The sequence below is a fragment of the Salmo trutta genome, chromosome 22, assembly GCF_901001165.1.
Source record: "Salmo trutta chromosome 22, fSalTru1.1, whole genome shotgun sequence".
In the NCBI taxonomy this organism is placed as follows: Eukaryota; Metazoa; Chordata; class Actinopteri; order Salmoniformes; family Salmonidae; genus Salmo; species Salmo trutta.
In genome coordinates this window covers 12,275,829-12,347,369 of record NC_042978.1, presented here as the reverse complement: position 1 = coordinate 12,347,369, position 71,541 = coordinate 12,275,829, and the positions used below count along the sequence as shown (strand labels likewise).

Here is a 71,541-nt window from a genome sequence, read left to right as displayed (position 1 = left end):
AATTAAACACGTACACAAAACCAAGAAAATGCCTGATCATTAACTGCTCAAACAAAAGAGACAACAACCCACAAACATCGTGGGGGGAAAGGAACTTAAATGTGATTCCCAATCAGACATAACTAGCGACAGCTGTCTGATTGGAAATCACCCCGAGCCCAACATAGAAATAAACCACAAAGAAAGGCTATAACAAAACATAGAAAATAAACCATAGAAATACCACACCCTGACCAAAATAGCAGAATTCCCCTGGTCAGGGCGTGACACACGCTTCCGGCTGGTTTGCGCCGGGTTTGATTTGTACCCGTGATTTGTGGCAGCCGGTACTTTGTACTTGGTTGTTGTACTTTGTGCTGCCTCACTTGTTCTTTGGGCATTTGGTTTTGTGACGCGGTTGCGTTCTGTTCTTACAATTGCCTCAGTAAAGTGCTTCTTTGTTCACTCATCTCTGCTCTCCTGCGCCTGACTTCCATGCACCAGCTACACCCACCGTTTGACACATACAATTAGGTTGGAGTCATTAAAACTCGTTTTTCAACCACTCCACACATTTCTTGTTAACAAACTATAGTTTTGGCAAGTCAGTTAGGACATCTACATTGTGCATGACACAAGTCATTTTTCCAACAATTGTTTACAGACAGATTATTTCACTTATAATTCACTGTATCACAATTCCAGTGGGTCAGAAGTTTACATACACTAAGTTGACTGTCCCTTAAACAGCTTGGAAAATTCCATAAAATGATGTCATGGCTTTAGAAACTTCTGATAGGCTAATTGACATTATTTGAGTCAATTGGAGGTGTACCTGTGGATGTATTTCAAGGCTAACCTTCAAACTCAGTGCCTCTTTGCTTGACATCATGGGAAAATCAGCCAAGACCTCAGAAAATAAAATGGTAGACCTCCACAAGTCTGCTTCATCCTTGGGAGCAATTTCCAAATGCCTGAAGGTACCACATTCATCTGTACAAACAATAGTACGCAAGTATAAACACCATGGGACCACGCAGCCGTCATACCGCTCAGGAAGGAGATGCCTTCTGTCTCCTAGAGATGAACGTACTTTGGTGCGAAAAGTGCAAATCAATCCCAGAACAGCAGCAAAGGACCTTGTGAAGATGCTGGAGGAAACAGGTACAAAAGTATCTATATCTACAGTAAAAATGAGTCCTATATCGTCATAACTTGGAAAGGCCGCTCAGCAAGGAAGAAGCCACTGCTCCAAAACCGGCATAAAAAAGCCAGACTACGGTTTGCAACTGCACATGGGGACAAAGATCGTACTTTTGGAGAAATGTCCTCTGGTCTGATGAAAGAAAAATATAACTGTTTGGCCATAATCACCATTGTTATGTTTGGAGGAAAAAGGGGGAGGCTTGCAAGCCGAAGAACACCATCCCAACCGTGAAGCACAGGGGTGGCAGCATCATGTTGCTTTGCTGCAGGAGGGACTGGTGCCCTTCACAAAGTAGATGGCATCATGAGTGAGGAAGATTATGTGGATATATTGAAGCAACATCTCAAGACATCAGTCAGGAAGTTAAAGCTTGGATGCAAATGGCTCTTCCAAATGGACAATGACCCCAAGCATACTTCCAAAGTTGTGTCAAAATGGTTTAAGGACAACAAAGTCAAGGTATTGGAGTGGCCATCACAAAGCCCTGACCTCAATCCAGTAGAAAATATGTGGGCAGAACTGAAAAAGTGTGTGCGAGCAAGGAGGCCAACAAACCTGACTCAGTTACACCAGCTCTGTCAGGAGGAATGAGCCAAAATTCTCCCAATTTATTGTGGGGAGCTTGTGGAAGTTAAACAATTTAAAGGCAATGCTACCAAATACTAATGGAGTGTATGTAAACTTCTTACCCACTGGGAATGTGATGAAAGAAATAAAAGCTGAAATAAATAATTCTCTCTAGTATTATTCTGACATTTCACATTCTTAAAATAAAGTGGTGATCCTAACTGACCTAGACAGGGAATTTGTACTAGGATTAAATGTCAGGAATTGTGAAAAACTGAGTTTAAATGTAGTTGGCTAAGGTGTATGTAAACTTCCGACTTCAACTGTATAATACATTCTATATATATATATATATATATATATATATATATATTTGATTAGTTCAAAAATGGATGTAGCAACTACAGATTGCCCCTTTAAGTCTATCAAAAGTGTGCGAGATTGAGCACGTATCCATTAGACCTATGGGTATATTTTTTTATCCGCGTGAATTAGATTAAACAATAAAAGCCTCACTTTTATTCCATAGGTTGGGATCCGCACTATGCAACTGTTGCAAGAGCACATTTTTCACTGGCTGTCCAATGGTTTAAAAAAACAATGATTGATAGGCAGCTTAAACTTCTTGAATTCAACCATTATTGGATTCAAATACACATTTAGATTTGTGAACAGCCATCTACAACAACCACAATCCGTAAGGCGCAAATAGCTAAACTAAAGAGCAGCAGTGTGATTCCATCAATGCGCTATGTAGATATCAATAATAAGTGAAATCCATATCGCCGTAGACAACACCACTGCTGTCATTTTTACCTCCAAGCATTTATTCAAATTGGATAATCTTTGGATGCCGACAGCAGTCACATCATTGGAAGATATAGCTTGGACTGTAGCCTACAAAAGCCTATTCCTGATCTTTTCCCGCGATGCATCAAACACATTGGGTATGTCATCATAGTGGTCTCTGACTTATGGTCAGACTCGCTCACATTGAACAAATTTAAACGTGTGCCTTTTTTCAATGCTGATTTGAATGCATTGAAAAAACCGAAGTGTCAGATTTTTTTTCTCGCAAACATCCTTTCTGAAATTAAAAGTCATCCTCGAAGTAATCATCTATTTTCTTTTAAAGTATCTGTAATCTGACTACAATATTTTAGCTGGTAACAGATTACAGTTACAACTTTTTAATAATCCCTTACATGTAACGGATTATGTCATCCGTTACTCCACAACCCTGGTGACAAGGTAGGGCTGGTCAAGGTAGGGCAGTCAATCCGGAAAATTTCAAGACCATTGAAAGTTTCTTCAAGTGCAGTCGCAAAACCCATCAGGTGCTATGATGAAACTGGCTCTCATGAGGACTTCCACAGGAAACGAAGACCTAGAATGACCTCTGCTGCAGAGGATTAGTTCATTAGAGTTAACCACACCTCAGATTGCAGCCCAAATAAATGCTTCACAGAGTTCAAGTAACAGACACATCTCAACATCAACTGTTCAGAGGAGAATTCGTTAATCAGGCCTTTATGGTTGAATTGCTGCAAAGAAACCACTACTAAAGGACACCAATAAGAAAAGACTTGCTTGGGCCAAGAAACACGAGCAATGGACATTAGACCGGTGGAAATCAGTTCTTTGGTCTGATGAGTCCAAATTTGAGATTTTTGGTTCCAACCGCTGTGTCTTTGTGAGACGCAGAGTAGGTGAACGGATGTTCTCCGCATGTGTGGTTCCCACCGTGGAGCATGGAGGAAGTGTGATGGTGTGGGGGTGCTTTGCTGGTAACACTGTCGATTATTTATTTAGAATTCAAGGCACACTTAACCAGCATGGCTACCACAGCATTCTGCAATGATACTCCATCCCATCTGGTTTGTGCTTAGTGGGACTACCATTTGTTTTCAACAGGACAATGATCCCACACACCTCCAGACTGTGTAAGGGCTATTTGACCAAGAAGGAGAGTGATGGAGTGCTGCATCAGATCACCTGACCACAACCCAAGTGAGATGGTTTGGGATGAGTTGGACCACAGAGTGAAGGAAAAGCAGCCAACAAGTGCTAAGCATATGTGCAAACTCCTTCAAGACTGTTGAAAAAACAATCCAGGTGAAGCTGATTGAGAAAATGCCAAGAGTGTGCAAAGCTCCCATCAAGGCTACTTTGAAGAATCTAAAATCCAAAATATATATTTATTTAGAAAGAGGAGGAAGGGAAGCGCTACTAAGGTACACAATAGTAAATGTTGGTAGACAGAAGGTGCTCTTTGGTAAAAGGGTTGAGTTGGTCTTCAAAAAGAAAGGAGGACCAAGGCACTCTTCATATAATTGATTAAAATGCCTTTATTAGTATGGCATGTTCAATAGAAACAATGTTTTTTAAAAACCGACGCGTTTCGGCTGCATGGCCTTCATCAGGGTGTACAAAGAAATAATACAATGTTCTCTGTTTAACAGCTTTTCCAATTAACCCTAATTGGAAAAGCTGTTAAACAGAGAACATTGTATTATTTCTTTGTACACCCTGATGAAGGCCATGCAGCCGAAACGCGTCGGTTTTTTAAAAACATTGTTTCTATTGAACATGCCATACTAATAAAGGCATTTTAATCAAATATATATTTATTTGTTTAAAAATGTTTTGGTTACTACACGGTTCCATATGTGTTATTTCATAGTTTTGATGTCTTCACTATTATTCCACAATGTAGAAAATAGTAAAAAATTAATAAAAATCCTTGAATGAGTAGTTGTGTCTGTATACTTCTGGCCCTTCTTTGGACACAGTGTTAACTAACCTCCAGGCGAGCTTCAATGCCATACAACACTCCTTCTGTGGCCTCCAACTGCTCTTAAATGCAAGTAAAACTAAATGCATGCTCTTCAAATGATCGTTGCCTGCACCCGCCTGCCCGTCTAGTATCACTACTCTGGATGTTTCTGACTTAGAATATGTGGACAACTACAAATACCTAGGTGTCTGGTTAGACTGTAAACTCTCCTTCCAGACTCACATTAAGCATCTCCAATCTAAAATTAAATCTAGAATCGGCTTCCTATTTCGCAACAAAGCATCCTTCACTCATGCTGCCAAACATTCCCTCGTAAAACTGACTATCCTACCGATCCTTGACTTCGGCAATGTCATTTACAAAATAGCCTCCAACACTCGACTCAGCAAATTGGATGTAGTCTGTAACAGTGCCATCCGTTGTCACCAAAGCCCCATATACTATCAAATCAATCAATCAAATGTATTTATAAAGCCCTTCTTACATCAGCTGATGTCATAAAGTGCTGTACAGAAACCCAGCCTAAAACCCCAAATGGCAAGAAATGTAGGTGTAGAAGCACGGTGGCTTGGAAAAACTCCCTACCCACCACTGCGACCTGTATGCTCTCGTTGGCTGGCTCTCGTTGGCTGGCTCTCGCTTCATATTCATCACCAAACCCATTGGCTCCAGATCATCTATAAGTCTTGGCTAGGTAAAGCCCCGCCTTATCTCAGCTCACTGGTCACCATAGCAGCACCCACCCGTAGCACGCACTCCAACAGGTATACTTCACTGGTCACCTCCAATGCCAACTTCTCCTTTGTGCGCCTTTCCTTCCAGTTCTCTGCTGCCAATGACTGTAACGAATTGAAAAAATAAATAAAATAAAAATAAATCACTGAAGCTGGAGTCATGTCTCCCTCACTAACTTTCAGCATCAGCTGTCAGAGCAACTTACTGATCAGGGAGTTGTAGGGTCGCGGGCGGTGCAGTTGCCATACCAGACGTGATACAACCAGTCAGGATGCTCTCAATGGTGCCGCTGTCAACGTTCCTGAGGATCTGAGGGGCCATGCCAAATCGTTTCAACCTCCTGAGGGAGAAGAGGCGTTGCCGACCTTCACAACGGTTCTGGTTTGAGAGGACCATGTTAAGTCCTCAGTGATATGGACACAGGGGAATTTGAAACTTTTGGCCCTCTCAACTGCGACCCGTCGATTTGGATGGGGATGTGTACCCGTCCCTGTTACCTTTAGTCCACAATCAGCTCCTTGGTTTTGCTGACGTTGAGGGGCAGGTTGTTGTCCTAGAACCACACTGACAGTTCTCCAACCTCCTCCCTGTAGGCTCTCATTGCTGTTTCATCAGGCCTACCACCGTCATGTCATCAGCAAACTTGTGCGTGTCCACACAGTCGTGGGTAAACAGGGAGTACAGAAGGGGGCTAAGCACACACCCCCGGGGGTCCCCTATGTTGAGGGTCAGCATGGCAGAGGGGTTGTTGGCTACTCTCACGACCTGGGGTCAGCCCTTCAGGAAATCCAGGATCCAGTTGCAGAGGGAGGTGTTCAGTTCCAGGCTCCCGAGCTTGCAATTGAGATTGCATCGTCTATAGATCTGTTGGGGCAGTATGCAAATTGGTGTGGGTCTAGGGTGTCTAGGATAATGGAGGGGATATGTGCCATGACCAGTCTTTCAAAGCACTTTATGGATTACAGATGTTAGTGCTACAGGGCAGTAGTTATTGTGGCAGGTAGCCTTAGTTCTCAGGAACAGGAATGATGGAGTCAGCTTGAGACTTGGGGATTACAGACTGACAGGTTGAAAATTATCTGGACTGTAGCCCCTGCCAGATGCGTCGAATGTCGGAGACGGCATAATAACATTCCACCTTGTTCCTGTATTGTCCTCTTGCCTGTTTCATGGCTCTGCGGAGGTCATAGCAGGACTTCTTGTACACGTTTGTGTCCTCGGCTGTAGCTTTGGGGTTGGCTGCGATAGCACTGTGTGCGGTAGCTCTGTCCTTTAGTTTAGCGCATACCTCAGTGTTAATCCAGGGCTTTTGATTGGGGAAGCAGCAAACCTTCACTGTGGGGACAACGTTGGCAATGCATTTCCTGACGAAGCCCGAGGTGGTTAGCTTGTTGGTGCTATCGGCGGATTCCCGAATATTCCAGTTGGCACTAGCAAAGCAGTCCTGTAACATAGCCTCCGATTCGGAAGGGCAATTCTCTATGGAGCGCATCACAGGTACTTTCTAATTGAGCTTGTTTGTAAACAGGAAGCAGGAGTATAGAGACATGATCTGATTTGCCGAAAGGGGGACGCGGAAGGACTTTATCGCCCTAGCGGTGAAGGAGACGTGTTGATAGAAGTTGGGCATCACGTATCTCTGGCAACAAGTAAAGCAGCCTCCGGGTGCATGGTTTCCTGCTTGTTTATAGCCTCGTAGAGTTTGTTAAACCTGATATGGATAGGGGGCAGTATTTTCACGGCCGGATGAAAAAACGTACCCGATTTAAACTGGTTACTACTCTTGCCCAGAAACGAGAATATGCATATTATTAGTAGATTTGGAAAGAAAACACTCTGAAGTTTCTAAAACTGTTTGAATGGTGTCTGTGAGTATAACAGAACTCATATGGCAGGCAAAAACCTGAAAAAAAGTCAACCAGGAAGTGGAGGATCTGAGAATTGTAGTTCTTCTTTCTAGTCCCTTTCGAAACTACAGTATCTGTGGGGTTAAGTTGCACTTTCTAAGGCTTCCATTGGCTGTCTAAAGCCTTCAGAAAGTGGTTTGAGCCTTCTCCTGTCACTGGGCAGAGTATAGGAGCTCAGTTACTGAGTGGTCTGCCTGGCAACAAAGGGATTGGATATGCGCGGTCCCACGAACTCGCTGTTTTTTCTTTTTCTCCTTGAATGAATACGCTATTGTCCGGTTGGAATATTATCGCAATTTTACGTTAAAAATACCATAAAGATTGATTTTAAACAGCGTTTGACATGCTTCTAAGTACGGTAATGGAACATTTTTACTTTTTGTGTCTCGAATTGCGCTCGCGCGTTAGCCTTTGGATAGTGACCTGAACGCACGAACAAAACGGTGGTATTTGGACATAACTATGGATTATTTCGAACAAAAACAAAAATTTCTTGTGGAAATAGCAGTCCTGGGAGTGCATTCTGACGAAGATCAGCAAAGGTAAGAGCATATTTCTAATACTAATCCTGAGTTTAGGTTGCCCCGAACTTGGCGGGTGTCTGTATAGCTTTCTGTGATGGCGAGCTATGTACTCAGAATATTGAAAAATGTGCTTTCTCCGTAAAGCTATTTTAAAATCTGACACAGCGGTTGCATAAAGGAGTTCTGTATCTATAATTCTTAAAATAATTGTTATGTATTTTGTTTATGATGAGTATTTTATGATGAGTATTTTTATAAATTCACCGGTAGTTTTTGGTAGGAATACATTTTCTGAACATCACGCGCCAATGTAAAATGCTGTTTTTGGATATAAATATGAACTTGATCGAACAAAACATACATGTATTGTGTAACATAATGTCCTAGGAGTGTCATCTGATGAAGATCGTCAAAGGTTAGTGCTTCATTTAGCGTTTTGGGGTTTTATTGACACATGTCCTTGCTTGGAAAATGGCTGTGTGGTTATTTTGGTCTATGTACTCTCCTAACATAATCTAATGTTTTGCTTTCGCGGAAAAGCCTTTTTGAAATCGGACAATGTGGTTGGATTAAGGAGAAGTGTATCTTTAAAATGGTGTAAAATAGTCGTATGTTTGAGAAATTGAAATTCTTGGATTTTTGAGGTTTTGTATTTCGTGCCACGCTGTTCCATTGGATATTGGCTAGGCGTTACGCTAGCGGAACGTCTGTCCTCAACAGGTTTTAAGTGCCAGCTTGTTGTTGTCCTGAGGTGGAATATATACAGCAGTCACGATAACAGATGAAAACTCTCTCGGGAGGTAGAAGGGTCGGGTGAACAATAGGTCGAGACTTCCACTGTGCTAGAGTCTGCACACCATCTGTTATTGATGAAGAGACATACCCCTCTGGATTTCCCTGAATCCAAAGACCTGTTCGCTTGTAGAATGGAGAATCCATCAAGTTGGATAGACATAAGGGGGGGGGGGGTACCTTGAACATCCACCAGTATTGCTCTCTGTTACAAAGTGTCAATAATCCAGTTACTAATTAATGTAAAACTGCATTACACAATAGCAACAATGTAGCTATTATGTGACAGTGTAATAAGGAGATACAAGGAGGGGAGACATCTACCACTTATAGCCTGATATAGGGGTCCCCAGACACCACACACTCACATTTTAACCGCTCTCAGTATACTAAAATCCCATTACTACTAACAGAAACATTTGATATCCAATACCCCTCGACCAGCCTCACTTGTGTCATGTCTATGTGTTGTCGCCATTTCATGTTCCATGAGTATAAGGGAGGATACAGTTCCTGCTTGGATAAGGAAAGTCCACTACGATTCCCTGAGCCAAATATCCTGTGGGTATCCTGTGGGTACACCCATTTCACTGCTACTTCTACATTTATCCCCACTCAATTCAACCATAAGGCTGACCTGACTTTAATAGAAGAGCCTAGCTTGGTTGATTGAAGCACGGTGCCAAGGCTGCGTGTTCAGTTCCCATGCTGCCTATTCTTCACCATCTAATACGAACTATACTTCACATCTTGGATAAAACTGACCACGAACTAACTAGAAATGTATAAAAGGATGCAGGGAATATTTGCTGAAAGTCACCAGAGGAAGTCTTCCCTTAGTCTTCCTGCAAATTATTTCTTAACATTAAAGACCTGTCCCAAAGGCCATACTATATCAACATATTATTTCTACACACAGATGTCATAGAAGAGCCAATACAGCATTTCGGACATTTACTCTTTTGTTTTATTAGACATACGTCACACAACCCATTTCTTCCTGTGAATGGAGCTGCTCCACCTCTAAAACAAACCACTGCAGTGCACTTCTAATCTTATTTTTAAAGATGATCCCAATCCGGTTCTCCCTGTGTTCATACAAGCCTCTGGCATGGTAAGGGTTACACCGAGGAGGAGTGTGTGCGTCACAGGTAGGCCCATCTCTGCAAGGCAACGTGGGGGCGGACCACGCCTGCCTGTGATGTCAGAGAGAGCAGCGGCAGAGCTCTCTGTGGCGGAAGGGGTAAAAAAAAAAAAAAGGGAGGGAGGGAGGGAGGGAGGGAGGGAGGGAAGGAAGGGGTGAACGCTGTTCACTGAATAGGCAATATTTCTCTGTAAGAAAAGGCTGAATACAACAGTGCAAAGCGTGCGGGGGCGGTCCAGTGAAAAAACAGCCAGTAGAGGATAAAAAAAAGGCAGTAACATCTAGTATTTTTTCGTTGCAATGTGAACAGGGCTGCTGTAGCATGCTCATACTATAATATACATGCTGTTACTATAAATGTTTTTTGGGCAAGAAAAAGACCATGAAGAAAGAAGTATGTAATCACATCATTTACATCCATGTTATTACATTTGAAGGCTCAATGCTCTAATGATGATTTATTTTCAATTAATAACCCAAAAAGTAATAGATGAAATGAAAACGTCAAGGTGGGTATATCAGCTGCTGGGAAAGTATATTATAGGGCAAGACACTATATTTGATACTGTCAAGGAATGACAATGTACAGAAGAGTACAAAAGGAAGAATCTTATTATCTCTGCGATTGAGCTATTCACCAGCTATACATCAACTCCTATGGAAGAGCATTCCACCTGCAGATTAACCTGGTTCTTTAATGTATCTAACATTTGGAGGCAAAGTAATACATTGCTTAGGAGCAGATACACATATAGCAATGATCTTAACCTGAAAACATAATCAATTCATATTCATTGGAAGCAACCCTGTTGCTTTGGTCTCTATTCCTGGTCATAGTGGGCTGCAGTGTGCAAAGGCATTAGTTGAAACCCAGGACTAACACATTTGATTCAGCAAGTCATGGTCTTGTTGATTAGCTGAATCAGGTATTGTATTGCTAGGCTGGGACAAAAGCCTGCACGCACGGCAGCCCTCAGGGAATGAAGAACACTGCAATGGGGCCGCTTCCAATGAACTTGTTTCCACGATGAGTCTTGATTTCACAATTAGCTAAGGAAATCCCGAGCTATTGTCTAATGTCATCTGCTGACGCTATCCTGCTTCACTAACACCAGGAACCTGGGTCATGTTTAGTAAGCACGAAATCAGAAAAAAAACCTGCCCGAAATGGAGTGAAACAGGAACATATCTGATCTTGTGCAAAAAGAAATGTTCGTTTTCTGTTTCAAACTGTTTTGCTACAGTGTACCCCAATGAACACAAACCTATACTTTAACTGATACTGCAAAAACAGGTTAATTATACAAATAAATCAAGAGAAGAGAATCAAACCTGTATAGACAGACGGTGGATTTAGACTACACATCTTTCAGTGCTACAAGTCAAGGCACAGTGAGATAGCACATCAGGAATGTTTGGCATCACTAATGCACGCTGGGAATGGAACATCTTTAAGCCGTGGCCAGGCCCAGGTAATGAATAGATAGTGTGTGTTTATGTTGAGCAACATCTCATTTGCTGAGCTTTTGTATGCGAGGCATTGCCCAGGATTTATGTCCCTGATTGGAGTGGTTATGCGTTGTTAAAAGGTATTTGGCGAGAGCATCTGTCTTCATCAAATCAAATTATTTTTATTTACAGTACCAGTCAAAAGTTTGGACACAACTACTCATTCAAGGGTTTTTCAATATTTTTAACATTGTAGAATAATAGTGAAGACATCAAAACTATGAATTAACACATATGGAATCATGTAGTAACCAAAAAAGTGTTAAACAAATCAGAATCTATTTAATATTTGAGATTCTTCAAAGTAGCCAACCTTTGCCTTGATGACAGCTTTGCACACTCCTGGCATTCTCTCAACCAGCTTCATCTGGAATGCTTTTCCAACAGTCTTGAAGGAGTTCCCACATATGCTGAGCACTTGTTGGCTGCTTTTCCTTCACTCTGCGGTTCAACTCATCCCAAACCATCTCAATTGGGTTGAGGTCGGGTGATTGTGGAGGCCAGGTCATCTGATGCAGCACTCCATCATTCTCCTTCTTGGTCAAACAGCCCTTACACAGCCTGGAGGTGTGTTGGGTCATTGTCCTGTTGAAAAACAAATGATAGTCCCACTAAGCGCAAACCAGATGGGATGGTGTATCGCTGCAGAATGCTGTGGTAGCCATGCTGGTTAAGTGTGCCTTGAATTCTAAATAAATCACTGACAGTGTCACTAGCAAAGCACCATCACACCTCCTCCTCCATGCTTCACGGTGGGAACCACAAATAGGGATATCATCTGTTCACCTACTCTGCGTCTCACAAAGACATGGCGGTTTGAACTAAAAAATCTCCAATTTGGACTCATCAGACCAAAGGACAGATTTCCAACGGTCTAATGTCCATTGCTTGTGTTTCTTGGCCCAAGCCAGTCTCTTCTTCTTATTGGTGTCCTTTAGTAGTTGTTTCTTTGCAGCAATTCAACCATGAAGGCCTGATTCACTCAGTCTCCTCTGAACAGTTGATGTTGAGATGTGTCTGTTATTTGAACTCTGTGAAGCATTTATTTGGGCAGCAATCTGAGGTGCAGTTAATTGCCGATTTCTGAGGCTGGTAACTCTAATGAACTTATCCTCTGCAACAGAGATAACTCTGGGTCTTCCTTTCCTGTGGCGGTCCTCATGAGAGCCAGTTTCATCATAGCGCTTGATGGTTTTTGTGACTGCACTTGAAGAAACTTTCAAAGTTTTTGACATTTTATGGATTGACTGACCATGTCTTAAAGTAATGATGGACTGTCATTTCTCTTTGCTTATTTGAACAGTTATTGCCTTCATATGGACTTGGTCTTTTACCAAATAGGGCTATCTTCTGTATTCCCCCTACCTTGTCACAACACAACTGATTGGCTAAAAACGCATTGAGGAAAGAAATTCCACAAATTAACTTAAGGCACACTTGTTAATTGAAAATGCATTCCAGGTGACTACCTCAAGAAGCTGGTTGATAGAATGCTAAGAGTGTGCAAAGCTGTCATCAAGGCAAAGGGTGGCTACTTTGAAGAATCTCAAATATTTTGATTTATTAACACTTTTTTGGTTACTACATGATTCTGTGTGTTATTTCATAGTTTTGATGTCTTCACTATTATTCTACAATGTAGAAAATAGTAAAAATAAAGAAAAACCTTGGAATGAGTAGGTGTGTCCAAATGTTTTGACTGGTACTGTATATGCATGTGGTAGCCTGATACAGAACGTGTTACATCCCCTCCAATGGCAAGTCTGGGATGGCAGTAACAAGCACAAGGATGTTAATGATTGCATATCTCAGAAAATATAAATCACCTAATTAGTTTATACCTGATGCCATGTATCACATCATGACTGCTTTGATATGTGTTTTCTACCTTTGCAGAACCACATTTTGGTTCTGCAGTGTTTTTACCATTAGAATGAGCAAGGGCAGCAGTTTCACGGTACGTGGTCTGCCTTCACCTCTGTTCCCACAGATGTGCACTCTACTTGGCCATGACGCAGTTTCAACATGTAGGTGACGTTCCACACTCACGGCTATGGGGGAATCCCTGTGTGCGAGGGGGTAGAGTAGTTTCACATGCGAGGTTAGAGGGAGCCTACGGTGGCCTGTCACACACACCCACACACAGACATGCACTCAAAGCCACAAACCCACAGCCACGCATCACAGCAGTGGTTTTGTGTTATGGCTTTGATACTGATGTGTTGACTGTTATACAACATGCAATGGACAGGACAGGTGGACAATTAGCATTTAATCATCATTATGTCCTTCTGAACAAGAAAAAAACAAAACCTCAAAATACAATTACGAAATGTCAAGATTTTTTCCATTCATTCTCATCTCACTTTCTAAAAGGAAATAGAGGCATGCAAATTAGTGATGTTTGAGGGAAAGACTTGATGGAAAGTAATATGCGGCCAACAACACAGCAATAATTGAACAATATTTTTATGGAAACCATGTTACTAAGATTAATATTGATGTATGAGGGGAAAACGGTGAAACAATCCATAATTTGTTTAGTGGGATTAAATGTTCTGGGTGTGTTGACTCCTACAGAAAAGGAATGACATATTAAACAATATTTTCTCTGTAGATTTTTCCTGAAAGTCAAAGGAACCCTTCATCACTGAACTAAGCCTAGAAGGAATTCTGTGATTCAGACAAAAAGTTGACCTGCCCTCAGTGCCCAAAAATGTTTAACATGCCCCTCTGATATCCAGTCACAACGAACAAGTCATCACTTGACACCCTCTTGATAAGATCAAAGATATGGGGAATGAATATAAGTCATTTCACAATGGCAAGAAACAACAATAAATGCCACTTATAGCCACACAAATACACAAAGGTGTTTAGCACTAACAGTGAGCTCCAAAAGTATTGGGACAGTGACACATTTTTTGTTGTTTTGGCTCTGTATTCCAATACTTTTAGTCCCCTAAAATGGGGGGGGACAATGTACAAAAAGTGTTGTAATTTCTAAATGGTACCCTCAAATTAAAGCGGACAGTCTGCACTTTAACCTCGTAGTCATTGCAATTTCAAATCCAAAGTGCTGGAGCACAGACCCAAAATAACAACAAAATGTGTCACTGTCCCAATACTTTGGAGCTCACTGTATGTTTGGTTAAAAAAAGTCAGAGTGGTGCAATAAAGCAGAATAAAAATGGAATCAAAACAGAGTCTTTCTTGTGGGGCTTGAAATTTTGACAGATGTCCTTACAAGAGAACATTCTGTAGGCCTACGATGTCTCAGATCAGTCCATTCAGTTACTTAGTATAAGGAAAAGACCCTGTAACATCATGTCTCACAGTGAGTGTTAAATGCATTCACAGGATGCTAAACAAACTCAGACAACTGCTCAGGAGACATTATCCAAAGTAATAGAACACCTTTCAAAACAGCAGCACTGGAATAATCTTATTTCACCACTTACACTGAAATCAAATAGACCAAAATTACAGGAAAGGAAAAGCTTCTCTTTAATGTGATCGGTGAGAGAAACAAAAAATCTTTCCTGGCAGCCCGCATTAGATACAAGTTTCCATAAATACATGGGCAGGCTGGTATATCTGTGCCCTGCAGTAAAAATAGCCCCGATTCTGAAGGGAAGTGATGACGTCCACAGCCTGCCTGCATCAGCAGTCGTCATCATCATCCTCGGGTAGCAGGGGGGGGGCATTGTCGACCATCGCCATGGCAACACCTACATGCAGCATGACGCAGGAGAGCGTGGCAGAGGAGAGTGAGGCTGTGATTGGATGGGCTGGTGCAGTGTGTGGGCAAACAATGCGTGGGAGGATGGGAGCAAGGATGTGAGGAGAGGGAGAGGGAGAGGAAGAGGAGGATATAAAGACCATCTCTGAGATGACTTCCACCCTCCAGGTCAAAGCCAGTTATCACAGCTTAAATTTCAGCGAAGCAATTACCGCAGATCTGATTCGCACACCCCTTGAGCAATGTCTGAGAAGCAGAACAAATGTTTTTCCTCCCTTAGCAATTCTTTTCTTCTTTTTTTACATTGTTCTGCATTTGTGGTGAAAGTCTGTCTCTCAGAATGAAAAGGGAAACTGGACAGTGAATTAATTCCAATGCGGCAAGAAAAAAAACATTTGTCAACACACTTAACACTGGTGATTCAGAGATGCCGAATCCTTTCAGTTTTATGAGAGGTTTCCTTTGATTTAGTACACCCACAGATATGGTATTGTAGGGATAGTGGGAAACTGTATTCCAATGCACATGGCATGACACAGATTGATCCACCACATGAAAGCTGGTGGTAAAATTGATATCCTTCCAATCTTCAACTCCTTGGGCACCCTGTACTTCCCTTGTTCTAGCATGATTTGATTGATCCCTCCAGGGACAATTTATAAAGCATAATCCATCCACATACAGTTACGATACATCCTCCACATACAACGCATGATTCAGTGGCAGACAAATATATTGGCACCCTTGCACATTTCTTAAAAGGTCCAATGCAGCCGTTTGTATCTCAATAGCAAATCATTTCTGGGTAACAATGAAGTACCTTACTGTTATTTTAAATTAAAACTGTAAAAAATAAAAACAAATTGCTTCTTAGTAAAGAGCAATTTCTCAAGCAAGAATTTTGCTTAGACTGTCTGGGAGTGGAAGGGGAAAACTGAAAACTAGCTGTTATTGGCAAAGGTTTGGAACTCTTTCTTATTGGTCAATTAACTAATTTACCACCTGGTGATGTCAGCAGGCAGGTCAAAACTCCTTCCCACCAAAACAGGCTGATATTTTAGGTGGTCTTATCAAACAGCTCTTACTCTAAAAAGGGTATTATCATAATTTCACAGTATATATATATATATATATATATACTGCTCAAAAAAATAAAGGGAACACTTAAACAACACAATGTAACTCCAAGTCAATCACACTTCTGTGAAATCAAACTGTCCACTTAGGAAGCAACTGATTGACAATAAATTTCACATGCTGTTGTGCAAATGGAATAGACAACAGGTGGAAATTATAGGCAATTAGCAAGACACCCCCAATAAAGGAGTGGTTCTGCAGGTGGGGACCACAGACCACTTCTCAGTTCCTATGCTTCCTGGCTGATGTTTTGGTCACTTTTGAATGCTGGCGGTGCTTTCACTCTAGTTGTAGCATGAGACGGAGTTTACAACCCACACAAGTGGCTCAGGTAGTGCAGCTCATCCAGGGTGGCACATCAATGCGAGCTGTGGAAAGAAGGTTTGCTGTGTCTGTCAGCTTAGTATCCAGAGCATAGAGGCGCTACCAGGAGACAGGCCAGTACATCAGGAGACGTGGAGGAGGCAGTAGGAGGGCAACAACCCAGCAGCAGGACCGCTACCTCCGCCTTTGTGCAAGGAGGAGCAGGAGCAGCACTGCCAGAGCCCTGCAAAATGACCTCCTGCAGGCCACAAATGTGCATGTGTCTGCTCAAACGGTCAGAAACAGACTCCATGAGGGTGGTATGAGGGCCCGACGTCCACAGGTGGGGGTTGTGCTTACAGCCCAACACCGTGCAGGACGTTTGGTATTTGCCAGAGAGCACCAAGATTGGCAAATTTGCCACTGGCGCCCTGTGCTCTTCACAGATGAAAGCAGGTTCACACTGAGCACGTGACAGACGTGACAGAGTCTGGTGACGCCATGGAGAATGTTCTGCTGCCTGCAACATCCTCCAACATGACCGGTTTGGCGGTGGGTCAGTCATGGTGTGGGGTGGCATTTCTTTGGGGGGCCGCACAGCCCTCCATGTGCTCGCCAGAGGTAGCCTGACTGCCATTACGTACCGAGATGAGATCCTCAGACCCCTTGTGAGACCATATGCTGGTGCGGTTGGCCCTGGGTTCCTCCTAATGCAAGACAATGCTAGACCTCATGTGGCTGGAGTGTGTCAGCAGTTCCTGCAAGAGGAAGGCATTGATGCTATGGACTGGCCCGCCCGTTCCCCAGACCTGAATCCAATTGAGCACATCTGGGACATCATGTCTCACTCCATCCACCAATGCCACGTTGCACCACAGACTGTCCAGGAGTTGGCGGATGCTTTAGTCCAGGTCTGGGAGGAGATCCCTCAGGAGACCATCCGCCACCTCATCAGGAGCATGCCCAGGCATTGTAGGGAGGTCATACAGGCACGTGGAGGCCACACACACTACTGAGCCTCATTTTGACTTGTTTTAAGGACATTACATCAAAGTTGGATCAGCCTGTAGTGTGGTTTTCCACTTTAATTTTGTGTGACTCCAAATCCAGACCTCCATGGGTTGATAAATTGGATTTCCATTGATTATTTTTGTGTGATTTTGTTGTCAGCACATTCAACTATGTGAAGAAAAAAGTATTTAATAAGATTATTTCTTTCATTCAGATCTAGGATGTGTTGTTTAAGTGTTCCCTTTATTTTTTTGAGCAGTATATATATATATATATATATTATATATATATATTATATATATATATATATATATATATATATATATATATATATATATATATATATATATATGCGCTGTAACACAGGATTATCACATTTTGACTTTAACATTTTTTCATTTGAGCAGCCTTTAAATAATTCTTTATTTCTTCTAAAATAAATTGAAATCAGAAAAAAAAAGTAATTTCTGTCAGGGTGTTCTTTGAATGCTTAATTTGGTCATTGGTAACTATAGCACTGATTTGAATTGCCAAAAGAGCTCCAATTTTGTTTCATTGGTCAACAGAACATTTCTTCCAGGATTTAGGCTGGTTTAGGTGGATTTTTGCAAAGTTCAAATCTGGGTTTCTGGTGTCTCTTTCAGCAGTCGGGGTCTTCCTATGTTTATCAATGACCAAATTAAGCTTTCAAAGAACACAACACCCTCCCTACAAACAAATATCAGGGAGGTTTGATAATGCTGTGGGGTTGCTTTGCTGCCTCTGGTAATGGGGGCCTTATGCGTGTGCAAGACATCATGAAAATAGCAGATTATCAAGGTGTTTTGGAGTGAAATGTATAACCCAGTGTCCAAAAATGTAGTCTTTGTTGAGGGTCTTCCAATAAGACAACATAAATACACATAAAAAAAGCACCCAGGAATGGTTCAAGAATAAACACTGGACTGATCTGGAGTGGCCAGTGATGAGTCCAGAACTGAATTCCATCCAAAAAATCAAATGGCAAGATAACTTGAAAACTGTAGTTTGTGAAAGGCACCACTCAAACATTGAAGAATTTGAGCAGTTTGCAGCTGAAGAGTAGGTCAAACTGCTAGTAGAAAGCTGCAGCAAGCTCATCAATGCAGTTATCTTCACCAAAGGCTGTTTAACCAAGTATTAACTCCTGGGTGCCAATAATTTTGTCCATGCTACCATTTGTTTTAATTTTCTTAATTAACATTGTAAACTTAAAAAGGTCCAATGCAGACTTTTTTTTTCAAAATCTCAATATCAAATAATTTCTGTGTAACAATGAAGTACCGTACTGTGATTTTCAATTAAAATGGTAAAAAAAAAAAAAAATTGATTATTTGCAAAGAGCAATTTCTCAAACTATTTTTTTGCCAGAACTGTCTAGGAGTGGTCTGAGTGGGGAGGGGAAAACTGAAATGTAGCTGTTATTGGCAGAGGGGTTAGGAACTTTCTTATTGGACCATTAACTAAATTTACAGCCTGGTGATGTCCCCAGCCAGGCCAATACTCCATCCCAAAAAAACAGGCTGAAATTTCAGACAGCCTTTTCAAACATCTTACACTAAAAGACCATTATCATAATTTTCACAGTATTCATTACGTGTAATGAACTCTAAGGGTATCATTTGGAAACTGAAAGACAGCCAAGTTAGGCCTGTATTAGTCAAGCTTGTAAGTTTTGCTTGGCCCTTTTGAAAATACAGATGAGAGGGCATTGGGCTCTAAATGAAGGGAACCATTTGTCCTTATCTCAGGGCTTAGCAGTACTGTGGCATAACCTGTCAGAGGAAAATATCTTCTAACCAGAGGACATTAGCTAAAAACCTCTGTTAACACAATATCTTTCTCCCTCATACATTGCTACACAAACACTCACCCACCCACACACACACATTCTCTTAAGTAGTTCCCTCACAATGGTGTGAAATTGAAGCTTACAGGGACATATAATACATCGGCGTAAAGCTATACCCATGGATTTGGGTACAGGGTAACTTCAACCTTCATTAAAGTATCTCTCACAATCGAGGCCGCCAAAAACTAAAAGTCGGAAAAAGAAAGCCAATTAGCATTAAACCTCTGTTAATGGAATCTTTCACGATGCCCCGAAAGTGCTGTTAAAAAAAACATTCCCCACAGGCAGGAAAAAGGCGAGCAAGCGTTTTTCATGACCAAGCGCCAAGTATGAAAAACAACATTCTGCTAATTTGATAATATAAGTGCTACATAACTTTTATATCCTGGGTCGTATTCTTCAAGAGAGCTGTGGTACATTGGTCTCATAACATTTATGGGACACAAAACCAGTGCCTAGGGATTTTGGTATTGACACAAGAAATAAACACTTTTGCCTCATACAAATACAGTGCATTCGGAAAGTATTCAGACCCTTTAACTTTTTCCACATTTTGTTAGGTTACAGCCTTATTCTAAAATGGATTAAATTGTTTTTTTTTCTCCTCCCCTCATCAATCTACACACAATACCCCCTAATGACAAAGCAAAAACAGATTTTTAGAAATTTGTGCTAATTTATGAATAAAATCTGAAACATCACATTTACATAAGTATTTTGTTTAAGCACCTTAGGCAGCGATTAAAGCCTGGAGTCTTCTTGGGTATGACGCTACAAGCTTGGCACATCTGTATTTGGGGAATTTCTCCCATTGTTCTCTGTTGATTCTGTCAAGCTCTGTCAGGTTGGATGGGGAGCGTCGCTGCACAGCTATTTTCAGGTCTCTGCAGAGATGTTCGATCGGGTTCAAGTCCGGGCTCTGGCTGGGCCACTCAAGGACATTGAGACTTGGCCCGAAGCCACTCCGGCATTGCATTGGCTGTGTGCTTAGGGTCGTTGTCCTGTTGGAAGGTGAACCTTCGCCCCCAGGTCCTGAGCGCTCTGGAGCAGGATTTCATCAAAGATCTCTCTGTACTTTGCTTACTTCACATTTCCCTCAAATCTGACTAGTCTCTGCCAGGCCCTGCCGCTGAAAAATATCCCCACAGCATGATGCTGCCACCACTGTAAATAACAGCTGGTGCACGATATCTAAGGAAGTCTTGAGCTATTGCTTATGATAATTATGATAAGCTGTAGACCACACTTTCTACCTAGAGAGTTCTCATCTGTATTTATCGTAGCTGTTTACATACCACCACAGTCAGAGGCTGGCACTAAGACAGCATTGAATGAGCTGCATTCCGCCATAAGCAAAAAAGAAAACGCTCACCCAGAGGCTGCGCTCCTAATAGCCGGGAACTTTAATGCAGGGAAACTTAAATCCGTTTGACCAAATTTCTATCAGCATGTTAAATATGCAACCAGAAGAAAAAACATCCTGATTCCTGCTTACAAGCTAAAATTAGAGCAGGAAGCACCAGTGACTAGATCAATAAAAAAAGAGGTCAGATGAAGCAGATGCTAAACTACAGGACTGTTTTGCTAGCACAGACTGGAATATGTTCCGGGATTCCTCCAATGGCATTGGGGAGTACACCACATCAGTCACTGACTTCATCAATAAGTGCATCGATGACGTCGTCCCCACAGTGACCATACTTTCATACCCCAACCAGAAGCCATGGATTACAGGCAACATCTGCACTGAGCTAAAGGCTAGAGCTGCCGCTTTCAAGGAGCGGGACTCTAACCCAGAAGCTTATAAGAAATCCTGCTATGCCTTCCGACGAACCATCATACAGGCAAAGCATCAATACAGGACTAAGATCGAATTGTACTATACCAGCTCCGACGCTTGACGGATGTGGCAGGGCTTGCAAACCATTAGACTACAAAGGGAAGCCGAGAGCTGCCAAGTGACACGAGCCTACCAGACGAGCTAAACTACTGCTATGCTTGCTTCGAGGCAAATAACACTGAAACATGCATGAGAGCACCAGTTGTTCCGGAAGACTGTGTGATCACGCTCTCCGCAGCCGATGTAAGACCTTTAAACAGGTTAACATTTACAAGGCCGCAGGGCCAGATGGATTACCAGAACGTGTACTGCGAGCATGCGCTGACCAACTGTCAAGTGTTTTCACTGACATTTTCAACCTCTCCCTGTCCAAGTCTGTAATACCAACATGTTTCAAGCAGACCACCATAGTGCCTGTGCCCAAGAACACTAAGGTAACCTGCCTAAATGACTACCGACCCGTGGGACTCATGTCTGTAGCCATGAAGTGCTTTGAAAGGCTGGTCATGACTCACATCAACAACATTATCCCAGAAACCCTAGACCCACTCCATTTTGCATTCCGCCCAAACAGATCCACAGATGATGCACTCCACACTGCCCTTTCCCACCTGGACAAAGGAAACACCAGCGTTCAACACCATATTGCCCTCAAAGCTCATCAATAAGATAAGGACCCTGGGACTAAACACCTCCCTCTGCAACTGGATCCTGGACTTCCTGACGGGCCGACCCCAGGTGGTAAGGATAGGTAACAACACATCCTCCACACTGATCCTCAACACAGGGGCCCTTCAGGTGTGCGTGCTCAGTCCCCTCCTGTATCTCCTAACTGCACGGCCAGGCACGACTCCAAAACCATCATTAAGTTTGCCGATGACAACAGTGGTAGGCCTGATCACCGACAAGACAGCCTATAGGGAGGAGGTCAGAGACCTGGCCATGTGGTGCCAGGACAACAACCTCTCCCTCAACGTGATCAAGGCAAAGGAGATGATTGTGGACTACAGGAAAAAGAGGACCGAGCACACCCCCATTCTCATCGACGGGGCTGCAGTGGAGCAGGTTGAGAGCTTCAAGTTACTTGGTGTCCACATCACCAACAAACTAACATGGGCCAAACACAAAGACAGTCGTGAAGAGGGCACGACAAACCCTATTCCCCCTCAGGAGACTGAAAAGATTTGGCATGGGTGGGTCCTCAGATCCTCAAAAGGTTCTAGAGCTACACCATCGAGAGCATCCTGACTGGTTGCATCACTGCCTGGTATGGCAACTGCTCGGTCTCTGACCGCAAGGCACTACAGAGGGTAGTGCGAACGGCCCAGGACATCACTGGGGCCAAGCTTCCTGCCATCCAGGACCTCTATACCAGGCAGTGTCAGAAGAAGGCCATAACAATTGTCGAAGACTCCAGCCACCCTAGTCATAGACTGTTCTCTCTGCTTCTGCATGGCAAGCGGTACCAGAGCGCCAAGTCTAGGCTTCTAAACAGCTTCTACCCCCAAGCCATAAGAGTCCTGAGCTTCTACCCCCAAGCCATAAGACCCCCCCCCTCCCTTCCCCTCTTTTACACCGCTGCCACTCTTATCATCTATGCATAGTCACTTTAATAACTACCTTCATGTACATATTACCTCAACTAACCGGTGCCCACGAAAATTGATTATTTACCGGTACCCCCCTGTATATAGTCTCGCTCGTTATTTTACTGCTGCTCTTTAATTACTTGTTACTTTTATTTCTTATCTGTTTTTTTAACTGCATTGTTTGTTATGGGCTCGTAAGTAAGAATTTCACTGTAAGGTACCTGTTGTATTTGGCGCATGTGACTAATACAATTTGATTTGATTAGGGTTGTGGCGATCATGAAATTTAGTCAGCTGGTGATTGTCAAGCAAATAACTGTCGGTCTCATGGTAATTTACCGTTAATTAACAAACACATTTGGCATCTCCTGGCTCCACTGATGCAGAACATCTACATTTTAAAAAGTCTAATAAATCCATGTAATATAGCATACACCTTCGCAATAAATCCATTATTTATTTTAGACAGGTCTAAAGAAGTATGATATGAAGAAAATCAATTTCAGAACAGAATATCATACGCCGAGTAGTCCTTATGTTTGGCCCTGATCTGGCTATGCCAAATGGCTGTGGGCTACATTAGTTCATTTAGCAGACAAGATTTGCTTAGAATTCCATGGCATTATTTTATATAATTTTTTTAGTATGAAGAATAAAATTTAACAAAGCTGAATAAAATAGAAAGGAGATTTACTCCAAACAATTTGAGAGAGTGCGCACATGCGGCTATTCTGTGTTGAGCGATTAACAAAGAAATAGGTATTCATATATGCTTAATTTAGTGTTATTATTTTAACTTTAGTTGTTCTACAAACATTGATCTATATGTTTTGATTTTTAATACATTGTAAGGCTGCATGAAGTGACTAAAGATGATTTTTTTTTAAACTTGCTTGAAAAAGACATGAGCTCTGCTTTGTGTGCTTTGTTTTTTTCACGCAGGACGTACAGTCGTGGCCAAAAGTTTTGAGAATGACACATTCATTTTCACAAAGTCCGCTGCCTCAGTTTGTATGATGGCAATTTGCATATACTCCAGAATGTTATGAAGACTGATCAGATGAATTGCAATTAATTGCAAAGTCCCTCTTTGCCATGCAAATGAACTGAATCCCCAAAAAACATTTCCACAGCATTTCAGCCCTGCCAAAAAAGGACCAGCTGACAACATGTCAGTGATTCTCTCGTTAACACAGGTGTGAGTGTTGACGAGGACAAGGCTGGAGATCACTCTGTCATGTTGATTGAGTTCGAATAACAGACTGGAAGCTTCAAAAGGAGGGTGGTGCTTGGAATCATTGTTCTTCCTCTGTCAACCGTGGTTACCTGCAAGGAAACACGTGCCGTCATCATTGCTTTGCACAAAAAGGGCTTCACAGGCAAGGATATTGCTGCCAGTAAGATTGCACCTAAATCAACCATTTATTGGATCATCAGGAACTTCAAGGAGAGCGGTTCAATTGTTGTGAAGAAGGCTTCAGGGCGCCCAAGAAAGCCCAGGAAGCGCCAGGACCGTCTCCTAAAGTTGATTCAGCTGCGCGATCGGGGCACAACCAGTACAGAGCTTGCTCAGGAATGGCAGCAGGCAGGTGTGAGTGCATCTGCCAAGAAGGGCAGCAAAGAAGTCACTTCTCTCCAGGAAAAACATCAGGGATAGACTGATATTCTGAAAAAGGTACAGGGATTGGACTGCTGAGGACTGGGGTAAAGTCATTTTCTCTGATGAATCCCCTTTCTGATTGTTTGGGGCATCCGGAAAAAAGCTTGTCCGGAGAAGACAAGGTGAGCGCTACCATCAGTCCTGTGTCATGCCAACAGTAAAGCATCCTGAGACCCTTCATGTGTGGGGTTGCTTATCAGCCAAGGGAGTGGGCTCACTCACAATTTTGCCTAAGAACACAGACATGAATAAAGAATGGTACCAACACATCCTCCGAGAGCAACTTCTCCCAACCACCCAGGAACAGTTTGGTGACGAACAATGCCTTTTCCAGCATGATGGAGCACCTTGCTATAAGGCAAAAGTGATAACTAAGTGGCTCGGGGAACAAAACATCGATATTTTGGGTCCATGGCCAGGAAACTCCCCAGACCTTAATCCCATTGAGAATTTGTGGTCAATCCTCAAGAGGCGGGTGGACAAACAAAACCCCACAAATTCTGACAAACTCCAAGCATTGATTATGCAAGAATGGGCTGCCATCAGTCAGGACGTGGCCCAGAAGTTCATTGACAGCATGCCAGGGCGGATTGCAGAGGTCTTGAAAAAGAAGGGTCAACACTGCAAATATTGACTCTTTGCATCAACTTCATGTAATTGTCAATAAAAGCCTTTGACACTTATGAAATGCTTGTAATTATACTTCAGTATTCCATAGCAACATCTGACAAAAATATATAAAGACACTGAAGCAGCAAACTTTGTGGAAATTAATATTTGTGTCATTCTCAAAACTTTTGGCCACGACTGTACACTCTACATCAGTCACTCATTCACAATTTGACAATTTCAAGGCAACATCCCCTTTGTGTGGCTGTAATGCACCCTAAAAAGAAATCCATGCCTTTTGCGGCCAGTGGCCGTTGTGCCCTTCTCCCTGAGTGCCGCTCGCTCAGAATCACCTCTCACTCACATGACTCTCCATCACGTGATCGGGTCTTTCTCACAGGCTACAAGTGATGACAGACACATAGGGGACGCAACTGTGTGCATCCTTATCTAATTTGAGGTGCATATTGAAGATGTTGGAAGAACTGTCCACATTTACTTAGTCAGCCAACAAGATGAGTAGGCCAAACGAACAGCAAAAGCACTAGCCTATGTCAATCTACTATCTCCCATAGTACACAAGTCGACCTATTCTATTCTGTGCAAGAAATAAATATTCCAAGTTGTGGGATGCGATAGATCCCGAATTAATACAACCACCAGCATAACAAAAAAAAAGTTCACATGCAATGTGGCTGACGCAACAGAACGTTTACTTAAAATGTTGATAAACTATTAGTCTATTTCTTCACATTATAAGCGCAGTAGGCTAGGCGTGAATGTTCCATTAGCAGGAAAACACCATTCTCAAAAGTGACCGCAATGCAATTATGCATGTAATGCTTTCATTATAATTTTTTATGGTGAAAATTATCTTGCCCAAACTTGAAACTCATGCGCTGCTTGTGTATGCCAGTTAGGCTCTAAACCCCTTGTAAAGCGGATTAATGTGCTTACATTTTAAGAAGTTATTTGTCCACTTTAGTTGTGATACAAACCTTATCAAAACATATAGGCCTATGGGCTAGGCTGATTTGAAAATTTGCCAAAACTATAAATAAAAAAAGGCATTGTTTCTTATGCTGGGCATCATTCACAAGTGATAAGCTAATATTGACACCCATCAGACTACTCCTGATTTAATCGTCTTTGCATGTACTGAGTAATATATGTGTGAAATTTGTTTTGATTTAGAATGGACATTTATCATGCACCTTTATCGAAACAGGGGCAGCAGGAAACAAATAAGTCATCTATGCACATAAATAGCGAATGGAGGACACTTTGTCCATGGTTCATTTTCATGCCAGCCAGGTAGGCTACACTCCTGTTGTAAATAAGTAATGTGCTTAATATTAGGAAAGTTGAGAAATAAATATAGTAGGTCTAGCCTATAGAAAGCTGATGGGATCCTCTTTTTAGTAGAGGCCATCACTCTGTTTTCTCATGCAATTGCATTGCCGATAGAAATGTTGCACAACATGAGCTCATGGGCTCTCATGAAGTGTGTGATTAGAGGGACAATAGAGTGCTGAGTACCAGGCAGTTAGCAAGTTTGGTAGGCTACTAATGACCAGCAGCAGCATCAGAGCTTGGAGAAGCCTAATTACCATGACTGAACGGTCATGTGGAATTTGACTGCCTTCATGACTCGTGACCGCCGGTGTGGCGGTAATACGGTCACCGCAACAGCCCTAGCCACCACCATGCTTCATTGTAGGGATGGTATTGGCCAGGTGATGAGCCTGGATTCCTCCAAATGTGACTCTTGGCATTCAGGCCAAAGAGTTCAATCTTGGTTTCATCAGACCAGAGAATCTTGTTTCTCATGGTCTGAGCATCCTTTAGGCAAACTCCAAACGGGCTGTCATGTTCCTTTTACTGAGGAGTTGCTTCAGTCTCTCCACTCCGCCATAAAGGCCTAATTGGTGGAGTGCTGCAGAGATGGTTGCCCTTTTGGGAGGTTCTCCCATCGCCACAGAGGAACTCTAGAGCTCTGTCAGAGTGACCATCGGCTTCTTGGTTACCTCCCTGACCAAGGCCCTTCTCCCCTGATTGCTCAGTTTGGCCGAGAGGCCAGCTCCAGGAAGAGTCTTGGTGGTTCCAAACTTCTTCAATGCGGCAGAATGTTTTTGGTACCCTTTCACAGAACTGTGCCTTTACAAAATGCTGTTCAGATCTCTATGGACAATTCCTTCGACCTCGTGGCTTGGTTTTTGCTCTGGCATGCACTGTCAGCTGTGGAACCTTATATAGACAGGTGTGCCATTCCAAAACATGTCCAATAAATTTAATTTACCACAGGTGGACTCCAGTCAAGTTGTAGAAACATCAAGGATGATCAATGGAAACAGGATGCACCTGAGTTCAATTTCGAGACTCATAGCAAAGGGTCTGAATACTTATGTAAATAAGGTTACAAAAATTTTGAATAAAATGTATTACATTTGGAAGAATTTATAAAAACCTGTTTTCGCTTCGTCACTATGGGGTATTGTGTGTGTATATTGATAAAAGTTAAAATGTTCCTCATCAATTTTAGAATAAGGCTGTATTGTAACAAAATGTGGAAAAATTTAACAGGTCTGAATACTTTCCGAAGGCACCTTATTTCAGAGGTAGGGAAACCATCGCCTCATAATTTCCAGCAACCCCTTGTCAAAACACTTATGCATTTTACATTTTCAATTGAAGCTGGCTTTTCATGTAAATGAAGGTGAGGTTTGAGTTCTTTTTTGGGGTTTCGTGTGGTTACTGAAACTAATACAGATGTTCCATTTAAATTCAATAGAAACAGCCACAATACTTGCAACACTACAGTAATAAAACTCATGGAACAGCATCCTAAATCAGTGAGCATCGCATTTGATATTTAACTTCATGAATTATAACTTTATGTTAAATCAGGGCTGCCTTGCTATCCAAACCCCTTGCCAAATGCCACGCCACACCCACAGACATCAGGTTCTTTTCCGCAATAGAGCCCCACAGTGGAGGTGTCATAATACCCATAAAACCTAGCTGTTGCAATCATTTTTCCACCATTCATTTTATCCTCTCAAAACAATTTGAAATTGCTGTTGCGCAGCAACTCACTGCCTTCCTAAAGAGAAACAATGTATACGAAATGCTTCAGTCTGGTTTTAGACCCTATCATAGCACTGAGACTGCACTCGTGAAGGTGGTAAATTACCTTTTAATGGCGTCAGACCAAGGCTCTGCATCTGTCCTCGTGCTCCTAGACCTTAGTGCTGCTTTTGATACCATCGATCACCACATTCTTTTGCAGAGATTGGAAACCCAAATTGGTCTACACGGACAAGTTCTTGCCTGGTTTAGATCTGTCGGAAAGATATCAGTTTGTCTCTGTGGATGGTTTGTCCTCTGACAAATCAACTGTACATTTTGGTGTTCCCCAAGATTCCGTTTTAGGACCACTATTGTTTCCAATATATAAACTCAGCAAAAAAAGAAACGTCATCTCACTGTCAACTGCATGTATTTTCAGCAAACTTAACATGTGTAAATATTTGTATGAACATAACAAGATTCAACAACTGAGACAAACTGAACGAGTTCCACAGACATGTGACTAACAGAAATGGAATAATGTGTCCCTGAACAAAGGGGGGGTCAAAATCAAAAGCAACAGTCAGTATCTGGTGTGGCCACCAGCTGCATTAAGTACTGCAGTGCATCTCCTCCTCATGGACTGCACCAGATTTGCCAGTTCTTGCTGTGAGACGTTACCTCACTCTTCCACCAAGGCACCTGCAAGTTCCCGGACATTTCTGGGGAGAATGGCCCTAGCCCTCACCCTCCGATCCAACAGGTCCCAGACGTGCTCAATGGGACTGAGATCCAGGCTCTTCGCTGGCCATGGCAAAACACTGACATTCCTGTCTTGCAGGAAATCACGCACAGAACGAGCTGTATGGCTGGTGGCATTGTCATGCTGGAGGGTCATGTCAGGATGAGCCTGCAGGAAGGGTACCACATAAGGGAGGATGTCTTCCCTGTAACGCACAGCGTTGTGATTGCCTGCAATGACAACAAGCTCAGTCCGATGATACTGTGACACCACCCCAGACCATGACGGACCCTCCAAATCCATCCCGCTCCAGAGTACAGGCCTCGGTGTAACGCAAATTCCTTCGATGATAAATGCGAATCCGACCATCACCCCTGGTGAGACAAAACCGTGACTCGTCAGTGAAGAGCACTTTTTGCCAGTCCTGTCTGGTCCACCGATGGTGGGTTTGTGCCCATAGGCGACTTTGTTGCCGGTGATGTCTGGTGAGGACATGCCTTACAACAGGCCTACAAGCCCTCAGTCCAGCCTCTCTCAGCCTATTGCGGACAGTCTGAGCACTGATGGAGGGATTGTGAGTTCCTGGTGTAACTCAGGCAGTTGTTGTTGCCATCCTGTACCTGTCCCGCAGGTGTGATGTTTGGATATACCGATTCTGTGCAGGTGTTGTTACACGTGGTCTGCCACAGCGAGGACAATCAGCCGTCTGTCCTGTATTGCTGTCTTGGGCGTCTCACAGGACGGACATTGCAATTTATTGCCCCGGCCACATCTGCAGTCCTCATGCCTCCTTGCAGATAAGCAGAGACCTGGGCATCTTTTTTTGTGTTTTTCAGAGTCAGTAGGAAGGCCTCTTTAGTGTCCTAAGTTTTCAAAAACTGTGACCTTAATTGCCTACCGTCTGTAAGCTGTTAGTGTCTTAACGACCTTTCCACAGGTGCATGTTCATTAATTGTTTATGGTTCATTGAACAAGCATGGGAAACAGTGTTTAAACCCTTTACAATGAAGATCTGTGAAGTTATTTGAATTTTTACCAATTATCTTTGAAAGACAGGGTCCTGAAAAGGGGACGTTTGTTTTTTGCCAAGGTTATTTTACCTCTTGGTGATGCCATTCGGAAACAATGTTAACTTTCACTGCTATGCGGACGATACACAGCTGTACATTTCGATGAAACATGGTGAAGCACCAAAATTGAAAGCCTGTGTTTCAGACAGAAGGAAGTAGATGGCGGCAAATGTTTTACTTTTAAACTCGAACAAAACAGAGATGCTAATTCTAGGTCCCAAGAAACAAAGAGATCTTCAGTTGGATCTGACAATTCATCTTGATGATTGTACCACAAATAAAACTGTGAAGGACCTCGGCGTTACTCTGGACCCTGATCTCTCTTTTGACGAACATATCAAGGCTATTTCAAGGACAGCTTTTTTCCATCTACGTAACATTGCAAAAAGCTGAAACTTTCTGTCCAAAAATGATGCAGAAAAATGTATCCATGCTTTTGTCACTTTTAGATTAGACTACAGCAATGCTCTACTTTCCGACTACCCGGATAAAACACTAAATAAACTTCAGTTAGTGTTAAACACGGCTGCTAGAATCTTTACTAAAACCAAAAAAAATGTGATCATATTACCCCAGTGCTAGCCTCTCTACACTGGCTTCCTGTTAAGGCTAGGGCTGATTTCAAGGTTCTACTGCTAACCTACAAAGCATTACATGGGTTTGCTCCTACCTATCTTTCTGATTTGGTCCTGCCGTACATACCTACATGTACGCTACGGTCACAAGACGCAGGCCTCCTTACTGTCCCTACAATTTCTAAGCTAACAGCTGGAGGCAGGGCTTTCTCCTATAGAGCTCCATGAACGGAAAGGCACTGGAGCGATGAACCACCCTTGCTGTCTCTGCCTGGCCGGTTTCCCTCTCTCCACTGGGATTCTCTGCCTCTAACCCTATTACGGGGGCTGAGTCACTGGCGCACTCCCCTGCCGTCCCTAGGTTGGGTGCGCCACTTGAGTGGGTTGAGTCACTGACGTGATCTTCCTGTCCGGGTTGGCGCCCCCCTCGGGTCCGTGCCGTGGGGGGAGAAGTAGTAAGTTGGTGGTTGAAGATATCCCTCTAGTGGTGTGGGGGCTGTGCTTTGGCAAAGTGGGTGGGGTTATATCCTGCCTGTTTGGCCCTGTCCGGGGGTATTGTCGGACAGGGCCACAGTGTCTTCCGACCTCTCCTGTCTCAGCCTCCAGTAATTATGCTGCAATAGTTTGTGTGTCTGGGGGCTAGGGTCAGTCTGTTATATTTGGAGTATTTCTCCTGTCTTATCCGGTGTCCTGTGTGAATTTAAGTATTCTCCCTCTCCCTGAGCCCTAAGACCATGCCTCAGGACTAACTGGCCTGATGACTCCTTGCTGTCCCCAGTCCACCTGGTCGTGCTGCCACTCCAGTTAACTGTTCTGCTTGCGGCTATGGAACCCTGACCTGTTCACCGGACGTGCTATCTTATCCCGGACCTGCTGTTTTCGACTCTCTCTCTCGGTCGCTCTCTACCGCACCTGCTGTCTCTAACTCTGAATGATCGGCTATGAAAAGCCAACTGACATTTACTCCTGAGGTGCTGACCCATTGCACCCTCTACAACCACTGTGATTTTTATTATTATTTGACCCTGCTGGTCATCTATAAACATTTGAACATCTTGGCCATGCACTGTTATAATCTCCACCCGGCACAGCCAGAAGAGGACTGGCCACCCCTCAGAGCCTGGTTCCTCCCTAGGTTTCTTTTGAGGTTCCTGCCTTTCTAGGAAGTTTTTCCTAGCCACCGTGCTTCTACATCTGCATTGCTTGCTGATTGGGGTTTTAGGCTGGGTTTCTGTATAGCACTTTGTGACATCAGCTGATGTAAAAAGGGCTTCATAAATAAATTTGATTTTAGAAACACTTAAAATAAGGGCTGTGTTTTGTATAGGCTTACGCTGGTGTGACGTTGTGATAGCCATGCAAATCTCTCTCGGACAAGGTGACTTTTATTAATATACTCGGCAATATTTACTCTCAGATTTGAAAATGCTAATTAGCATCAAAGTAGACATCATGCAAAACTGCAAGCTCCTGCACATCATCTCTGGCAGACACCTTTGCTAACAGGTATTGTGTCAATTTAAAACTTGCACAAGGCAGTTCACAGAATTGTCAATTTAAATACATTTTGCCAATTTATTAATTACTACATTTTGCTAACATTCGATAGTTAATCCAGAGATTCTTACCTTTGCCTCGATTAGGCAGTCTCGTCCAGATCATCATGTAATTTGTAGTTCCTTATAATAGCCACATTAGCATTTAATTTTTGGGGGGTAAATACAGGCAAATATATCGATAGAAGTAACCTTGTCCTAGAAGGATTTACAGGTTATCAAAACACAGTAAGCCTACACAGCCCTTATTTTAAATGTTTCTAAAATCACCTAATGGAAAAACTATTTGAACGACTTCCCTGTTAGACCGCTAGGTTTTATTGGTATTATGACTCGTACTGTGGTACTCTACGACTCTGGATCTAAGTACCTTGCAGACGATTTCTAGAACGTAAACACATTCTGACCGTTCTGATTGGTAACAGAAACCGGTTGGGCCAGAGCCAGAACACACGTGGGTAAAGCTGCATTTTGAAAATCAGTAATTTGCATTGATACTCTGATTGGTTAGAGATGATCCAATCACTAAGGACTTTGTTTTGTACAACACCCCTCATTTTGACGTCACCACAAACGACTTCAACGATGGCAGTCTCAGATTGACGTATGCAACGAACACAGAGCAGTGGAAGAATTCAGTTTAAGTCGTCACGCAAAATCTTGGCTGCATTATTGTCGATTCAGCAGCTCTGTGATTGAGGTTGCGCATTAGGGGGTTAGAGGGTTACACCAGCTTTATTATATGTACGCCTTATTGTTTGTTGACTATGGACTGTTAATTTTACAGCTAGTTATACAAGAACATAAACCTAATATGCAAATTGTGTTTTGTCACTTTAGGAGATAAGCGAGCATGAGTGTTACAAAAGGCTTTTTAATTCTGTATGTAGACCAATTCAAAACAGATCTGAATTCGTTTTTTCTTCTTTCATACATAAAGTACAGTGTATAACATAAAATTGTTTATTCTCATGTAAGTAAATTACAAAGTTATTTTCTTGGGTTACAAAATGCAAATAAAATTCCAAAAGTAGAACATTTAGAAACACCCAATTGGGACTCTTTAACCAACTAGGTATTTTTTTCGGTAATATAACCCAATCAACTTAAGTTTTCAAATTCCAAGGGCATAAAATGTGCTTTACGTTGAAAACAATTGGATATAAAAACAATTGGGTACAATCAGTTGCATGTAAATATCTCTAGGCACAATAAAACAAACTTCTGGATGATATTTATAGGTTTTTGACGGTGGCCCAAATTGACAACTTAACAAAAACTGTAAGTCGGGAAGAAAAAAATCTGTAGATAAAACAAAACCCTGCATTTTCTGACCTGAACGGACTGTTCATAGTTCTCACAGTGAAGTTCAAACTCACACAACACACATAGCTAGAAACATAGCACAGAGGGAGCAGTAATGGCCACTCACAGACATTGTGTGAGATGATCTCCACTGAGTTGTTATTCTGTGAAAACTACACCATCTCTTACATCTGACCTGTCTGTCTGTCCCTCTCCTCAGTGCTGGTTCTTGACTCCCTGAGGTTTGCCACCACCAGGCTTCTTCTCCTGCTGCTGCTGGCCTCTGCCTACTCCTGGCATACCCCGGCCACGGCCTCCAAATACACCTAAACATTGAGCAGAGACATACAGCATGACCAAAGTTAAGCCACATTAGGAGCACCAGAAAATAATGACTGACAAATAGCTTATATTGGGCAAATATGATTTCTAGCTACTTTTGAAGCACATGCTGTGCCCTAGAAACTATTTTTTATTTTTTAACTAGGCAAGTCAGTTAAGAACAAATTCTTATTTACAATTACGGCCTAGGAACAGTGGGTTAACTGCCTTGTTCAGGGGCAGAACGACAGATTTTTACCTTGTCAGCTCAGGGATTTGATCAGGCGACCTTTCAGTTACTGGCCCAACGCTCTAACCACTAGGCTACCTGCCACCCCAACTAATATGTAACAATGTAAAGACAGTTTATTATAAAAGCTAAAATGTGGATGCATATACCTGTCATTAAAATTACACATCTGGGACACACACTGCTTAAATCATAGGCAAATGCACGTTTTTTTGCCTAATAATGATGTTAGCAGAAGACTGCCTCAGTAAGAATGGGAGGCCAATGTTGGCCTAAGGTTGGGTAGGGGGTCAGTCAACTTCCCTCTCTGGAAGTTGGAGCATTTAGCGTTTTTGAAAAACCTGCAACTGCCTTTTCCTGAAACCTAAGTTGTGTTCAAATACTCATACTAACCGCACTATTTGTGATGTAAATTGACTATGTAGTATGCTTATTGGGGGCGGCAGGTAGCCTAATTGTTAGAGCGTTGGGCTAGTAACTGAAAGGTTGCTAAATCGAATCCCCGAGCTGACAAGGTAAAAGTCTATCTGTCATTCTGCCCCTGAACAAGGTAGTTAACCCAATGTTCCTAGGCCGTCATTGTAAATAAGAATTTGTTCTTAATTGACTTGCCTAGTTAAATAAAATTGGTCATAATATGGATATAGTTAGTATACCAAAAGTTCCCTGATATCATACTAAATTTGCCAAAATACGAAGTATGCAAGCGGTGGACATTATGTGCCTTCAGGGCCTAAAATGCAATTCTTCAGAAAATGGTCGTGGCTTCACGTTTTCAGATTTGAAGAAAATGGCAGCCGAAGTCCGACGGGGGCGGATACAAATTCATTGCTTTAACAAATTATGAGAAATGTTAAGAAAATGTTGAACAACGTAATAAAGTAATGACTTATCAAATAAGTTACACTGGCTGACAATTTGTTAGCTACGCTATCCTTACGAACCACATACCGGTACATACTGCTGTAATACTATGTTAGCTAGTTACCTAACGAGTAATGTTAAATGTTAGTTGGCTACTAATACGTCGAACTTGCCAGGCAGTATAAACTATCATCTAACTAACTACCCAACGTTTATTGACTTGATTATTCATGTCATTCTTAGTTAAGTGGTATAGTCGTTGTGCGTTCTCAATGGACATTGTTAAATTCTGGCCATCTACTTCGATTTCAGAGCACTCTCATCTGAGTGTGCCAGAGCGCAGAATAACTGATGAATTTACGAATGTTTAACACCCGTTGAATATATGGCCAGTGTCAGTAAACGTTGGCAAAAAAAAAAACGTTGTTGCCAGCAGCATAGTTACAGTCAAAAACGCTCTGGATCGCATGAACCAGCCTAACCAGCTCTGCTAGGGCAAGTAAAATGGTCAGAGTAAGGTGTTCTCTCATTTGTGTCTGGAAATAGCTAGCAAGCTAGCCAACATAAGCCAGTTAGCTTGGGTGCTTTACTGCGGTTGTAAGGTCAGAATGCTTGAGTCAACCCGATTCCTCAGCCAGAGCACCCCCCGAGAGCGAACCGCTCTGAAACGGACAATCTGAAAATGTTCTGGATTTACACCCAGAGCACACTCTGGCACTCCAGATTGAATTTACGAACACACCCGAAATTGTAAAATGTCTAGCTAGTCATTTATTATGCCAACAAGCTAGCAAGAGGTTGCATAGCAACAGCATCAACTTCCAATAGACAGGCGAAGCGCTAGTACGCACAACTGAAAGGATACAGTTCGTTTACAGTATACTAAAATGAACTAATAGTATATACTTAATAAGTATGTAGTAGTATGTTAGTATGGGTATTCAAACACAGCTCTAGTCTTAAATTATATCAAACAATGTATCCAACAAAGTAGTCTTGTTTGATCCTACATTAAATTGAGGTGGTCTCAATGACACCTTCACATATTTCTGGGTAAAATGTAGGGGTAATGATTATTTGATTTCATAGGTGTCTTTATGTGGATAGTCTTGTGAAAATGTGAACTGGCTTCGTAATTTTGTTTGGGGAGAAAATTCTCAATTCAATTACTAGATGCAATGTAGTAGTCAAGTTTACTTTAGACCATTTGAAATATAAACAACTAAACTAGGCCTATATGAGCTGGTTTCAGATCTCCATCCCTGACCTAATCCATCAAGGTCTGACTACTAGTCTACCATTCACTCACCATGCCTTGTTGTCATTGGTGAACTGACTATTATCACATCATTAGCAGGCTACTGTTGACAAAGACATATCAAACGGACAGATCAATAACAGATTCATTAACATAGGCCTACTAATCTTTAAACCGTCTAAAATAACTTTCTGTGAAGGACGGTATTAGCGGAACAGCTCTCTGCCATGTCTGACTCCATCCACACAGGAACATGCTCTAAACTACCGCACGTTTCCTTGCTCGGCAATGCGCTCGTGACTACTACCGTTGCGGAGAACAAAGCGTGTGCAAGCAAGAAAGTGTTCACTGAGTTGATAATGTTGTTGCCAACTACTTTCATTGTAATGACACCTTAGCTAAGGAGCTAACTACGAAAGAATAGAGATTATGTGCTTGACTAACATACACTTTTGGAAAATGTATTTGGCAAACAGTTCATTCTCCATTTTTCGTACCCTTTTTCCCCCCCTCACACATCAGTGGTATCAACAGACGATGTGGAGATCAGCCATCCAGCTCAAGGGAGGTAAATAGTACTATGATTACAGGGGCTGGCCAGAGCATACAGCTAGAGAATTTTTCTCCTCGCCCATGTCCTCAGATTGGCTCAGCTCCAACTTCCGACCGTTGAGTCAAAAACCACAACGTGCCAACTAGAGGCCTATTTTTTCTGTGTTTTAGGGTCGTCTTAAAGTCATGTACTTTGACTTCAAATTGCGTGCATGGTATGCAAAATACATGCAGGTTGGCAGGCCTGAAATTAAAGTAATTTGTGGAAAATTTGGTTTATCTAATTTTCCTATTGCGATGCATTACATTGAAAATTGTACACCGTCTCTTGATTGACAGCCTATATTGGGCCATTATGAATTCTAGCTACTTTTGAAGCACATGCTGTCCGCTAGAAATTATGTAACATTGTAAAGACAGTTTATTATAAAAGCTAACATGTTGATAAAATACCGGTCACTGAAATTACAAAGTCATTTGGGTTATATTAGGTTTCTACATTGAGTAAAAGGTTTGTGGTGATGAATCCAGGAGATCAGTCATTCATTCATTCATTCATTGCTATGATCATTGATCTCCTGAAGAAGCTATCCTTTTTCCTTTCTTTCTGTGCCCCCAAATGTTTGGATATACTGGTAAAGTTACCAGAGGGGTATACTACAAAGCAGAATCAATGAGTTAGCCAGCTGACTTGCCTAAGTGTTTTTTTTTTTTAAAGAGGAGCTTAAAAAAAATGGGCATGGTCTCATTGACTAAACAACCAAAAACACAAACATAAGTTTAGCTTTCTTAATGAATCCGAAAATCTAGTTATTTCTGGTTGTTCATCAAAGCTAGCTGGCTAACCCATTGATCCTGCTTTGTAGTATACTCCTCAGGTTGTTAGCTAGCTAGCCAATGCAGTAACATGACTGAACAAAGTGTAAACAAATGGTTCAAGGCCTGCGAGTAGTTTTATAACGGCCAACTGGTTAATAAATACACTGCTCAAAAAAATAAAGGGAACACTTAAACAACACATCCTAGATCTGAATGAAAGAAATAATCTTATTAAATACTTTTTTCTTTACATAGTTGAATGTGCTGACAACAAAATCACACAAATAATCAATGGAAATCCAATTGATCAACCCATGGAGGTCTGGATTTGGAGTCACACTCAAAATTAAAGTGGAAAACCACACTGGCGACTCCAAATCCAGACCTCCATGGGTTGATAAATTGGATTTCCATTGATTATTTGTGTGATTTTGTTGTCAGCACATTCAACTATGTAAAGAAAAAAGTATTTAATAAGATTATTTCATTCATTCAGATCGAGGATGTGTTATTTTAGTGTTCCCTTTGTTCAGATCTAGGATGTGTTATTTTAGTGTTCCCTTTATTTTTTGGAGCAGTGTATATATAACACGCATACACACAGTACCAGTCAAAAGCTTGGACAAACCTACTCATTCAAGGGTTTCTTTATTTTTACTATTTGCTAATAGTGAAGACATCAAAACTATAGCACATATGGAACCCTGTAGTAACCAAAAAAGTGTTAAACAAATCAAAATATATTTTGATTTTAAATTCTTCAAAGTAGCCACCCTTTGCCTTGACAGCTTTGTACAGTCTTGGCATTCTCTCAACCAGCTTCACCTGGAATGCTTTTCCAACACTCTTGAAGGAGTTCCCACATATGCTGAGCACTTGTTGGCTGCTTTTCCTTCACTCTGCGGTCCAACTTATCCCAAACCATCTCAATTGGGTTGAGGTCAGGTGATTGAGAGGCCAGGTCATCTGATGCAGCACGCCATCACTCTCCTTCTTGGACAAATAGCCCTTACACAGCCTGGAGGTGTGTTTTGGGTCATTGTCCTGTTGAAAAACAAAATGGTAGTCCCACTAAGCGCAAACCAGATGGGCTGTCCTATCGCTGCAGAATGCCGTGGTAAGCCATGCTGGTTAAGTGTGCCTTGAATTCTAAATAAATCACAGACAGTGTCACCAGCAAAGAACCTCCACACCGTCACACCTCCTCCTCCATGCTTCACGGTGGGAACCACACATGTGGAGATTCGTTCACCTACTCTGCGTCTCACGGTTGGAACCAAAGTCTCTTCTCATTGGTATCCTTTAGTAGTGGTTTCCTTGCTGCAATTCGAAGGCCTGATTGACGCAGTCTCCTCTGAACAATTGATGTTGAGATGTGTCTGTCAAATATATTTTGATTTGTTTCAACACTTTTTTGCGGACTACATGATTCCATAGTTTTGATGTCTTCACAATTATTCTACAATGTAAAAAATAGTCAAAATAAAGAAAAATCCTGGAATGAGTAGGTGTGTCCAAACTTTTGACTGGTACACTAATATATATGTTTACAACAGTAATTTACAGTATTAACAATATCTGCACTGTAAGTGACATACACACACACAACCGTTCAAAAGTTTGGGGTCACTTACAGTGCAGACATCGTTAATGTTGTAAATGACTATTGTAGCTGGAAACAGCTGATTTTTTATGGAATATCTACATGGCGTACAGAGGCCCATCATCAGCAACCATCACTTCTGTGTTCCAATGGCACGTTGTGTTAGCTAATCCAAGTTTATCATTTTAAAAGGCTAATTGAGCATTAGAAAACCAGCACAGCTGAAAAGTGTTGTGCTGATTAAAGAAGAAACAAACCTGGCCTTCTTTAGACTAGTTGAGTATCTGGAGCATCATAATTTGTGGGTTCGATTACAGGCTCAAAAAGGCCAGAAACAAATACTTTCTTCTGAAACTCGTCATTGTATTGTTGTTCTGAGAAATTATTGCTATTCCATGTGAGAAATTGCCAAGAAACTGTAGATCTCGTACAATGCTGTGTACTACTCCTTTCACCGAACAGTGCAAACTGGCTCTAACCAGAATAGAAAGAGGAGTGGGAGGCCCCGGTGCACAACTGAGCAAGAGGACAAGTACATTAGAGTGTCTAGTTTGAGAAACAGACATCTCACAAGTCCTCAACTGGCTGCTTCATTAAATAGTTCCCACAAAACACCAGTCTCAACGTCAACAGTGAAGAGGCGACTCCAGGATGCTGGCCTTCTAGTATATATTTAAAAAAATCTATTGGAAATCATACCGTTGGTATTTCGAAATACACCAGTATATTGCCCAAGCCTAGCTGTATGACAGGTTTAGACAGGTTACCGTGGCATTCTTGGGTACAGGGACTATGGTGGTCTGCTTGAAACATGTACAGATGTGGTAAACTCCTCAATGTTGAGGGTAGGCAACTAGATTCAGTCGCGGGACGATTTTTGTCGAGGCAGATGGTTGGTGGGCCCCCCAAAAAAAAGACTGCCTGTTCTGACCCCTGCCGTAGAGTATATTATGTTCAACAAGACATACACAAAATTCACCAAATCAAACACGGAATCTTCAATATTTCTGTTTATATTTTTTGCTTTCTAACATCTACAGATGAAACATTATGGACTCTTAAAGGGGGCCTGGGTAAGGCCACAATGTCATAAATATGCCAACTTTTATTCATTATTTCTCAATTATGCGTTTCGATACATATGTTAACAATCCTTCTGCCAAAGGACCATTCTATGGATTACATTTAACATTTTTGAAAATCCCCAATATCATGGCCTTTTTTTTGTCCTGGTTTCATATGGAATCACTCAATAATAATAATTTTAAAAAAAAAGTGTAATAATTTAAAAAAAAAGTGTAATATATATATATATATATATATATATATATACTATGTTTACTTAGCTCATAAATATAAGACCCCATTGCATCATACTACCAGCACCTCAACCAAATGTTACCCATTTGCCTCCCCAGAAAGAGAGGTTCCATCTTACCTCTACCTGCACCTGCTCCTCCCCCTCGGCCCTTGCCCTGCTGTTTGTTCTGCTGCATGCCTCCTCGCCCGCGGCCCTTGGACACCACCTCCTCCTTTACCATGTCGATGATTTCATCAGGGATACGCAGGTACTTTATGGTGCTTCCTCTGATGTAACACTCGGGCATCCTCCAAAACTTATCTCCATCCTAAACGATAGGAGTGAATGGGATTAGGGGAGAATTTCAGCATTAGTCTTAGTAGAAGCACTCTTAAAAGCTGAATCTTTTGACTGTCAATAGTGCCATCTTGTGGCTAGACATGGACATTTTTCTGATAGTTGATTTGTGAAGAAGACAGCCATGTAGCCTCTTCATTCATGGCTGTCACGTAAGCAACCATATACATATTTCAGATCAGTGGTCACAAGTCTTGAGTGTCGACAAGTACTTATAGACAAACCCTTTACCCTTGAGGTGCAGATGACTTCTCGTAAGTTGATATTCATCCAGTTGTCACAACTGACCAAGTGTCCGTTATACGTCTCTCCGTTCTTCAACTCCACCAGCTGAGGAGCATAGGGAACAAGCATGAGTAAGAAATCAAAGCGATGTGGTTTCATATTTGTACCACAAAAACCAATGACCACATTTACATGAACAACCGTGAGAAACTCACATGACTCAAGAAACAAAGTAAGAGTAAAATATCACAAAAACTTAGACTAGTTGAATCCATCCTTACCATAGGGTGGTTCTGTGCAGTCTTCAGCAAAGATAGAGGTAGCTGTGAATTTCAATGTTTTTTTTAAGTCATTGTGCATGTTGTCTTGCTCACTAGCTAACACATGATTAAATTAGCTAGCTAGCTTTGAAAAGGTTTGCTAACTAGCTGGTATGATAGCCAACTACATTTAACAAAAATGTAAACGCAACAATTTCAAAGAATTTACTGAGTTAGTTCATAAAAGGAAATCAATAAATTAAAAAAAGTCATTAGGCCCTAATCTATGGATTTCAGATGACTGGAAATACAGATATGCATCTGTAGGTCACAGACACCTTTATAAAAAAGGTAGGGGCAACCACCATTCGCCTCATGCAGTGCAGCGGCTCCTTCACAGAGTTGATCAGGCTGTTGATTGTGGCCTGTGGAATGTTGTCCCACTCCTCTTCAATGGCTGTGAAGAGTTGCGGGATATTGGCGGGAACTGGAACACGCCATTGTACTCGTCAAACCAGAGCATCCCAAACATGCTCAATGGGTGACATGTCTGGGGAGTATGCAGGCCATGAAAGAACTGGGACATTTTCAGCTTCTAGGAATTGTGTACAGTCCTTGTGAAATGGGGATGTGCATTATCATGCTGAAATATTAGGTGATGGCGGCGGATGAATGGCACAACAATGGGCCTCAGGATCTCGTCAAGGTATTTCTGTGCATTCAAATTGCCATAGATAAAATGCAATTGTGTTCTTTGTCCGTAGCTTATGCCTGCCTATACCATAACCCCACCACCACGGGGCACTCTGTTCACAACATTGACATCAGCAAACAGCTCGCTCACACGATGCTATATACGTGGTCTGCAGTTGTGAGGCTGGTTGGATGACCTGCCAAATTCTCTAAAATGATATTTGAGGCAGCTTATAGCAGGGTTTCCCTAACTCGGTCCTGGGTGCACGTTTAGTTTTGCCGTAGCACTACACAGCTGATTCACATAATCAAAGTTTGATGATGAGATGGTTGTTTGAATCAGTTGTGTAGTGCTAGGGCAAAAACCAAAACGTGCACTGGGGGGGTGGGGAGAAGAGGCACCCCAGGACTATGTTTGGTGGACATTCCTGCAGTCAGCATGCCAATTGCACACTCCCTCAAAACTTGAGACATCTGTGGCATTGTGTTGTGACAAAACTGCACATTTTACAGTCGCCATTTTTGTCCCCAGCACAAGGTGCACCTGTCTAGTGATCGTGCTGTTTAATCAGCTTCTTGATATGACACACCTGTCAGGTGGATGGATTATCTTGGCAAATGAAAAATGCACACTAACAGGGATGTAAACAAATTTGTGCACAAAATTTTTGAGAAATAAGCTTTTTGTGCTTATTGAACATTTCTGGGATACTTTATTTCTGCTCATGAAACATGGTAACTACACTTTACATGATGCGTTTATATTGTTTGTTTAGTGTACTTAACTAGCTAGGTCAAATTTGACTTGAAATGCAAACCATGTGTTTAGATACTATAAAACAAAACATTGACATATAACTAGATTACTATTATATTTTTAGTTAGCTATTAGCTAGCATTAACACAATGAGTTAACCATTTCGCTACGTTCATGTTACGTTACAGTAGCTAACTATCCATGCTGCATGGTAAACAAAACAACCACGCGTTTGTGGTCGAGCTATTCTACGGTCCCACACAACAGTCCTCATATTACTGTAACCCGATAAAATATATACTTACCATTATAACAGATTATATTACAAACTATCCGGTCAACTGAACGTAATTTATTTTGGTTTGCTAATGCTAACTCCGTTTAACGGAAGTTGTCGCCAAATGTGTCGCTACCATACGTCATTACGTCAGACTCGCCGAGAAAAAAAATTACGCAAAAAGCACAGAAACAGATGACTGATCAACTGTGAAAGGACAGCAAAATCCCAGACAGCTGCATTCCTGGTAAAATTTAGAATAACAAACGAAAACATTCACTACAGCTAAGAAAAATATGGACAATAGTAAGCAAACTGTTGTTGTAACAGGTTAGTGGGGTTTCCTCTACTTGCTCGGCTGTACGTAGTTTCTAGCTCGACAAAGCCAACTAGGGCGTGCATGTCAAGAATGTTACTGTTGAAAAGTTGTGTGAAGGACATGCAGCTGAGTTGTCCAAATAGTTGCAGTTTGTTATTTGTATAATGGCATACATTCCTTCAAAGTGTTTGTCAAATTGTCAATTTGTTTATTGTATTGCAAAATAATATGCCTATGGATAACTGCCTATGGACATAATTGCATAACTTTAGGAACGTGTCATGGTATGACCTACTTGACCCTGTATGTAGCAGAATAAAATGGAAGTTGTAATATTTCAGACCTCCAAGACATCCACTTGTTAGGCAATATGGCTCATTTTTAATATATTCCTTGTGTTTGGCAAAATTCTAGTTTCAATAAACATTTGCTTTACACACTAGCAGACTTAAACAGAATTGTTTAACTTTTAGGGTGTTTTCACACAGTCCTTTTTTAAAAAAGAAATGATCTCAGTCCTCTTTAAAGTGAATTGGGGTAAAACATTTAAATGAAATAAAAATAACCCAGTTCTCTTTGAAGTCACACTACCCTTGCCTTTGAGGTCTCAACAATTTTTTTCTCCAGTTCGCTTCACCTATTTTGCGGACTGAGTCCTTTTTGCATTCACATTGCTATGTTTAGAAAGGAACCAAGATATTTTTCCAACATGCACTCTGTGTTTGTGTTGTCTTCTCACACTTTTCAAAACGCACAATCAAATAAACATTTTATGAAGCTCTCAGCCTATAGATAACATATTGCAAACAAATAATCTTGAACTAAAAACACACATATTTTGGAATTTCTGTGTCGCTAATCAGTATCCCAAAAAAAAAAAAATTCTGCGAACCTGCACATAATCTTCTCTTTTGTGGCACCAATGTGATGGATTATGGCAGGGGAATCGGTGTTGCAGTATTCAAGTGTGTGGTGTGGGAATAATGACAAACGAACCTCGGGAGCTTTGTGTTCACATTGCCCTAAAAGAGGGAACCGGACCACGGAATTCAAGCGAACTGCTTCGGGGGCTCTTTTGAGGTGTCTGACTTCCTTTGGAGTGTTCACAGTGCACAACAAATGTTGCGAACCGTGCTGAGTTCACAAAAATTGTCCGAAAGGGACCAAGTGTGAAAACACCCGAATTCTCCTGTCTCCCAGACACAAAGGCCAGTTGAAGACAGGATGGCCTGATAAAAGATGTTAGATTGCCTGGGAACAGAGAGCCTCACAAAAGAGCTGGCCAGCAGCTGCCGACCCCACGCTCTCTCCTTTTCACCTTCCTGCCAGACAGATCCCTGTGTCCCCAAGGGAACACACCAGCCCATTAATTTCACAGGGATTCAGAGTGATGTCTCAACTTCACTGCAGCTACACTCACACATTTATGAACACATCATATAAAGTGAGCTTTTTATTGGATTGTGCTTATTTCTTTAGTGTCCCTTCGAGCATGGGTTCTTAGGACAGTTATTTCCCTTCAAGCAAATGTATTGCCAAGCAATCCTATAAGTAAGCATCAATCTCAAGTTAATTGAATCTGCTATTTGAGTTTAACTCTTTCTTTTGATTTTATAAATGCTGCCATATTTTGCAGGGTTTGAGCCATTTGGAGAGCACACTATTAATGCCAGTTGGGTAGCAGTCCAGGTATGTATATTTTGCATATTTCACGTAGACTATATTGAATTAATTTGTCTTCTTTAACTGTAAGGATGAGTTTATTTCCCTGACAATAACACAAAACTGCCTACCTTGTTCATGCTCAGCCTGTTTGGTAGAACACATTAGTTGTCATGGGATCTCATTCAGGAAATGTTTTCTTACACGTTCTATAATGTGAGAGAAGCATTATGGGCCCAAAGTGGTGGTGTGGGCTGTATTGGCAAATGTGATGGGGACAATGGTTGTCAGGGTGTCTAGACAGACTTGATAAGGATATTCAAATCAAACAAAGGGTTGCTTTGTGGCTGTGGTCAATCACGCCACTTTTAAATGTTTATGGGAACTGGCCTGGTAGCCATGGCCAGTTGTCCTGTAGCAAATTATAGAGCCAGCTGTGAACATTACACTTTAGAAATGTCCTCTCCTCCAGACATTTTCCATCTTTTCCTATTTGTGCTTTCCCAATTTGTATTTTTAGGATATCATCCAATCATATTTCTGTTGTGCACATTTTTTATGGACTGAATAGACAACGTAAAGATGACCACAAGGAAATGTCTAACATGTTACAAAACATCTATTTATTTTAAAAGCAATTAGTTTCAAAATAATGTGAAGACATTTCTATGATCTTTTATGAGTATTAATCACCTGTCTACTCTTCTCATTGTTTTAAGGAACTGAAGAAGCTGGGCCTGGGAAAGGACATAGACCTGCATGTGTATGAGGTACCTGTCGACTACCAGGCAGTCCAGAGTTTGATTCCATCACTATGGAAGCAGTATCATCCCCAGGTAAGAAGGCAATGAATGGGCTCCTATCTCCTTTCCTGCTGGTCAATTATGCACCTTGATATGCACCATATTTGAATTTGTTTGTTTTGTATCCTTCTCTGCATGGGGAATCAGTTAGTGGTCCATGTTGGAGTCTCAGGTATGGCCACCACCGTTACCTTAGAGAAATGTGGCCGTAACCATGGCTACAAGGGTCTGGACAACAGCCGCTTCTGTCCCCATTCTCAGTGTTGCATTGAGGGGGGCCCAGACTGCATTGACTCTGTTATTGACATGGAATCGGTCTGCAAAAGAGTGACAGCCTCTGGACTAGGAGTAGCAGTGTCCGTCTCAAAAGATGCTGGCAGGTAAGCATCCTCCTCCTGTGTGCTTTTGTGTTTGCGACATTGCTAATAAAATCAATATGCATGCATACACCTGTATTTCAAAGAAAGTTGTAGGCCTATTTTTCCCCCCCCCCAAATCTTACTGTAGAACCACCACTTAGCACCATTATATTAATTCCTGTCTTTTTCCTGACAGATACCTCTGTGACTTCACCTACTACACCTCTCTGTACCTGAGCCATGGGCACTCAGCATTCGTCCACGTGCCTCCCATAGAGAAGCCTTATAGTGGCGTGGACTTGGGTAGGGCCCTCCAAGCCATCATACAAGAGATGTTGGACATGCTCGACCAAACCGAAGAGAAGATCCACTGCCAGCGTGTGCACTAATTTACCTGTGAAAGCCAACTGCCTTTAACCCCTTACACACGAGAGATTATTCAAAATGGCAACCATACAGACACTTCCAGTTGACTTATTTCACAGCCATTTCGTCACATTCTTCGTTGCTGTTTCCTCAAGCTCTTGACCTGGCCAATTTTTTTTTTTTTGTAAATTTTTTAATCTTAATGGTTATGGTGAGGTGAGTAAAGCTGGTTCGGTGTTTTGGTGTAACGAGCTTTCCCCACATTCTGTCTACATAGAAGAGATTGAGCAAGATGAATTGAACTGGAATAACAGGAATTGACAGAAGTGAGCCACATGCTTGTTCTAGTAGGAGCGCTACTCTTTTTGAATCTGTTGTTGAGAAGCTTCCATGGTTTTGACTCTTTATCCATACTTACACTGCTATCTCAGAAACAGGGTTAGTGTATGGAATATCCCTTTTTTTGCATCAACTCAATGTACAAGTTCCACATTATTTATTAGTATCTATCTAGTTAAGGGGAATTTCTGTCTTTGGTTGTTATTCATCATCTTGAAGAGTTATTTGTCACCAGCTTTTTCATTAAAGTCTTAGCGTACACTTGTTGGTGCTACTTAAGTCATGTTAGTACTTCCTGGATTTGATGTATATGAAATGCCAGGTCTTTTCCTCTCCACTCACCAACAAAACCGGCGAGCTACAACTTCTGATAAGGATAAAAAAAAGGACTTCTCGCTCTCACCTCTGATTTCTTTTTTTACGCTGTGGGTCTAGCCAGCTTCCAGGTCTACGGGGCTGATCGCGTCCCGAAGCAGTGCAGTAAATCCAAAGGATGTGGTTTGTGTTTCTACGTCACCCAAGGCTGGTTCAATAATGACTCTTCTAAGTCTCCAGATCTGGAATCTATTTTCATCCACTGCAAACCTTTTTATTCACCCCGTGAATTTTCCTCAGTCATTATGGCCGGAGTCTACATCGCTCCGGACACATGTGCACACACAGAGCAACATCTACTGGCTGATCAGATCACAGAGGTGGAAAGAAAATACCCAGATTCTACTTTCACCATCAAGTGGGATTTTAACCACACCAGCCTACAACAGGAACTTCCCAGATACAAACAATTGGTGAAATGTTCAAGTCAAGAAAAAATTCTCGACCATGTTTACAGCACTATTAAAGGGGCATACCATGCTGTCTCCCATGCTCCCTAAGGGAACTCAGACCATGTGATGCTACACCTCATCCCTGCATACAGACAGAAACTAAAAACTGCCAAGCCTGTCAAACATGTGGAAATAGACTGATGAGGCCATTGGGGTGTGAAAACACTGCCTAGACACCACGGATTGGAACATATTCAAGGACAGCAATGCCAACATACACGACTACACAGACAGATTCACATCCTGCGTCAGTGTATGTGAGGAGAACTACATACCATCAAATACTTTTCTATCACACAGCAACGACAAACCATGGGTCACTGGTGAGCTTAGGGCTCTCCGCAGTGCTGAAGAGCAAGACCAGGGTACTCTATAGAGGCCAAGAAAAAGCTACTCTCAGGAATGAAGGCAGCCAAACAGCAGTACAAAGACAGGCTAGAGCAACTGCTCATCTGTCTGGAAAGGACTGAAACAAATTTCCAACTAGGAACCTAAAGCTACAAACCCTAACCCCTCACTGCCGAATAAACTAGTTCTACTGCAGATTTGACACACAGGCCCCTCAATCACGAGGACAATACATACCCTACCCCTCCTTGCCACTTCCCCCTCTCACCCATCTACCCCATCCCACCCCTCCCTTCCTAATTCCTCTCCAGGCTCCTCTCTCCTCTACTTAATACGTAAGTCTATTGACACACACGTGCATCAATCTAAGTAATACAATTTTAAAAATTATCAAAATTCCCAATTTTTTTTACATGGGTTACGTCTCAATCCACCGCATCCGCCTATGGTGGCCTTTCCGCATCTGAGGTGGAAGGTAACAGAGCTAGAGCTGTCAGACCATGAAACATCCCGAAAAATCTGGCTTCTCACGAAAACGTCTGTAGCGTCCGAATGGTTTGGCCTACAAACTACAACCACTCAATGGAAAGGGGAGACTCTCACAAACACTATGGTATTCTCCCGTGTCACGGGACCCATCTTAAGATACTTCTATTAATTTGTATGGGTTATGGGAGTTTTGTGCCAACAAAAATAAGGGGTTAAATATGTATCCAACCTCCAAAACCTTATTCCTTATGATTTTATTTTTGGACAGTTTTATTTTTTATTTTTTTTGCCATTTATGAATGTTTATTCAATGTGTTTCTATGGGATATAGTAGTAATGGCCAAATTCAATATTTTATCAACCCATTTTTTTTTAATGTTTACACCTAAAGATGTGCTAAAATTCAAAATCAAATAGCTAAATTATCCATGGTATGACCATCTTAAAACAATTCCACATGTTATGTCAGCTTAGTAACCATCCCCTCAAATGGCTTAGATATTTAGAGGTTTATAGCACTGCGTGGACCAGCTCTCCTGTTTTCACTGGCCATATTCAACCAGTCATTAGAGCAATGCACTGTTCCTGCCTGTTTCAAATCTTCCATCATTGTTACAGTCCCAAAAAAACCTAAAGGTGCCCTGCCTGAACTTTTACAGACCTGCGGTGTTCACCACGGTCATCATGAAAACCTTTCAGCACCTGGTACTGTCCCATCTCAAAACCATCACTGAAGCCTCCCTCAACCCTCTGCAGTTTGCCTACAGAGCTAACAGGTCTGTGGACGACACTGTCAACATGGGCCTACACTACATCCTCAAACACATCGATAACCCATAGACATATACAAGGACATTGTTTGTGGACTTTAGCTCTGTTTTCATTACATCATCTCAGAACTGCTACAAGACAAACTGTCCTAGCTGAACGTGTCCAGCTCCATCGATCAGTGGACTACTGACTTCCTAACCAACAGGAAGCAACACGTGAAGCTGGGAAAACACCTCTCGGACTCTTTATCCCTCAGCACCGGAGTGCCGCAAGGATGCGTGCTCTCACCAGTACTCTACTCACTCTGCACCTCTAACAACGCATCTGTCAAACTACTCAAGTTTGCAGATGACACCACTCTGGTTGTTCTCATCACCGACGGCGATGAGTACATGTACCGTGGAGAGGTCAACCGACTAGTGGCCTGGTGCAGTCGCAATAACCTGGAACTCAACACAGACAAAACCGTGGAAATGTTGGCTGACTTAAGAAAACGCCCCCCACCATCTCTCCCCTCAAGATTGTTGGCTCAGCTGGTAGCACGGCTGAATCATTCAAATTCCTGGGGACCACCATCTCCCACAACCTCAAATTGGAGGACAACATTAGAGGTCACCAAGAAGGCACACCAGTGGATGTACTACTTGCGGCAGCTAAACACAATCTCCCAGCCAATCCTTATCCGGTTTTAAGCATTAATCGTTTAGTCCATCCTTCATCTCCTCCATCACTGTCTGGTTTGGGTCTGCCCACTGCAAGGGCAAACTGCAACACATGACCAAAACGTCTTTCCAACTGAATAGTTTCTTCCCCCAGGCTGTGGCCCTCACCAACCGGCCATCTGGCCCATAGATACTAAAGCACTATGCACTCTATGCTGCACTCTATGCTGGACACCACATCAGGCCATCTCTGAACTGTATACAAAATAACTGCATTTCACTCTGTCCATCTCGCTGCATTTAGATTCATAGTGTAAATGTGTACATCCACTCTATATCAATCATATACCCACTGTACATTTGTATATCTGCTCATTCTCTATGTTCACTTTACCTATGTGTGTGTAAACTTTGTCTGTATTCTGTCTCTAAATGTTGTCTATCACTAGCAGCTGGCACCATATCACCAAGTACAACTCTGAGTAAATGTACTTAGTGAATAAAGGTGATTCTGATGGTGCTTTCATAAGGTGTTTAGCTGGATTTATATGTTGTATAGAAATATTCAGAATGTACCTGAAAAATGTTCGGTAGAGCAGACTTTTTTTAATTTAAAGTGAACTGCACATTGTGTTTTCATATTCCCCCCCCAACGTTATCTAAACTTTTTTTTTTTTCCTTGGGGGGGAAAAAAACAACAATTTCAGAGTTTCTCTTACTTGCAAAAGCCCAATGCTGCTCTTTTACATGGATTTCATATTGTTTCTTGAGTCTTTTTATAAGAAGTTGTGGTTGTGCCTTCTTTTACTAAGGTCATTTATATCAGGGAACGGTTTGGTTCTCATATTTTTAAGTCTGTGGGCCCAACTTTGATAGCTGTATGGCGATGTTTGACAGATATGTGTTCAATGAACTTCATCAGATCAGTATGCTTATCCCAGCCGAGGATTTCATTTGATGAAGTGGGCAGGTAGGCAGCCAGGTGAGAATTGGACCCGGTTCTTGTATTTCTGTAGCATTTTCATTTTTACTTTATTGACCGAATTGTTTTGGATGTTTCAGCTTTATGAACGTCAGTGAGCTGGTTTACTTTTGTTCTTGTATTTTTGTCATAACACAGTATTTGTTTTCAGTTGTCTCCCATTACGGGTTCTTCCCGTGTTGTATCTATATTTTAAAAGACATGTCATACCTCGTGGTACAACCACATAACGTACAGTGGCTGATCCAGATGAATTGTATCTTCTTCCCAGAACAACTGTCATATGCAATTTTGTTGCCCAAAATGTTTTGTGTTTACTGGGTATTTGAGTGTTCATGGACTGTATCCATGGAGATTTGTCTTTGTGTGTTGTTTGTGTTCCTTCACACTGTCACATACTGGTTATTACATATGTGATTAAAATGTGACTATACTCACAGATGTGAAAGCCTATGTCCTCAAATGCTTGTTGAGGTGACCAATTTCCTTTGAGATACTCTTCTGACCTTTGCCATATGTAATAATGGAAAGGGCTGTAGAATATTCACTAGGTTACTATTTAGAAATAAACTTCCTACATAAATCGATCCCAGTATGCCTAACATCTATACCAACCTATAGATGCTCCTGTCTCAATGTGTAGGCCTATTGTTCTTAGATGTATATCATATTTTATGACAGATGTATATCAAATTCCTCTGTATTTAGCCGGCTTTCTATTTAGTGGTTGGTTTTGTAAACAAAAATAAACATTTAAAAAGATGACCCTCATTAACGTTTGAATAAATAAATGAACATCGTTTTGGTTTCCCATGTGCCCCGAGAATAACCCACACACAATACAGACTTGTGTTAATTCTCTTCCAATCATAAGTATATTCATAGTAAACTCTTCTAGTTGACAGCTACTGATTTTTTTTTTGTTGACATGATAAAAAATAGATTGTCACCAATATCCATCATTAATAGTTTCATCCTCCTTCATTTGCATTTGTGTGCTCTATGCACGTTGTGTGTCTAGGAAGTTCGTCACTGTTTGGTGTTGGAGTTCAGGCGCCTCGAGTTGTTTTCGGTTTAATTTCTGGTGCGGTTAGAATTTTGTTTAGGTTCAAATCAGACTCGAAGCAGAAGCGGTGATCACAAATATCAGCATTGATAAACATATCACTGAGGATCTTGATCATATTTCATCGCCGCATCGGAGTCCGTTTAGTCAGCGCAACTTGTGTCGAGATGAGTGTGGAAGCGTACGGGCCGAGTTCTCAAACGCTCACCTTCCTGGACACCGAAGAAGCGGAGCTACTTGGAGCAGATACCCAGGGCTCGGAGTACGAGTTTACCGATTTTACCCTACCTAGCCAGACACAAACTCAAGGCCACACCCAGAGCCAGCTGGACAATCAGGTTTGTATTCTTCATGTCAACAGTTAGCTAGCCAAACACGCGAACTAACAAGTAACGCGTTAGTTTGCTTGCTCGCCACCACCAACAATGTTGACTGTTTGCTTACGCTATCAACAGTTAGCTAGCCAGCTAATATTATAAAGCGTTGTTAGCCAGTTATCGTACTAGCTAGCTAACTTGTTTGCTAACACACTGGAATATTGCTAACTAGCTAGCGTTATATGTATCAATCACTGTTTACACGTCACTTGGCTGACTATTACAAAGTTAGTGATAGCTAGCAGTATAAGGTAGCGTTAGCTAACTAACTTAGCTTCTTGTCTACCACCGTATCGCCACACATTGACTTCCTCCACTCCAAGATGAAAGGCCCAAAACGTGCTAAATGTTGGTCATGCTAAAATTGCTAACTAACAACAACAGTGCCGATGTGGGTAACGACGTTCTGCAGCAGTTCCAAGTGTTCATCAAGTGGTTTGACTACAAACCAAAAAAATATGTACACAAATTAAAAGTTTGCTTGTGTTGTTTTACCCACCGTATGTACCCTTTTAAAGTTGTATGTGTTCATAGTAGTGGCAAATAAAATGTGTTTCTAACGTTACGTAGTGCCATAGCAATACTTACATTTGTGGCCTTGTTGCAGTCTTAATTCAACCATACTCCATCTGTAGGTGAATGGTCCTAATGAAGGGCTTCACAATGGAGGGGTTGATGATGTTGCCAAGGCGAGCCAACTCCTCTCTGAGTTGAACTTTGAGGAGGATGAAGAGGACACCTATTACACTAAAGACCTCCCACTGCATGCCTGCAGGTAGTTTGTAAAATAATAACTGTTGTAATATAAACGTATTATAACTCTGTTATTGCTTTCAGTGCTGCTGCACCCGATTAGGAGTAAATACGTATGACCTAGAAGTCATAAAAGGGCCTGTTGCTATGTTTCTTTTTTCAGTTACTGTGGCATCCATGATCCTGCTTGTGTGGTGTACTGCAACACAAGCAAGAAGTGGTTCTGCAATGGACGTGGCAATACATCTGGCAGGTATGCAACACGACAGCATCATATCCACCCAAAAAATATGCGTTCATAACATGCGTGCCGCATGTAAGTTGATCGTCTCCCATGCTCTTGTTCAGCCACATCGTAAACCACTTGGTGAGAGCCAAATGCAAAGAGGTGACTCTGCACAAAGACGGGCCGCTGGGCGAGACGGTGTTGGAGTGCTACAACTGTGGCTGTCGCAACGTCTTCCTCCTGGGCTTCATACCCGCCAAGGCCGACTCTGTGGTGGTGCTGCTGTGCAGGTGTGTATAATGGGCTGAAAAAGAGGGAATGATGGCCAACACTGTGTGTGTGGTGTGATAGAGAGACTGATTGTGTGTGTGTTATTACCATAGATTTGACCGTATACACACGTGTGTTGCCATAGAGACCGTGATGTAAACGTAAGTATCAAATCAACGCTTATTTGTCACTTACACCGTTTACAGCACGTTTAAAAGGTGCAGCGAAGAGCTTGCAAGTAAGCATTTCTCTGCACCGTTTATACCTGCTATAAACTGTGTATGTGACTTATAAACTTTGATTTGAGTATGTCCTATTATGGCAAGAGATCAGCACAATCTTCTGTCGAACAGACTTTCGATAACGCAAGTGTATATTGTCTGTATCCAAATGTTTGTGCTCTTAGGCAGCCATGTGCCAGTCAGAGCAGCCTGAAAGACATAAACTGGGACAGCTCCCAGTGGCAGCCGCTGATCCAGGACCGCTGCTTCCTGTCTTGGCTGGTGAAGATCCCCTCGGAGCAGGAGCAGCTCCGGGCCCGCCAGATTACTGCCCAACAGATCAACAAGCTAGAGGAGCTCTGGAAGGTACTGGGCTGACTCAACCCATCCAGGGCCATGAAGTCGACAACGCACTGTACATGTAGCTTAACTTCAGAAATAACCATGAAACACCACAGCATCATACTGGGGGGGGGGGGGGGGGGGGGTTCATTCAACAAATCAAGGCCTCTTTTGGGGCAGAAGGGCAACAAAACTAGGCAGGGACAGTCCCTACCAACGCCTATTAGTAGCTGTAGGAGGAATCAGTCAGTGTTACCATATATGAACGTGCATGAAAGCTTGAACCTGTGCATCCTCTTGTCTCAGGACAATCCAACAGCCACTCTGGAGGATCTGGAGAAGCCCGGTGTAGACGAGGAGCCTCAGCATGTGCTGCTGCGCTACGAGGATGCCTACCAGTACCAGAACATCTTCGGCCCCCTTGTCAAACTGGAGGCCGACTACGACAAAAAACTTAAAGAGTCCCAGGTATAGCCTCCACATCCCCTTAGATAATTAAGGCCCTTTAAAAATCTGCGATGCGGAGAACCCGGACGGAATCACGGAACGCAGATATTAAACAATATTCAAAAGTGTATTGAACATATTAGGAAATCGACTAAATGTATTGAACTTTGTAGTCATGTGTTGATTCAGTTTTTTTCCTTCAACATTCTGAAGAGGCAGCATGGGAATGCCCCTGTCTGTGTGCGCATTTGTCTACCACTTTGTGTGGCCGATAGCAATGATGCTAATGATAACTATCATCTGGTAGATGGAAAGGCTTTCCCAAAAACGTTCTCAATGAAATATCAATTGAAAAGTAGATTAGGCCTACCTGGCAGAATGATATCATGATTATTTGCATCAATCCAGTGGTGATTTGTTTAGCAAACACTGCACTCACATGTGTACTACAGAAAAACCAAACAAGTCTCTTGCTGGTGCGCACTTGAATTAAAGGGTATCTACACCTAAGAATGTTACATTTTTGGATTTTTTTTTTTCTTTCTCCCAGACCTCAAATGGGGTCTTCTGATGCATTTTAAGCATTGTTGTAGATTTGGAACATCCAATTTTGTCTTGTTTTTTTATATCAATTTAAAAAAAGGTGTGTTTTAGAGAGCGAAAACCAGAAAAACCCCAGGAAATCTGAAACATGGAAAAACAGAATTAGTCAAAAAATAAAATGGATTTTATTGGGCCCAAGATCATCCATAAGCTCCCCTTTAAGTCAACAAAAGGTCAGTCACACATGAGTCTACTGTGCAACTGCCTACTACAACATACACACTCTATTAAATGTTTACATGCAGTACTTTATCTGTCTTGTGTGAGGTAAAATCATAATGGTGGAAACCTTGCTATAACCCTGCCAAATTTGTCAAATCAATGAACATGTTCAGGGAACGATGCATGTTCAAAGAAAAGGAAATTGTACTTGAACATAGCAGGGGGGCTGAGTTTTCTTTTGTGTAGCTAATAACATTATGACTAATCATTTGTCCTATTGTTTCCCTTGTTCTCATCTGGAACTCTTCATAGACCCAAGATAATATAACGGTCAGGTGGGACCTGGGGCTGAATAAAAAGCGGATTGCCTATTTCTCCTTGCCCAAGACGGATTCAGGTGGTAATTCTTTCAATTGACTTTTCTGTCTACCAGTTGTTCTGCTGTGCATAGAGAACCCTTGCATCCCACGCATCCCATACCTGCATCCCTGGTGGTGTGTTCGTTTTGTGCCGTGTGTGTACGGTATTGTATTTTGTCCGTCTCATTGGAACCATTATTCGTATATTTTGTGATATAGTTTTGAGCAAAGTGTTTCTAATGTGTCTCTGTTTGTGGTGGTTTGTACAGACATGCGGCTGATGCAGGGAGATGAGATTTGTCTGCGCTACAAAGGAGACCTGGCCCCACTTTGGAAGGGCATCGGCCATGTCATCAAAGTCCCAGACAGTATCCTTTAACTAAAAGACCATTCTGAAGAAAAACTTGAATTCTTCAGTGGTTGCTCATCTCTACCTTCTGACCACCTTTTCATAGTGGTCCGTTTTTAACAAATAGGATCCACCTCTCCATCTTTATTTTTCCATGATGGGGGTCAGAAAAAAAAGAAGCTATTTTGTGTCTCAACTTATCAGCCAATCTGAACATTCTCAATGTCTCAAATGCAGACTAGTTCTTAGTAACCAATGCAAAACGTGAGGTAATCAGTCTAATGATACTAGCCACGTTATTGGGTTGCAATGTTCAAAGGCTTGCAGAAATAAATAATATTTTATTGGGAGATAATTACCTAATTTAAACCAAATTATTAAGGGTTCAATACACCATAGAACTCCCTTAGGAGAAGCCCATCCATTAGTTAATGCCCCTCTAGTTTGCACCTGTCTAGTGTATCTGATATATGCTAATGTAGGGGAAAATCTACAGTTTTGTAGACCTTCTTTTCTTCCCTACTATTAGCCCCGTTCAAGTGTGTGGGGGACGGACGTCTTTTTCTTTCTAACATTCCACAAGGAGGAAAGGCTATTTTGCTGTACTTATTTCCTTAGCACCCTTTGTGAAAGACTATGGAGATGAGATTGCTATAGAATTGCGCAGCAGTGTCGGAGCTCCTGTGGAAATAACCCACAACTACCAGGTGGATTTCGTGTGGAAGTCCACTTCCTTTGACAGGTGTGACAGGCAGATCATAATATTTAATCAGTTCTACTTTGGTTGTTGATGCTCTGGTGTTCTTAACGTGACTTCCAGAGTACTGATTTTTTTTTTTTAGCTTCAGCAGCATTTCACATGATTTATCCCTAACGTTAACTCCTGACGTATATTGAAGAATTGAATGAATAAGACATGATATGAAGGTACTAGCTTGTATTATTATTGTTAATCACATCACTCTTTATCGCCACTATAACCCATTGGCTTCCACTGGGTTTCAGAATGCAGAGTGCCCTGAAGACCTTTGCTGTGGACGAGACGTCCGTGTCGGGCTACATCTACCACAAGCTGCTGGGCCACGAGGTGGAGGATGTCATCATCAAGTGTCAGCTGCCCAAACGCTTCACTGCCCAGGGCCTGCCCGACCTCAACCACTCTCAGGTCTGACCCACACACATACTCTTAACACCTCACTGACCTGACCAACCTGACTGCCTGAAACTGAACTTGTTTGACTTTTTAACCATTTGTTTTAGTGAATGAATGGTCACAAAAAAGTAGACATTTCCTCTTATTAACTTCTATGGGCTAGCATCCCACGTGCGGGACACAGCCAGTGAAATATCAGGGCGGCAAATTCAAAAACAACAAAATGTCATAATTCAACTTTCTCAAACATACAACTATTTTACACCATTTTAAAGATAAACTTCTCGTTAATCTAACCACATTGTCCGATTTCAAAAAGGCTTTACAGCAAAAGCAAAACATTAGATTATGTTAGGAGAGTACATAGACAAAAATAATCACACAGCCATTTTCCAAGCAATGATATGTGTCAATAAAACCCAAAACACAGCTAAATGAAGCACTAACCTTTAACGATCTTCATCAGATGACACTCCTAGGACATTATGTTACACAATACATATATGTTTTGTTCGATAAAGTTCATATTTATATCCAAAAACAGCATTTTACATTGGCGCGTGATGTTCAGAAAATGTATTCCCACCAAAACGTCCGGTGAATGAGCACATCAATTTACAAAAATACTCATCATAATCGTTGACAAAATATATAACAATTATTTTAAGAATTATAGATAGACTACCCCTGGATGCAACCGCTGTGTCAGATTTTAAAATAGCTTTCCGGAGAAAGCACATTTTTCAATATTCTGAGTACATAGCTCAGCCATCACGGTGAGCTATTCAGACACCCGCCAAGTTCGAGGCAACCTAAACTCAGAATTAGTATTAGAAATATGCTCTTACCTTTGCTGATCTTCGTCAGAATGCACTCCCAGGACTGCTACTTCCACAAGAACTGTTGTTTTTGTTCGAAATAATCCATATTTATGTACAAATACCTCCGTTTTGTTTGTACAGATCACTTATTTACATTTCCAAAGGCATAACGCGCGAGCGGAACGAGAGACAAAGTCAAAATGTTCCATTACCATATTTAGAAGCATGTCAAACGCTGTTTAAAATCAATCTTTATGGTATTTTTAACGTAAAATTGCAATAATATTCCAACTGGACAATAGCATATTCATTCAAGAAGAAAAAGGACGGCCGCGCTCGCGGTACCAAGCATATCCAATCCCTTTGTTGCCAGGCAGACCACTCAGTAACTGAGCTCCTATTATCTGCCCAGTGACAGAAAAATGCTCAAACTACTTTCTGAAGGCTTTAGACAGCCAATGGAAGCTTTAGGAAGTGCAACGTCACCCCACAGACACTGTAGCTTCGATAGAGAATCAAAAGAAGAACTACAATTCTCAGACTTTTCACTTCCTGCTTGGATTTTTCTCAGATTTTTGCCTGCCATATGAGTTCTGTTATACTCACAGACACCATTCAAACAGTTTTATAAACTTCAGAGTGTTTTCTATCCAAATCTACTAATAATATGCATATTCTAGTTTCTGGGCCAGAGTAGTAACCTGTTTAAATTGGGTACGTTTTTCATCCGGCCGTGAAAATACTGCCCCCTAGCCCAGACAGGTTAATGGGGAAACCTTATTATAGTAATGTCGTCTTATAATCATGAAGAACTTCATTTGGAGTTGGCTGTTAATTCCCCGTACTACCATGTGCTCTTTGCGCAGCTTTCATAAATGTTTTGATTTGTGTGTTTAAAATAGGTGTATGCTGTGAAGACTGTGCTGCAAAGACCCCTCAGTCTTATCCAAGGCCCCCCCGGCACTGGGAAAACTGTCACATCTGCCACCATAGTGTACCAGCTCGCCAGGCAGGGCAACGGGTAAGATGGGTAACACTCACTATGCATATGTGTCTTTTTTAAAAGCATTTTCGTGTGCAGTTTACTTTCAAGTTGTTAAGCGGAAGCTCTCATCTAGAACGACTTACAGCAAGTGTATCGTACTTAACGAGCATCTGAAGCGACGCTCATCAAAAGCATCTCCGCGTTGTCCTAGCTTTCTGCGTTCGTCTGTTGTGTTTGGTTCCTGCAGACCCGTGCTGGTGTGTGCTCCCAGTAACATCGCGGTGGACCAGCTGACTGAGAAGATCCACATGTCAGGTCTGAAGGTGGTCCGGCTGTGTGCTAAGAGCAGAGAGGCCATCGACTCCCCCGTCTCATTCCTGGCGCTGCACAACCAGATCCGCAACATGGACAGGTGGGGCATGCTGGGAAATGAAGTCTTTGTTAGCACTGTCTGAAATTGTATCCTACACGTAGTAGTGCTCTCGTAATCACTCATGTTAATGCTTGTAGCAATGTATTATCCCTGTTTTGAATATCAAAGAATTATGGAAATGGTGGGATGGATGGATTTTTTTTAAGTACTTCCAACAGAACCACGGAATAGATCTGCCAGACTTTTGATATAATAACTCTAATTCTGTGTGTTTCTAATGGAGGTGTTCCTCTGCTCAGGCTTTGCTTACTCATGCCAAATCTTAAAACGGCTGGATAAGTATTTTAAGTATCCGCTAACCACATTGTTATAGCAATCTGTAAGTCGATGACACTGTCGATGACTTTGCACGTAAACATTGGTTAATGCATGCAACGTCTGAGCAGGGGAATGTAACCACAGACTTAGTTTTGCGTAGCCATACCTCCAAATCGCATTGTTGTCACACCTCATTTGGAGTCTGGAGAATTTTATATCATCAGAAATGACTTGATTGGTCTGATGGCTTCCAGCTACATTTTATTGGATGTTCAATTTCAAGAACCGTCACTCTCACGTGTGACCGTGGCCACACTTGCAGAGAGTTGTTGCGTATGCTAGTTTGCAACATCGCAGAAAAAACTGAATTGTGTTTTGGAAGAAATGTGCTCTATACACAAATCGAGTCGAAGGCATTACAACTTCTCTGCACCCTACAAAAAAAGAGAAGTTATGGCGTGTCTACCTACAGGCTGTGGTAATAGTTTAGTGTGGCAGTCTGATTTATTGAACGTGGAGGAATCAATGGTAATAGTAGTTTCTCATCTGATGTCAGTAATCAAGGATCAGGTTTGTGTCCTTAACTCTCAAGGAATTGCCGCCGCATACGCGGTTTGTAGTGAGATGGAGAACCGTTGCTCCTACGGCACTATTCTAGTGGGCACCTTCAGAGCTCCGCCCAAACAAGGCATATAATTGGTTTGAGGTGTTGTGAGGCGTCACTGATTCACTCCGACTTTATACCCCTTTGGAACTACTTTCTGCCATTAACTGCACCAGGTTTTCCGATTAGGGAAGCCAGGTTCTCGACAAGGCTACTAATGACTCAACCCACTTTGCCTGCTCTGTGTCTGGTGTGACCCTCAGTATGCCAGAGCTGCAGAAGCTGCAGCAGCTGAAGGATGAGACCGGGGAGCTGTCGTCTGCTGACGAGAAGCGTTACCGGGCCCTGAAGCGCACCGCTGAGCGAGAGCTGCTCACGGTGAGGAGGACTTTTACAACAATTACACCTTTGTTGCCCGATATGTCACAGCAGTATCAGGTGCTGTCAAGTAGAACGTTTTTTTTTGGACCTAGCGAAGATGATGTGGGTTCCCCGTTCCTATAATTTCAAACCAACTGTTAACCTGTTAACCACTGTTCCTCTTCTGTCCCTCGGCAGAATGCGGATGTGATCTGCTGTACCTGTGTCGGGGCAGGAGATCCACGCCTGGCCAAGATGCAGTTCCGCTCGATCCTGATTGATGAGAGCACCCAGGCCACCGAGCCAGAGTGCATGGTGCCTGTGGTCCTGGGTGCCAAGCAGGTACAACCACACACCAATTTATGCTCAAGATAAACAGCTCAACTAGGTCAATTGTCCGTGACCTACTCAATCCAGACGAAAACAATGTAAAAGCCCACGAGAATGTTTGGTTAATTGATTGTCATTTCATCATTAATTCCCCCCTTCACAGCTCATTCTGGTGGGAGACCACTGCCAGCTGGGCCCAGTAGTGATGTGTAAGAAGGCAGCCAAAGCAGGCCTGTCCCAGTCTCTGTTTGAGCGTCTGGTGGTGCTGGGCATCAGGCCCATTCGTCTGCAGGTGCAGTACCGTATGCACCCGGCCCTCAGCTCTTTCCCGTCCAACATCTTCTACGAGGGCTCCCTGCAGAACGGAGTCACCGCTGGTGAGTTAGACGTTTTCACCAGGCTTCTTGGTCATATTATAGCTTTTGAATTGGTCATGTGTAAAAAAATATATATAATAATTTCAAAATAATTCACACTTATTATCTAGAACATGTGAGGTTTTTGTAGAAAGTGTGTTTGTTCACCCCTAGAAGATCTAGAGGTAGCAGTGTATATCCGCGTTGGATTCAAGCGGTGTTTGTGTTCATACACTGAGTAGAAAGCATTTACTCTACTGTGGAAGTTTGTTAGGCCGTGCCCATGCTTTTGGGCACGTATTTGCTGTTGAATAAAATTGCCATTTTTAGGTTTGTTCACAATCTCACTGAATTCCCATACTAACCATGTTGACAAATTCTCTGTTTATCCTGGGAAGCTGACCGCATCAAGAAAGGCTTTGACTTCCAGTGGCCGCAGCCAGACAAGCCCATGTTCTTCTATGTAACTCAAGGCCAGGAGGAAATAGCCAGCTCTGGAACGTCCTACCTGAACAGGTACGGCTAACAGTCCTGTCAAGGTTCATCTCAAAGTACCAACAGAATTGATTGCTATTTTGAAATGCACATAGAGTGCGTCTCTTCATTTAGTTTGAATGGAACAATTTTAAACACTGTCCTCTCCCCAGAACTGAGGCGGCCAACGTGGAGAAGATCACAACCAGGCTGCTGAAGGCTGGGGCCAAGCCTGACCAGATAGGCATCATCACCCCCTACGAGGGCCAGAGGTCCTACCTGGTGCAGTACATGCAGTTCAGTGGTTCCCTCCACACAAAACTCTACCAGGTACGGCAGTATAGCTGAACTTGCACTGTCTTGGGAAAGAACAATTCAATATATTTTTGTTGTCGCAGTCTTCTCAAGAACATGATTTGTGATATCGATTTGCTTTATTATTGTTCTGCAGATGGTAGCAGATTTATAAAATCTTAAAATAATATTGCGTTACTATTTATGGCGATACCTGTTGCCATTCGACCAATGCCAAATGCAACAGGTCTCGATGACCAATGTTTCAACACTGTTCTATCCTCTTGTCTTGCTACCAGGAGGTTGAGATCGCCAGCGTGGATGCATTCCAGGGCAGGGAGAAGGACTTTATCATCCTGTCGTGCGTACGAGCCAACGAGCACCAGGGCATCGGCTTCCTTAACGACCCGCGCCGTCTCAACGTGGCCCTCACCAGAGCCAAGTAAGCATCTGGACCATTAGTCTTCATTCTCACCACAGCTTCTCTGGGTGGACAGTTTCAAATCTGTATGGCCAAAGTCATAGAATTACATATAAAAGACCTAGAATGGACAATGGGATCCTAGCAATAGTTACTTCATAGGATGTCAGGGGTTCAAAGTCATGGTAGTTTAGAAGCCTTGATGATGAATTGTGATGAGCCTCGGTGGAACAGTATAGAATTCATCATCAAAAAATGTATTTGAATCACTGTCCACTTTCATCCTTGACAACGTAGACAAAATGGTGCATTTTGAGACTGCCTTGTCCTTAGATAGATTTCTACCACTGACGTGTGTGTGTGTGTGTAACGTATGTTTTCAGGTATGGGGTGATCATTGTGGGCAACCCAAAGGCCCTGTCCAAGCAGCCTCTGTGGAACCACTTACTCAACTACTACAAGGAGCAGAAGGTTCTGGTGGAGGGACCTCTCAACAACCTGAGAGAGAGCCTGATGCAGTTCAGCAGGCCCCGCAAGCTGGTCAATGCCATCAACCCTGTGAGTTATCACGCTTGCATAAACACACATTATATGTTGGATGTGTCGGAGTGTACAGTTGGCACGTTTTCAGTGTGGGTATTGAACCCACGTTGAGTCTATTCCCCTCATATCCTTTTTTAAATGAATATTTAACAATTTTTCCCCAGTAACACTTTTAACTCGGTAACACTTTGGCCGATATGTAATGCAATTTACAGCAATGTTATGACAACAGTACAGCAGTTCCACTGTGTTTTCGAGGGTATTGAACCCTTGTCTGTGTTCCAGGGAGCCCGGTTCATGAGCACTGCAATGTATGATGCCCGCGAGGCCCTCATCCCTGGGTCTGCCTACGATCGCAGCAGCGCAGGTTAGTGGGAAAGTGTCTTTTTTTTTCTATAAGGCCGTGGCTACGGGTACAGAGTTTTTGCCCACGCCCTCCGGAATCCTCTTTCTCAAAGCTAAAGTTCCGGATCACGTTCTGCATGTGTTATTTTACGCACACATTTGTTTTTCTAACGTATTTGCTGCTTGCACTCCTCTCTTCACGTTTCGCTCTTTGCTCACCCTTTTCTGAACCATGATGATGTCTGACTCGTATTTTTAAACAGCTAAATTAAAAACCCTGCAGCGATTTGAACGAACATTCCAAAACATATATATATATTATTAGGGCTGTCCCCGACAAAAAAAATCTTGCTCAACCGAGAGTCAACTGTCAAGTTTTTAAACCTGTATTTCCCCATATACAGTATAGACACATCCTATGTGTTTTTAATGAAATCAACTAAATGCACAGAGCTGGTCTGATGCTTTAAGCACACTGTTTGATTAAATAATTAAGACACACGAATGACTCAAGTGGGAGGCCGATGACCACGCTGTGTAATTATTTATTTTTTACAGCGAGTGCCTGTGTGAATGTCGCACGTTGTCTCTCTAACCTCCCTGTTGCAGCGAAGAGGCACCACAGCACAGCAAGTGTTTATTGCGCTGTCCGTGCTGAAGCTGCAACATAATTACAACCATTTAGTTTCTTAAACTCTGACCGAAAAGTTCTGTTACCGAAGTCCCTCGTTTGTTTAGGAAAATAATTTCCTTGCTCTCTTACGTGAAACATGTATGCATCGCATGCACATGGCCAATAGGGCCTGACCTATAGCCTATCATAACCACATCAATAAATTGGTTATAACAAACTCTGACCACCGTAACACGTGTCAGCAAAATTAATACGGAAGGCGTGAAAAATAAACTCGAAATGGGGGGAATGTTTACTGGTTGCTCAGGAGGGAAAGGGGAAGTCAAATGTGTTGAAGACACTTGACTTAGTTGTGTAAGCCACTGGAGATCAAGAAAAATGAGGGTATAGCAGCAAGCTCTGCGTGAGTATTCTGTGCCAAACAGGTTCTATTAGATTACAATATTATTTTACTGACCGTTTGGAACATTTGTAACAAAAAATTTAAGAAATTATAAGTGTACCAGAGAGTCTGTTCTAATGGAAAACATTAGCAATTATTCAAAGCTCCCAATTGTTATTTCATTTTAAAACTAAAACGCTTGATTGCATTTTCAAAGCATGAATGACTCATGCTGTGTGATGACATGAACAAACAAATGATTGAATGATTTTAGGGCTGACTCCATTTAGTTGACTAGTCGATTGCTTGGTTGACAGGATGTTGGTCGACCGAGATTTCTTTAGTCGAGCAGTAGCAAAATATCTATATCATGGTGTACAAGACACCTGTCTGAGTGGACTAAACCATTGTGGAGGCCATGGGGATGGCGCAGTCCATCACTCTGACATGTGCTACTGAAATTGTATATGGGAAAGGGGGATACCTAGTCAGTTGTACAACTGAATGCCTTCAATTGAAATTTCTTCCGCATTTAACCCAACCCCTCTGAATCAGAGAGGTGCAGGGGGCTGTATGGTTATATTACATAAGAAAAATGGTGCAACATCTAATAAAAAAAATAGTTATTTTATAACAAATTATCTTTCTCCCGCGTTGGATAGTGGTCACTGTACACGGTTCTGAAATACATCAGTGCGCTGTTGAATGTGTGCCTTTTCCTCGACCATGTTGCTATGCATAATAGCAAAGTTACCCAGCATATTGGTGTTGAGAACAATGCTGTGGAGGCAGCAGGAGAATGAGGAGAAAAGTCTTTGCCTTATTGTCTAAGAAAAGTGAGGAGAGAGGAAACCCCAACTTAGTTAGGTCTATAATCAATAGTCTAACTGTTAAATGTACCTGGCTTTATAAATCATCCATATATCTCTACAGAAATAAGACCGATCCTGCTTCTGTTGCCTGTTTGAATGTTTGTTTAATAGCCTACTGATTCCGTGAGTACCAAGCATCACACAACGACATGTCAAGTAAAATATATATATTTTTTTATCTTTACTTTGCTATAATAAAGGCTTTACACTTTTTCTTATTTTCTTTTTTTAGAACAGCCTCTGGTATTATTTATCATTTATTAAGTGTTCTGTTCCATATTTTTAAAAAAAAAAGTATATTTTAGAATAATAACACTCCTTTTTCTCGATCTCCTTCTTGTTGTTAATTTTTACTATTCAGCAACTTGTTCCGAAGCCACTCCTGCGTTGTCTTGGCTGTGTGTTTATGGTCATTGTCATGTTGGAAGGTGAACATTTGCCCCAGTCTGAGGTCCTGAGCTTTCTGGAGCAGGTTTTCATCAAGGATGTCTCTGTACTTTGCTCCATTCATCTTTCCTTCGAGCCTGACTAGTCTCCCAGTCCCTGCCACTGAAAAACATCCCTACAGCATGATGCTGGCACCACCATGCTTCACCGGTTTCCTCCAGACGGGCCAGGTTTCCTCCAGACGTGACGCTTGACATTCAGGCCACAGAGTTGAATCTTGGTTTCATCAGACCAGAGAATCTTGTTTCTCATGGTCTGAGAGTCCTTTAGGTGCCTTTTGACAAACTCCAAGCAAGATGTCATGTACCTTTTACTGAGGAGTGGCTTCTGTCTGGCCAGAGGAACTCTGGAGCTCTGTCAGTGACCATCGGGTTCTTGGTCACCTCTCTAACCAAGGCCCTTCTCCCCTGATTGCTCAGTTTGGCCGAATCAGACAGGTGTAACGCATACAATTTCAGTAGCACATGTCTTAGAGGATGGACTGTGCCATCCCCACGTCCTCCACAATGGATTAATCCACTGAGACAGGCGCGAATCAGACAGGTGTCAGGTGTCTTGTGCTCTATATTAAAAAATATATATTTGCGTCTGCTTGGCTAAAAAAATATCGGTCGACCAACGGTCTATCGACAAAACAATTGACCAGTCGACTAAATGGGGTCAGCCCTATATATTATGAAGGCTACAACCTTCTGTCTGATGTAACGGATATTGCAGGTGCACAAGCAGGATGCAGGCCCTACACTGGAGCAAAAACAATCAGCGTGTTGTGTGATGTAGGCTAATCTTTATAGTTGCTACCATATCGTATACATGTCTGCCTCCTGTGCGACTTAGTCAGTGTTTGCATTGATGATGGAAAAAATTGAATTCAATCGCTAATTCGACTGCGTGTCTGTCTTGCTGCGTTCCACCTCTGGGCAGCCGAGCATTTATCCAGACCGGTAAAAAGAGTCTGACAATGGGCAAGTTTGTTTTGCATCGCCCGGTGCCATAGTTATGCCATATATGCTGCTGTACCGTAGCGAGAGTAAATGGCTGCATATAACTCCGCAGCTAAGAACATGATATCGCTAGACTGCCTGCTTATGTTTGCAATACTGGCAACAACGTTTGTACGAACATGTCTAATGTATTTTGTGTAAAACATGTACATAGCTGTAGCCTACTCCTCTCCTGAAAAAAGAACTTGAAGTCGTGCTTATGCTTACTGAGGCATGGAATGCAATATTTAGAACAGTTTAGTGTACAACATGAAGTTTGTAGGCTACACCAGTGACCAGACGAAGGCGACCAAGTAGGGGGGAGCGGCAGCGGAACACTCAGCACAGCAGCTATGTAGGCAGCAGAGTGCTACATAAAAAGAATCCTGCACATCTGCAGAAATATCTGTGTTTTTAGCCTGGGCAAATTGAGATACAGAAACTCTGTATCCGTACCCACTTCGTTTTAATTGTTTTAAAATGCGTTAACTTGTTCTTTACCTCTTCAATAGCCCGCTAACATTTACAGTGCCTTCAAAGTATTCATACCCCTTGACTTATTCCACATTTTATTGTGAGAGCCTGAATTCACAACTGAATTAAATATTCGTTTTTACCCATACCCCAAAATGACAAAGTGAAAAGATGTTTTTAGACATTTTTGCACATTTTATTGAAAATTAAGTATCTCATTTCATTTGAGTATTCACACCCCTGACTCCATACAGCTGTGAGTCTTTCTGGGTAAGTCTCTAAGAGCTTTCCACACCTGGATTGTTCAACATTTGCCCTTTATTCTTCCTCTCAGTTCTTCATGTTCTGTCAGATTGGTTGTTGATCATTGCTAGACAACCATTTTCAAGTAGATTTAAGTCAAAACTGTAACTTGGCCACTCAGGATGATTCACTGTCTTCTTATTCAAGACAAAAAAAAGTTACTTGCTTTGGCACATTTTTTGCAGTTTTACTTTAGTGCCTTGATTACAAACAGGATGCATGTTTTTGGAAAAAATGTATTCTGTACAGGCTTCCTTTCCCTCTGTCAATTAGGTTAGTATTGTGGAGTAACTACAATGTTTTTGATCCATCGTTAGGAGAAAACTATCACAGCCATTAAACTAACTGTTTCACAGTCCCCATTGCCCTCATGGTGAAATCCTTGAGTGATTCCTTCCTCTCCGGCAACTGAGTTTTTACTCCTGAGTTTTTTTAGACTTGTCATACGAAAGGGGTTGAATACTTATTGACTCAACATTTCAGCATTTCATATTGTATTAATGTATTATTATTTTTTTAACTTAATTCCACTTTGGGGTATTGTGTGTAGGCTAGTGATGACAAAATCTAAATTTTAATGCATTTTAAACACAATTTTTGGGGGGGAAAGTCAAGGTTGTGAATACTTTCTGAAGGTACTGTAGGCTAATGCCTTTCTAGAACTGTAAGGTGGCACCAGAATTTATTGCATTAGCTAGATGCAACAAACGCATCCTACAACAATGGGACCGCTCACACACTACTGTGACATGTTTTCTGTGTGTTTCTTTCTACAGGGCGTCCATCCAACATGTATTTCCAAACCCACGATCAGATCGGCATGATTGGGGCTGGGCCAGCCCACATGGCGGCCATGAACATGCCTATTCCCTTCAACTTGGTGGTGCCCCCCATGCCTCCGCCAGGCTACCTGGCCCAGGCCAACGGCCCTGCTGCAGGTGAGCAGGAAGCGAAACAACTATTTATTAGTTGTTAATATATTGACTGGTGGAATATGTATTTGGCCCTGTGAAGTTGGACAGTATCCAAATAACCAGAAGTCTCAGTGTTGCTCACCAGAGTATTCTTCATGTGGTACTGTTGTTGGTGATATTGTGTTATGGGGGTTTGGAGATGTCCTCATCCCCCTACTATTTCTCGTCTGTAATGCATGTTCATTGTTTGTTAGTGTGTTTGATAAGTGAGTGCTCTGTGCCACCCAGGTCGCGGTGGGGCGCTGAAGGGCAAAGCAGGGCGTGGCGGGCGCCAGAGGACCCGCGGCATGGGGAACCACAGTGGCAGCGGGCAGGCCAACGGGCACAACAGCCAGGCCAGCCAGGACGTGTCTTCCCAGCCCTTCTCCCAGGGGCCACTCACCCAGGGCTACATCACCATGAGTCAGCCCTCCCAGATGAGCCAGCCTGGCCTCTCCCAGCCTGAACTTTCCCAGGTAACAAGACCGGCCTAAACTCCACTCTTTACTATCTAATACCAAATCAGACTCTGGCCTCGTACTCCTATGCCCAATCCCAAATCGTACCATACTCTTTATGTGATTGTGGAGATCTGAGAGGATTAGATGGGTATAAGTAAAAATTATAATAGCTTCACCTTGCCCATTGGTTAGATGTAATGTTTTTGCCATATTGCTTGAATCAAGCAAGAAGCAATATGGTAATAATGCCACCTCTGATATGCTGGGTGGAGGTTCATATTGCTGACATCATCTGATACTCTCAGGGAAATGTGTTAGAAGCAATGTCCCCTTTAGCCTCGAGTGATTGCTTCATACAAGAGAACAAAGCGTGTACATTTCTATACATCTTTGAAAAGAGAGTCAGGTAAAGAGCTTTTTTTGTCAAAGGGGCAGTGTTGTGTTTTGAGACAGGCTTGAATAAGCTAAGTAGCCTGTAGGCAGAGGGAAGCATAATTTATCTGATTCTCTGTAATAATGGTATGGGAATAATAATGCATTTTATTTTGTAAGGTGGTTTCTTGCATCAAACAACAACATTTTCAGTCACCTTGTCTGAAGGACAAGTGGATAAACAGGTTAATGTCAAGCCCTGCATGTTCGTTTCTAAAGTCTCATGGAATGTAGTCCTACATTAAACACCACACATTGGCTGCTACTGTAGACTGAATGATAGAACAACTATTTCCATGTTAAAATGTTATGGGATGCATTTTCTCCATTGTTTTTGATGGAAGGCCACTCTAGTAGGCCAACATTATGATCAAATAGCCACAGTAGCCTACTTGGCCACTGTTAAAACTTACTTAAACCGGGTACAGCCTCAGTGTTCACAGTAAACGCCTGCTGGAAGTTGCACTGAATTTTCACAACGTTCAAGTTTGTGCTCAGCAGACCTGAAATTTGCTCAGTGCTGGAAAAAAATGTAGGAAACATTAGTTGGAAGAATTATGTTTTGGATGTAATTGGGTGTCTCTCCTTCTGTTTTAACAGGACAGTTATTTAGGTGACGAGTTCAAGTCTCAAATCGACGTGGCTCTGTCGCAGGATTCGACTTACCAGGGTGAACGTGCATACCAACATGGTGGGGTGACTGGACTGTCACAGTACTAGAGTGTAAGATAACTATTCCCATTCCCATGGTACTAGAGTAATCAAGAACTGTTATTGATTTGACCTCTACTGTACAGACGAGTACTTCCAAAAATCGTGTTGGCGGAAGCCATTTTGAATATCCTTATTGTTTCCTTTTCTCAGGTTGTTGGAAGAGGAGCTAGGCTTTAACTGAGCTTAGTTCATCAGTATTTTAATCTGGGTAATTATAAAAACAAAAAATGGATACCTGTTTTCCTCTGCTACAACTGAAGCACCACCGTGTGAAATCAACGGGAGAGAGAAACCAACCAATCGCGAGAGAGAAAGTGATGGAAAGAACGGACGGCCAGGAAGAGGGAACGTGTGGGAGTGAGGGACCACTGCCGGCACATGGGAACGAAAGCGAGAGGAAGGCGGTGGCCAGCGGTCGAGCTATCGTGAGGAAGACGAAACGAGGAACAACTCCCTCCCTCCACAACCCTTTTCCCACCTACCCTTCCACCCTCACGCCTCCGTCTGAGGGAATGACCAGTTATCCAGAGGACCTTGCTCTTTGATCAGCTAACAGAGAAAGACAAGTTCTCAAGCAACTTGGCTGAGGGAGCACTTTCCACTAACTCTCGAAAGCGGATAACAAGAAAGTAGAGGGGGGAGGGTGTGGAACACTTCAAGCAGGCAACATAGGAAATCCTCACCTCAATGTTGATCGCTTGCCAAACCCGTTTGATACCCAAACTCATTTGATTGGATTGATGTGGAGGACGAGTGGCGGTGTTGATCTCAACTCTCAGACCTGAAATCTCATCAAATGACCGCAAGAGGAACAGTCTCCAAGAGGAACAGTCTCCAAGAGGAACAGTCTCCAAGAGGAACAGTGGCAGTTCACGTTGTCGTTCAACTTTGAGTTGAAAAGTTTTCTGCGCTAAAGTCTGATAATAAAGAACTTTGAATTGAAATGCCTTTGATGGCCTTCGGAACCATTTGGCTTTTTCAACAGGTCTTTTCAGAAACAGGTGGTTAACTAGAAGTCTGGTGGAGTTGAATGGCATGGGGATATCAGAGGAAAGTTTCTGAAGTGGTGAGCTCTGGATCCAAGAGATCTGTAATTGTGAGACTATTTGTTTTTGAAGTACCTTTCTTATTGCAGAGCGCAAAAGGCAAAAAATATTTAATAGAAAAATGACCAGCATTGAATAATATTAACTCAATATTATTTGAAGTTGCAGCAAAGGCTTTTTTGATCTTTTGAAAGGGGGGGTGGGGTGGCATGAGATGTCGCCTGCTGTGCTGTTCAGCGGATAATTTTCTATGTTTTAAACGTTTTTATGCTTAGATTGGCAGCGGCTTTGAAGTAATGCTTTACTTGGGGGAATTCCTTGTGGATGTAAGATCCGTCTGCATGAACACTGAGCTATTAATGGAAACTGATTTCTACTATAGTCTACACACTTTTGTGTCACTATTGAAGTTGCAGGTGGCTAGGTGTGAAATATGCTACATGGCCAAAAGTATGTGGGCACCTCTTCAAATTAGTGGATTCGGGTATTTCAGATACACCTGTTGCTGATAGGTGTATACAGTCGAGCACACAGCCATGGACAAACATTGGCAGTAGAATGGCCCGTACTGAAGAGCTCAGTGACT

The 71,541-nt window shown here is 42.2% G+C and overlaps 3 protein-coding genes across 9 annotated transcripts; 2 read left to right on the top strand and 1 right to left on the bottom strand.

Annotated features, from left to right (window-relative positions):
* Positions 1-32,883: 32,883 nt before the first annotated feature.
* On the bottom strand, positions 32,884-42,913 carry LOC115158099 (U6 snRNA-associated Sm-like protein LSm4). 2 transcript variants are annotated; one of them, XM_029706631.1, is made up of 5 exons: positions 42,804-42,913; positions 41,070-41,111; positions 40,795-40,893; positions 40,345-40,534; positions 32,884-33,565 (listed from the first exon to the last, which is right to left on the bottom strand). In XM_029706631.1, the coding sequence occupies exons 1-5, from the start codon at positions 42,804-42,806 to the stop codon at positions 33,456-33,458; spliced, it is 444 nt and encodes a 147-aa protein (XP_029562491.1). In that variant the 5' UTR covers positions 42,807-42,913; the 3' UTR covers positions 32,884-33,455. The 2 variants fall into 2 exon arrangements, with proteins under 2 accessions (XP_029562491.1, XP_029562492.1); XM_029706632.1 differs by having other exon boundaries at positions 41,070-41,090; positions 42,804-42,904.
* LOC115158098 (pyroglutamyl-peptidase 1) lies at positions 42,458-46,906 on the top strand. Of its 3 annotated transcripts, none has more exons than XM_029706629.1 (5): positions 42,458-42,476; positions 44,731-44,783; positions 45,476-45,592; positions 45,707-45,939; positions 46,115-46,906. In XM_029706629.1, the coding sequence occupies exons 1-5, from the start codon at positions 42,467-42,469 to the stop codon at positions 46,305-46,307; spliced, it is 606 nt and encodes a 201-aa protein (XP_029562489.1). In that variant the 5' UTR covers positions 42,458-42,466; the 3' UTR covers positions 46,308-46,906. The 3 variants fall into 3 exon arrangements, with proteins under 3 accessions (XP_029562489.1, XP_029562488.1, XP_029562490.1); XM_029706628.1 differs by lacking the exon at positions 42,458-42,476 and adding an exon at positions 42,928-43,105 and having other exon boundaries at positions 46,115-46,905; XM_029706630.1 differs by lacking the exon at positions 42,458-42,476 and adding an exon at positions 42,942-43,022 and having other exon boundaries at positions 46,115-46,905.
* Positions 46,907-51,720: 4,814 nt separating this feature from the next.
* On the top strand, positions 51,721-71,062 carry LOC115158097 (regulator of nonsense transcripts 1). 4 transcript variants are annotated; one of them, XM_029706627.1, is made up of 24 exons: positions 51,721-52,106; positions 52,781-52,920; positions 53,062-53,151; positions 53,247-53,414; positions 53,801-53,981; positions 54,264-54,425; positions 55,482-55,566; positions 55,798-55,896; positions 56,511-56,619; positions 56,883-57,042; positions 58,754-58,872; positions 59,084-59,248; positions 60,395-60,509; positions 60,690-60,833; positions 60,985-61,198; positions 61,576-61,693; positions 61,825-61,981; positions 62,245-62,387; positions 62,750-62,924; positions 63,195-63,276; positions 68,126-68,287; positions 68,552-68,778; positions 69,796-69,918; positions 70,060-71,062. In XM_029706627.1, exons 1-23 carry the CDS (start codon positions 51,936-51,938, stop codon positions 69,913-69,915), a joined length of 3,306 nt encoding a protein of 1,101 aa, XP_029562487.1. In that variant the 5' UTR covers positions 51,721-51,935; the 3' UTR covers positions 69,916-69,918; positions 70,060-71,062. The 4 variants fall into 4 exon arrangements, with proteins under 4 accessions (XP_029562487.1, XP_029562483.1, XP_029562486.1 ...); XM_029706623.1 differs by having other exon boundaries at positions 51,722-52,106; positions 56,496-56,619; XM_029706626.1 differs by having other exon boundaries at positions 51,722-52,106; positions 55,482-55,569.
* Positions 71,063-71,541: the final 479 nt, after the last annotated feature.

What these genes read in the sequence shown, in the direction of transcription:
- LOC115158099 (XM_029706631.1), bottom strand. An exon ending in AAGTCATCTGCACCTCAAGG is followed by an intron (nt 40,535 to 40,794) that starts GTAAAGGGTTTG and finishes CCTATCGTTTAG; the next exon opens with GATGGAGATAAGTTTTGGAG. An exon ending in AGGAGCAGGTGCAGGTAGAG is followed by an intron (nt 33,566 to 40,344) that starts GTAAGATGGAAC and finishes CTCAATGTTTAG; the next exon opens with GTGTATTTGGAGGCCGTGGC.
- LOC115158098 (XM_029706628.1), top strand. Translation starts at nt 43,072, where the DNA reads ATGGACAATAGTAAGCAAACTGTTGTTGTAACAG. An exon ending in CCAGTTGGGTAGCAGTCCAG is followed by an intron (nt 44,784 to 45,475) that starts GTATGTATATTT and finishes CATTGTTTTAAG; the next exon opens with GAACTGAAGAAGCTGGGCCT. An exon ending in GTCTCAAAAGATGCTGGCAG is followed by an intron (nt 45,940 to 46,114) that starts GTAAGCATCCTC and finishes TTTTCCTGACAG; the next exon opens with ATACCTCTGTGACTTCACCT.
- LOC115158097 (XM_029706622.1), top strand. Translation starts at nt 51,936, where the DNA reads ATGAGTGTGGAAGCGTACGGGCCGAGTTCTCAAACGCTCACCTTCCTG. An exon ending in GCCCAAGACGGATTCAGGTG is followed by an intron (nt 55,570 to 55,797) that starts GTAATTCTTTCA and finishes TGGTTTGTACAG; the next exon opens with ACATGCGGCTGATGCAGGGA. An exon ending in GCAGAACGGAGTCACCGCTG is followed by an intron (nt 61,199 to 61,575) that starts GTGAGTTAGACG and finishes TATCCTGGGAAG; the next exon opens with CTGACCGCATCAAGAAAGGC.